At 43.8% G+C, this 72,089-nt stretch overlaps 2 pseudogenes; one reads left to right on the top strand and one right to left on the bottom strand.

Moving 5' to 3' along the window:
• Positions 1–26,502: 26,502 nt before the first annotated feature.
• On the bottom strand, positions 26,503–26,621 carry LOC134912047 (5S ribosomal RNA; annotated as a pseudogene).
• Positions 26,622–30,665: 4,044 nt separating this feature from the next.
• LOC134912049 (5S ribosomal RNA) lies at positions 30,666–30,784 on the top strand (annotated as a pseudogene).
• The last annotated feature ends 41,305 nt before the right edge of the window (positions 30,785–72,089 follow it).

Below are 72,089 nucleotides of genomic sequence, written 5' to 3' on the forward strand. Positions count from 1 at the left end.
GAGAGAGAAGGTGTCATTGATAGAGAGAGAAGAGGGTGAGAGAGAGAGAGAGAGAGAGAGAGGGTGTCAGGGATAGAGAAATAAGGGGGTGAGAGAGAGTGTTTCACTGATAGAGGGGGGGTAGAGAGAGAGGGTGTCAGGGATAGAAAGAAGGGTGTGTGAGAGAAAGGTTGCAATGGATAGAGAGGGGGGGTGAGAGAGTGTGTATCAAGAATAGAGAGGGAGAAAGAGTGTGCCAGGGATAGAGAGAACGAGAGAGGGGGAGTGTGTCTCAGGGATAGAGAGCGAGGGATGAGAGAAAGGGAGGTGAGAGAGGGAAGAGAGAGAAGGGGCTGAGAGGGAGTCAGGGATAGAGAAAGGGGGGTGAGAGAGAGGGAAGAGAGAAAGGGGGTGAGAGACGGTGTCAGGGAGAGAGAGAGGGTGTCAGGAATAGAGAGAGGCAGTGGGAAAGATGGTGTCAGGGAGGGAGAGGGAAGAGAGAGAAGAGGGTGTGAGAGAGAGGGTGTCAGGGACAGAGAGGGAGGGATGAGAAAAAGGGGGGTGAGAGAGTGTCAGGGATAGAGAGAGGGAAGAGAGAGAAGGGGTGAGAGGGTGTCAGGGATAGAGAGATGGGGAAGAGAGAAAAGGAGGTTAGAGGGAGACAGGGATAGAGAGGGTGTCAAGAATAGAGAGAGGGGAGGTAAGAGATAGAGAGAGTGTCAGGGATAGAGAGGGGGGGAGAGAGGAATGAGAGAGAGTGTGTCAGGGATAGAGAGAGTAGGGGCTGAGAGAGAAGGTATCACTGATAGAGAGAGGGGGAGAAAGTGAGAGGGTATCAGGGATAGAGAGAGAGAGGGGTGTGAGAGAGAGAGAGTGTAAGAGAAAGAGATGGTGCCAGGAATAGAGAGAGTCGGGGTGCGATGGTGTCAGGGATAGAGAGAGGGGGTGAGAGGGAAGAGAGAAAGGGTGTCAGGGATAGAGAGAGGGGGGTTGAGAGAGAGAGGGTGTCAGGAGTAGAGAGAGAGGGAGTAAGAGAGAGATGGTGTCAGGGATAGGGAGAGAGGGTGTCAGGGAGAGATAGACAGACAGATAGATAGATAGATAGATAGATAGATAGATAGATAGATAGATAGATAGATAGATAGATAGATAGAGATGGGGTGAGAGAGAGGGAAGAGAGAGGGTGTAAGGGATAGAGAGGTAGGGGGGTGAGAGAGAGGGGGTGTCAGACAGAGAGAGATCTGAAGGCAGATCTTCTTTCCAACCCCAACAGGAATCAGGTCCTGCAGCAGAGAACACTAACCAGGCAGCACGGAGGTAGCTGTGGGGAGTTGCCGGTGTCAAGACTTCAGCAGCCAGGTCATGCCATGAGAGGGAGTTTGGGGGTGCTGCGGATAGGGAAGGGGGAAGTCTGCAGCTATGAGGGGAGAAAGTGAAAGGCTAAGGAAACAAGCCTCTCTGCAAACAGAGCCTACCCTGCTGGATAATAGGACCTCCGTGGCTCTGCTACGTGTGACTGTTGTGCTGGACATGCTATCACAGTAGATGCCGGCGTGGACTGGTGGCAGGAGAAGCTCAGGCTCCTCCAAGCTGCAAAGTCTCTGTAGCTGCCGGTGTTCTGTAAGGAAAGCATGGTGAGTGATGTGTTACGGGAGTTTAAACCCCGTACAATTATGCAGGGTCACCCTCTATCATTTGTTCCAATTAATAAGGACAGTTCTTGGAAGAACTGTTCATTTTGATTGGAACAAATGATAGCGGGTGACCCTGCATAATTGTACGGGGTTTAAAGGAGTCCTGAGCATATACATATTATGTGTTATTGAAATTTAAACGTTTTGTATGTTTAAATAAAAAAAAAATTGAATTTTACTACAGTATAATTGTATATCATTCAGCGCTGCTACACACATATATATTTTATATATATTATGTGAACTTTTTTCCTGGTTATACTATATAAGAATTGACTACGCTTTATTAGCAGCTGCTTTTTGAAATTTAACCCATATAAGTACCAAACTTTCTTTCCTATTGGATAAGTCTGACCAGCAGCCTCCCTCACACACATGACCCAGCCCTGCATACAATAGCCATCCTCACACACATGACCCAGCCCTGCATACAACAGCCTCCCTCACACACATTATGCCCCAGCCCTGCACCTAGCAACCTGCCCCACAACTATATGACCCAGCTTGGCACCCAGATTCTTAACCTCCCTCAAACATATATACCTCTGCCCTGCCCCAGTCACCTCAGTCTCTCTCTGCCTGAGTCCAGCTCTGACTGACCTGGAGCTGGAGGGGGCGGAGCTACCAGCCGGAGTGTGAGAGAAGAGCACCCAGCTGCAGCTATGAAGTCCCGGGGCCTGGCTGGGACTGTACGGAGGATGCTTGGAGGCTGTTCCTGCTCTGGCAGCCGAAGGAAAGGATGTCAGACGCTGGTGAGCACAGACACCCTCCCCCCTTCCCATCCCCTCCCTCTCCTTACCCACTGGGGAATGTCAGGGCTCCGGTGCACAAGCACTTAGATATGGGTAACTTCCTGGAAGCTGGGACATCCTCTCACTGCCGGCTGCTACATTCTGCGCCAGGACCCGCGGCTGCTGTCTCCTCCACAGACTGCCCCGCCCCCCCGGCTTCTTCTGTGCACTGCAGAACGGCCACCGCTACCGACAACTCGCGGTGGCCGGCGCTTAGGTAACATGACGTCAGACGTCGTGACATCTCCTGTTTAGGTCCCATCCTCAGGTATTCGCACATGCGCAGTCAGTATTTTTCGCACCGAGACCGCAAAATGCGGGAGGGCAAGCAGAGTTTGCGGGGCAGCGGGAGGCTCAATTAAAAAACGGGAGACTCCCGCTAAATGCGGGAGGGTAGCAAGCCTGATGCACAGCAATCTATTTTTAAATTATCAAACATGTTCAAAGTGTACCACACCATGCTGGGATTCATTCACATCTGGAGTGACCCAGACTTGTATTTTTTGGGGTTGTCCCTGTATCATCACACTGCATATCAACATCTTCAGAAGGACAACATATCCTAGCATGCCCATACTCCCTGAAATCCTGCAAAACTACATAAGGTCAAACAGCTTTGTTTTTTTTTTTGTATAATCAACATTATTACCATGTCACTTTAACAACACATGTCCACAGACTTGAACTGTCACACAGGGATACAGGGGAAAGCACCAGTGGTTCAAATTTCAAGCATGTGCAGACTAAGGATCCATTTCCAGACTGTGTTCTTGCCTGTTGCATTTCGCTGGGCCTAAACAACATTGTCGATCCACTCCCCTTACATGTGACACTGTATTTTTGTTTTTTAGCTTTTGCAACACACTATTGTTGGGCAGTCATTTTCTATTTAGCTTTGGCTGCACGTCAGCCTCTGTAGGTCGACTTGTGCTCATTCCAAATGTCACAAGATCAACATGTTATGTATGGATACATCACATTTTTTTTTATTTTTCCCCTTCATGCGGCACATGTACTCAAATTGCAATGGGAAATGGTTACGATGTAAGCGGAAGTGTACCAACTCACTGTGTCCTAAGCCTGGCAAACAAAGTGAAGCATGCGAGTTGACTGTGCAAATATTGGAATACCCAGGCACAAGTTTTACAGTCCAAAAACATACCAAACTCCACTCAGGTCTAACTGTTTTGCTGATAAGCTAGCACATTTAAACCCTGTTGTTCAGCCAACCCTGTCGACCTAATGAGTGTCGACCTAGAGTGGACAGCCTAAACATTGCAGACGTAGACACTGTACATCTAATGATCCTCACACAAATGTAAATGCGACATCCATACCATGATGAAGAAGACAAACATTTGACCTTGGCCCAAGATTGGGACCAATACAACACTGCATATATTTGGTTAAGAATTTAAAGTAGGTAACAAATTTTATGTAAATGTGTGTAAACTTACTCTCCTCAGCCACATGTGTTCCTCCCAGGACTTCCTACAGGGCCTCTGCTGCCCATTCTGAGGCTGGATGGGGGAAGGATGCTGGATGGGGGAAGGAAGCTGGATGGGGGAAGGAGGCTGGAAGGGGGAGGTGCTTTCAGAGGGTGGGTCTGATTGAGAGGGGCAGGGGGGCGGAGAGGTGGGTTGGACCACAGAGGGGGAGGGGGGAAGAGAGGTGGGTTGGACCACAGAGGGGGAGGGGGCAGAGAGGTGGGTTGGACCACAGAGGAGGAGGGGGCAGAGAGGTGGGTTGGACCACAGAGGGGGAGGGGGTCGACAAGGGGGATTGTGTCAGAGAGGGGGAGGGGGTGGAGAGGGGGTTTGTGCCACAGAAGGGGAGGGGGTGAAGAGGGGGATTGTGTCACAGAGGAGGAGGGGAGGCGGAGATGGGGTTTGTGCCACAGAAGGGGAGGGGGCAAAGGGGGGAATGTGTCAGAGAGGGGGAGGAGAGTGGAGAGGGGGTTTGGGAAAGAGGGGGAGGGGTTTGGAGAGGGGGAGGTTGGGGATGAGGAAGGGGATATATTTTGTTGGGGTTCAGGGACTTGAGGTGGGGAAGGAGATTGGGCTGGTGGGGAAAGATGTTGCCTTCCAGCCGCTGCTTGCCATTGTGCTTGCCCTAGAATGACATATGTGAAATTTAGGATTTTTATCAAATAAATTCCCATCAGCATTTCCAAATTACATTGTCCTGTCCCATTTTTAATACACAGAGCAAGTTATTAATGTGTTCAGCCTACAGCCTGTGTAGCGACTCAGTACAACAAAATTCACTTTTTCACAAGCACTTTGCTACCCAGTCAGTACTGCAAGCCCTAACCACACACAATCTGGAAACTTGTTAAGTGTGTTATGTTTGTGCTACAATAGTGTAATTACACAGTCTGCTAATAAGCTCACTCTAGCACTTCTTAGAGAAAATGTGCAGTATTTACATGTAATGTTTCTGCTACTAATCTCAGTTTAATAAACATGTGTACACATTGTAATGCATTTAACTTACTGCGTCGGCGGCGTCAGCGGATTTGTTGGCGCAGCTCCGCCAACAGCTCTGGCGTGCAACGGCGGAGGTCACTCCACCGCCGCTCTAATTGAATGATGCTGCGCCGTGTCCGGGTGCGGGTCCACAGTATGCGGCGGACCTCCGCGTAGGCCTCGCGCTTAACCCAATTGGGAATAAAGGGCCCTGCGTGGCCTACGCAGCGGTCCATTACCGCAATCAGCACGCGCAGCTCCCGGTGTGAATGCAGCTGCGCGCATGGTGCCAATGGCGTTTTCCATACATGGGCATATATTTATAGTGTGTGGTGGCATTTGATTGGTTGTATTCTTATGGTGTCATCTTTATTAAACTTTATTGATATGTGTACATTAATGTGCAGGACAGTGTGTATATACTTAGTTCGCAGATATCTCTCTCTAGATAGTTATATAGATACACACACACACACACACACACACACATATACCATTAATATATGGCCTAAATTTATAAACATATAAGTCTACATATATATATATATATATATATATTTATATATTTCTATATATAAAATATATATATATATATATATATGTCTATGGAGATATAAATATATATAGAGAGAGACAGAGAGAGAGAGAAAAAGAAAGAGAGAGAGCGCAAAAATGAAAGACAGAGATATATACACACACACATATATATTGGGTTTTTTTTGGGTTCTGAAAATACACAAATAAGTTTTTTTATTCTGTTTACTCACCACATTTTGCTGGAACAATCAGCTACACAACGTCACAAAGTTGTTTTTTGGTATTAACAGATGTTATGGCATTTGTATGGAAAACAGATGCACAAGCCAAACATACAAAAATAAAAGAAAAAAGGCTGCTGTTATTGTTGTTTAATAACACAATTACACCAAATATAAAAAAAGGAAGAGTAATACCATTGTATACAACAATTAGGGATATTAATTCATATGGGTATAAATATCAGGGAAATTGGACAGACTTTTGTGGTGGAGCCTTGAATTTGGACTTCAGGTGGACTATTTGAACATTGTGCACCCACGAAGAGAGGCCCACTACACTATGGATGAACTGTCTAGGCCAGAGCCTACACCCCCTAGGTAGCGTCCCCTTCAACACAAGGGACTGCGGGACCAGGAGCCATATCGTTGGGACATGACTCGCTGGTTTCCCGCTTGAATGGGGGGGGGAGTGTGGCCGGAGAGACTAACCAGCCACACGTGTAATGGCGGCTGCGGCACTGAAGGGGTTTACCCTCATGCCCTGTGCCATGTTGCGGACAATAGTCACTTGGGGTCACTGTTAAATGTACTTACGGCGCTGGGCGCAGACTGTTTAAAAATATGTTTAATGATGTGTCTTAACATTTCATATGTAGTGCTCTGTGCACAATTGCAGGAATGCATGTTTAAATGTATTTATATTTAAGATGTGGTCACCTGTATATTTAAAGGAAAAATGCACTTACTATAGATGTCTGAATAATCATCTCCTGTCAGTAGGAAATGGCATGCTAATGGCCCTGTCCTAGCAGAGAGGTGTGAATGACAAAACCTTTTGATGTGTAAGTTCCTTAGAAAGAGATGCTGATCACGGGGGAACTCCTTATCCCATATGTAAAGTAGTTCTGGGCTTGGAACCTGTTTCATGTAATGATTTAATTGATATACGAACCCTGAATGGCAGATGCAGGAAGGAAGACTGTTTGTTGTGTTGCAGCCTTTCCTGTTGTAATCCCAAACACTGGGTTTGCCTGGAGATGTGAATGAGACAGAAAATTTGTATTTTGAAGCTATGTGATAAATTTATCAATAGTGAATGTTAATCTGATACCAAACGTTGTCTGTGTCACAGGAAGGAGGATATTGTTTTATTGCACTTATCTCCTTTTGAAATTTAATTTATTTACTTGTATTTTCTAAGATATCCTGATTGGATAGAAAGGGCTCAGGGAGGACATGACCCCCCTGTTGTACTGTGTGGAAAATTGACATAAAAAGGAGGCCTGCGTGCCTCCAGAGTGTAATTGTACCATCTTCATTCTGCTTGAACATCTTGCTGTGTGCTGTTGCCCCTAGCAATAGGGAAGAGTCTTTTTTAAGACTATTATTGAGCAAATAAACATCATCTGCCTCAAGAAGATTGCTTCATCTTGTGACCTACAGGGCTATGCCAAACATAGACCCGTCCTCCGGCTGTCCAGGGAAGCACCTAACGTCTCCAAGTTCCGCCTTCCGCCAGCTACCGGTAGAGGCCTTGCAAGTGGCTAGTGGGGATTCGTCAACACCACACAGGTGTGGTAAGGCAGTGTGTCGGCACATACAGAGCAGAACCGTGGTTCCAAACGCCACGGCAGGTTAGGAGTTTAGTGGTGGCAGCATAAACCCGCCCACAGCGCAGTGGGTGGAGTCAGTAACAGGCGGTTACTGACGGTAAGTGGGAATCCCCTATGTGGTCAGGTCCCGTGTGACCTAACCTTCCATTCTGTGCACTGGGGATGGAACGCGAACGAAAGGCGTCCGGTCACACCAACAAACATACCCATATAATTAGTGCAACAAGATATGAATTACCTACTAAGTATGGAATACTAAAAAAAAAAAAAAAAAAATTCACAAAAATTTAAAACAAAAGGAGTAAGATAATAGGCCACTTACCTGCTCAGAAAGTGAAGATACACTTGGGTCCAAAAAACAAAATAAACAGGCCTACTTCGGCAAAAAAGAAATATGTCTGAAACCAAACAATACAGCTACCTACAAGTGAGAGCAAAGGACAATGAGAATAGCAACACACACACTGTCACCTCTCCAACACCATGCCACCCAGGGACAGGCCACTTACCTGCTCAGAAAGTGAAGATACACTTGGGTCCAAAAAAACAAAATAAACAGGCCTACTTTGGCAAAAAAGAAATATGTCTGAAACCAAACAATACAGCTACCTACAAGAGAGAGCAAAGGACAATGAGAATAGCAACACACACACTGTCACCCCTAGAACGGGCACACTGCAAATTACATGTTACAGAACTATTAGATACTACATGTAAACCCAGATAATAACTTAACAATAAAACACCATACAAAATAAACTAATTTTAACCCACTACAAAGAAGCATTGCACACCCATACATACTCTGTTTTGTAATATACTAACTAATTTCCAAACAATATAAAAGTTGTGTAAACACGCCGTCTGCAACACAACAGTAAAAAATTAGCAAGCTAACAAACGCACATTTTTATGCAATATACTGCATTAAAAACTCACTCAGAAATGTTCTGTGCACCACGTCCACCTTGCTTCTGTAGTAATTCTCACCATACACCCACACACACAGGCTGTATGCAAGGCGTTTAAATAGCCAGTACAGCAATTAATGGACAAATTTGCATAATTGACACCTGTGCAAATTACCGCACTTGAAATCACACGCAGCTATAAATCGCAAGACAACTGTGCAAACACACATGCCACCAGCAACATGGCTACACGTGAGCAGATGGCTGCAGAGTTGGACATGGTGCATCAGCAGATGTTCGCATTGACATCTAGGCGACTAGCGCTGCAGAGACAGATGTTGCAAGCTGCCAGTGGTGATGATGAGAGAGCAGGACCCAGTACTGTGGAAACCCCTTCTTCTGATACACAGGAGTTAGGTGTGAATCCCCTGCCAGACACAGATACTGGGGAAACTGAGGGCGATTCAACCAGCTAGTGAAGAGGAAGATGGTGAGGAGGTACAGGACGAGAGCTCACAGGCTACATCCAAAAAACGTAGAAGACAGCCCGCCTTCACTAAGAGGGAGCTACGAGTTCTGGTCACACAGGCCATGGAAAAAATTCATAGAGGCACCAAAAACATAGGTGCTGCAACCAAAGATCACATCTGGAGGGACATTACTGATTCTGTTAATGAAGTCGGCTCAATTGTCCGCACCTCACAGGAAGTTAGAAGACGGTAAGTGTATATTGACACACCATTTTCTGTCCTAATTATTATTACACACTTAGCTAGATGTGATGTTGCCTATAGTAACCATACATAACATGTGTACTATCAATAAAAACAGGTATTCTTAACTTTTATGTCCCTTACCCCTTATTCTAATCACATATGTAGTTGGGCCGACTTCAAGTCCCGCCTGAAGGGCAAGAGGTCTGCGGAGTGGAATGCCTCGAAGGCAACAGGGGGAGGTCCAGCTGCCACTGTGGAATACACAGATCTTGAGGAGCTGGCGATGGACTGTGTGAGCTACGAGGAGGCGGGGGGGGGTCTCATATGGACATGGACCTAAATGAAATAGTTAATGTACATGACTTGCCAGGTATGTTTACACACATATTCCTATAATTCAGATTTAGTGGTTACAAAAGTCTAATTTTGATTTTTTCTTCCCTTTTTTCACTCATTCTTCTATTTGCTTTTAACATAACACAGCACAGGTGGGTGATCAGGTAGAGTCAGAGGAGGGTTATGTGGCTGAGGCTGAGGTGGGGGGGACCTAGTGTCTCTGCCAGTGTGGGACCACATATTCCACTGGCCAGATTCCAACTGGCCCCCCCACCCAACCCTCTGCTATCCCGGACATCCTGTCTCAAATTGCCAGGTATAGTGAAAGCCTGAATGATTTTCAGGACAGGATGATCCGGGAGGTAAGCCAGATACCTGTCCGGCTCACTGAGCACAGAACCAGTGTGGAGCAAGGTGTAGCTCAACTCTGCCAAGGTCTGGCAGGGATCAGGCAGGGCCAAGACCAACTCGCCTCCTCATTCCAACAAATTGCAAATTCCATTCTGCAAGGGTTCCAGGACATCGCTGGCTGCCTTGCCCACAGTGGCAGAGAGCCAGCCACATCTGCTCCCTCCCCTCCCTCTGCCCAGGAAGAACATCCCACTGGGCAGGGCCCTCGAAGGTCACTTCACAGACCGAGCCGTGAACAACAACATCAGGCGGGGCAAAAGAAGAGAAAGTGATGTCTCTCCAGATGCCCAGCACCCATGTTTGACATGTTGCCTCTATGTTTTTTTTTTTGCTTGTGTGGCCAGAATGTACAACTTCCTCAAGGAGAAAGGGGGTTGTGTTTTTTTTGGATTTGTAGCCTGTGAGTTATTTTCCTGTACACTTGAGCCATATTCCTCTTCCTAGCATGCTGTGTATGTTAGGGTTTGTGTATTGGGTCCAGAATCTACCTCAGTTTCCCTAAAAGTATCGTCTGGCTGGGGGTTCACAACATATTATTAGTCAATATTATACTTCATATTTTGCCAGTAGATGGGGTTACCATAGTACTGGGTTCTGTTATGTCAAATTTGCCACTGGCAGCTGCTTGTTGCTATGTCCAACTTTGTATGTCATGCTCATTTGTAGCCATGTTGTGTTGTTGCTTTACTTTATTTATCGAAGTAAAAAAAAATGACTTGTTTGTGTGTTTTATTAAAGGTTATGCACTCTTGAAAACTGTGCCCTGTAAACTTTAACATTGCATATTTACATTTGTGGAACAAGGGAACAAACAGAATATTCTTACAAACATTGAATATTATAATGTTAAAAATGTATGCCTTGCAAAACACTTAACTGGGCATATAAAAAAAACACTTGGAATTGAACTTGGGTTACTATGGGCAACATGGCATAGTATTAGATATCGACACATATTCCCCCCCCAAAAAAAAGTGTTAGTAAGTAACATTAAGTGTAGGCTTGTTATGTGGGCATACAATTGCTGTTTGGAGTCATTTGTAACTGCACTGTTTGGCAAGTAATTGCTCAACAGGTGAATTCATTTGCCAATTAATTTTTTAAATAGGGCAGACACACTTGTAACAGTACTTCGCAAGTGCTGAGTAGCTGCAGACTTACTCCTCGGCTGCGTCAAGATAGAGAACATTTGTTGTGTACTTTTTACCATCGGCTACGCATTTCTGCTCAAAACACGCCTACTGCAGGTTGCATACTCCCACACTAGCCGCCCACTTTCACGCCCACTTTGTTAGATAGCGAAGCCGAGCCTCTGCCACGCCTCCATCACTCCCTGTTTTCGGTGATGTAGTACAAGCTGAATTTCAGTTAGTAATTTTGCACACGCGTCGTATCGCTCCATTTGCGCACACACATTTTTACCTTCACGCATGCGCAGTTTGCGGTTTTTTGTGATGCGATGAACTGCTGCGAACAACTCAGAATGAGGGCCAATGTCTGGGATGTAATGAAGTCTGAAGCTGGTGGCCATGCGGTATGCCAGCTAAACTCAGGTATTTTTTTAAGGGGCAATCATGTACAAGGCTAAACAGTGCCTTGTACATGATTGCCCCTTTAAAAAAATTTCAGCGTTCGGTTGGTATCCAGCATGGCCACCGGACTTGGACTTCTTTACAACCCGCCCAATGATTTTTATTGTCCAGAGTAGAGTGTCCAGAAAATCAACCAACTCAGGGACACACAGTTCTGAGAGAGATTTTAGGCTATAGCCTCTTACATTGATATATCAAATACTGCATTCTGGATCAAGGGCCAGCAACAGAAATCTTGGGGCCCAGTAGTACACTGATGTTTTTGGGACCCCACTTCCTCAACCCCTTAAGCGACTCCCCCCCCAACTCCCACTCCTGTCCCAGTAGGTATATGGTGTACCGATGCATGGTACTCATTTCTATCACTAACATATTTTGCAAGGCACATTGCAGAAGCAGATTTTGGGATACTGGAAAATATACTGTAGCAAAACAATTAGAAAAAAGTTAATTTAGAAACAAATTAAATTGGACGTTGGAATTTTTTTTCCTTATTGGTCCCTACTGTTTATTATCCTACTGTTTATTATTTATAAACTTATTTACATAGGGGGTAATTCCAAGTTGATCGCAACAGGAAATTTTTTAGCAGTTGGACAAAACAATGTGCACTGCAGGGGAGGCAGATATAACAGTTGCAGAGAGAGTTAGATTTGGGTGGATTATTTTGTTTCTGTGCAGGGTAAATACTGGCTGCTTTATTTTTACACTGCAATTTAGATTGCAGATTGAACTCACCACACCCAAATCTCTCTCTCTCTGCACATGTTATATCTGCCCCCCCTGCAGTGCACATGATTTTGCCCAACTGCTAAAAAATTTCCTGCTGCGATCAACTTAGAATTACCCCCATAGTGCATGCATATTAGTGCAGCACTTTACAGGGAATTTTCCCTATATTCACATCTGCCCCTGCTGCTGGTATTAAGACCTGTTTTTAAATGGGGCCCTAAATATCAGATAAATGGATACTGAATCATCCCTACTTAGGGATAGGAAGATGTGTGTGTGTGTGTGTGTGTGTGTGTGTGTGTGTGTGTGTGTGTGTGTGTGAGTGTGTGTGTGTGTGTGTGTGTGTGTGTACGTGTGTGTGTGTATACAGTGGCGGAAGTTCCGGAGGCAACGGAGTCGGTCGCCGCCGGGCTCCGGCTCTGAAGAGGGCACCTGGCCCGGCCCCGACCGCCTCCATTGCCTCTGCTGAGCTCCAGCCTCCATGCGCAGCGCGAGAGCGCTCCGATCAGCGTTGCCGTGTATAGCAGCACGGCGCACGCCATACTTTCAGCAGGGGCAGGAGGGGTTTGCCGGCAGTGTGTCAGGCAATGCTCCCGCCTCCTCACAGCCCTGCTCACTCGTCTCCCGCCAGCTCTCTCCCCACCCCCAGCTCAGAGGGTCAGCTTGAAGACGGGACTCGTGAGCTGCTGCCAGAAGATGCCTCTTCTATTGGTGAGGAGCAGCAGCAGTGGCTGTAGTGTTAGGGACATGGGCTGTGTGTGTGTATATAAATAGGGTTGTGTGTGTGTATCCTATATGGAGCTGTGTGTGTGTACAGTATATACAGTGGCTGTATGTGTGTCTATATGGGACTTTGTGTGTATATACACAGGGTTGTGTGTGTCATATATGGAGCTATGTGTATGTATGGGGCTGTGTGTGTATATACATGGGGTTATGTGTGTCCTATATGGAGCTTTGTGTGTGTATATACAGGAGGCTGTATGTGTGTATATACATGGGGTTGTGTGTGTGTCTATATGGGGCTGTGTGTGTTTATATGGGGCTTTGTGTGTCTATATACAGTATATGGGGCTGTGTGTGTGTCTATATGGGTCTGTGTGTGTATATACATGGGGTAGTGTATGTGTATATATGGGGCTTTGGTGTTTGTTTGTGTGTGTGTGTGTATGAGTATGTTTATATATATATATATATATATATATATATTTACACATCCAGCAGCAGCCGGCACTCCGACAACGAAATCACTGGTGCTCAGGTGCCTGGACCAATCATCCATAGAAATCCAACAATGAACGGCACTCAGAGACAGCATATGTGAAAAAAATTGTATTCCATACAGTCCCCGTCGTCAGGACAAATGTACAGCAGAATCAACAAGAACAGCCAACACTTACCCTCCTAAATACCCAAGTGATCCTACCGGTGCCGTCCGTCCCGTGCACGCCCGCAGCTCAAACCCCGCTTCCGCGTGCGTCATCTGACATCCGCTTCCGGCAACAGCCGTCTCCATGGGAACCGCAGCTTGCGGCTCACCTCGTCCCCGGCTGCGTTCCATCAGCAGGAGAGGACGCCGGCCGGACCCACGGGGGAGGAGGGGCTGAAAGCACAGGAGAACAACAGAGATATAAAACTCAATACATAATCGTATAAAACAAAGATAGAGAAAAACAACACAAGCACAAAGAAAAATGATAGAAACCATCAAATACATCACGATGAACCACATCCCCCGTATCAACAAAAAAGGGAATAAATTACACAAGCATATTCCAGTTGATTTTTTCATTTAACCCACCCAGGGCACAGGTACCCAATCTCATGATCCATCTAGTTTCTTTGACTAAAAGGGACTTTGCACGATCACCGCCCCTCAGGTTGAGGGGCACGTGATCGATAATAAAATACCGAAGGGACTCTAATGAATGGCCAGCACTTTTAAAATGTTTAGCTACCGGTTGATCAATTGTTTTACCCTCAAAAGTAAGTTTGATAGCTGATCTGTGAGCCGCCATCCTTTCAGAGAACTTTCGGGTAGTTTGACCTACATACATTAACCCACAGGGGCAGAAAATAATGTATACAACAAAAACAGATGAACAAGTTAGCACAAACCTAATATCATATGTTTTATTGCAGTGGGGATGTTTGAAAGATTTACAATTCAACATCAGCTTACAAGTCGCACAACCACTGCAACGGTAGCATCCATCAGGTTTGTAATAGACATTGGGGAGTCTCGCAATACCCATACCGGTAATGTCAGTTCTAACAATTCTGTCTTTGATGTTACGACCACGCCGGAACGACATCAGGGGGGTAGTGTGATGGAACACTTTAAGCTCAGGGTCAGACGACACAATTGGCCACAGGGCCTTCGTGGCTCTGCTAATCCCCCCGCTAGAGGAGGTATAATCACTAGGAAAAGGAATCCTATTTTTAAGGTGTCTACTCGTCGGTTCCAGAAGGGATTGCCGAGACATACCCAATACTTCATCTTTCTGTGTCTTAAGCATATCAAGGTCATACCCACGAGAAGCAAAATTCTGTACCAGAGCATCAAGTTTTCCAGGAACTTTCAAAGGATCTGACGCTATACGGGCTATTCGCATCATCTGCGAGCGAGGGAGCCCTTTCTTGAGGGGCCCCGGGTGGTGGCTGGACGCTAGTAAAAGGGTGTTACGATCAGTGGGTTTATGAAAAACCTCAGTGGACAAGCGACCATTTTCGAGATGAATCATAACATCAAGAAAATGGATGTCTGTCAGACTGCAGGTATAAGTAAATTTAATGGAAGAATCGGAGCCATTGACTCCACCTAAAAACTCCACAAGCGCATCCTGCCCCCCACCCCACAACAAAAAATATCATCTATATAGCGACAATATATTAAAATATTGTGGCTAATATCCGAATTAGAAAAGAAAATTTGTTGTTCTCGTTCAAACATAAAAATATTGGCGTACGAGGGGGCCACAGGGGACCCCATCGCACATCCTCTCAACTGGAGAAAAAAAGATCCATCAAACAAAAAATAATTGCGATTGAGGGTTAGCTCAAGGAGGGACAAAAATAGCTCATGATCAAATAGCTGTTCAGGAAGTTCAGCCTTTAAAAAGTTCCTCATAGCAAGTAGACCTTCATCGTGAGGAATGGCCGTATACAGGCTGCAAACATCGAGACAGCATAGTTAAGTTCCTGGAGGGATATCTGGAACAGACTGTAACTTTTTCAAAAATGAAGTGGTGTCCTTCAGGAAAGCATCTCTATGTAGCAGCAAAGGCTGCAGGATGGAGTCGAGTAGCTGGGCGACTGATCTGTATAAAGAATCTGGGGCCGAAATAATCGGACATCCCGGGGGATTACGAGGATTCTTGTGTAGCTTGGGGAGTGTGTACAGTAGCGGGACCCTGGGATGACTGACACTAAGAACTTTGACAATTTTGTCTGGTAGTTTACCAGACAATTTGGCTGAATTGAGGATCCCCAGAAGCTCTTTCTGAAACCGAGGGGTTGGATCCGATGGCAGTTTCCGATACACTTCCACATCTTCAAGTTGAGCATAAATCTCATCTCTATAATATTGTAGATCTAAAATAACAATGGCCCCGCCCTTATCGTCGGGTCTGATTATAATATCGTCATAAGACGCCAAAGCTTCAAGGGCTTTGGTTTCCGCCCTGGAGAGATTAAACTTGATTTTAGCTGGGGCTGCTGAAAATTTGGTGATGGAGTCATCAAGCAGCCGGTGGAAGGATTTAAGAGAAGCATTGGAAGAAACTGGATCAAATGAAGATCTTGATGCACGTTTGAGGAAACTTGAAAAAAATAGAAGTATCACTGGTATCAGGAGAATGCTGAAAAACTCTTTAAGCCTCAATCTGCGTGAGAATGCGTGAATGTCCTTAGACCAGTTAAAGGCATCATGCAGGTTGGTGGGAACGAAACTCAGGCCCTTGCATAGCATCGATATTTCAGCCTGCTCAAGTTTGCGCTGTGCCCCTCAACCTGAGGGGCGGTGATCGTGCAAAGTCCCTTTTAGTCAAAGAAACTAGATGGATCATGAGATTGGGTACCTGTGCCCCGGGTGGGTTAAATGAAAAAATCAACTGGAATATGCTTGTGTAATTTATTCCCTTTATGTGGATACGGGGGATGTGGTTCATCGTGATGTATTTGATGGTTTCTATCATTTTTCTTTGTACTTGTGTTGTTTTTCTCTATCTTTGTTTTATACGATTATGTATTGAGTTTTATATCTCTGTTGTTCTCCTGTGCTTTCAGCCCCTCCTCCCCCGTGGGTCCGGCCGGCGTCCTCTCCTGCTGATGGAACGCAGCCGGGGACGAGGTGAGCCGCAAGCTGCGGTTCCCATGGAGACGGCTGTTGCCGGAAGCGGATGTCAGATGACGCACGCGGAAGCGGGGTTTGAGCTGCGGGCGTGCACGGGACGGACGGCACCGGTAGGATCACTTGGGTATTTAGGAGGGTAAGTGTTGGCTATTCTTGTTGATTCTGCTGTACATTTGTCCTGACGACGGGGACTTGATCCCCGAAACGTTGACTGTATGGAATACAATTTTTTTCACATATGCTGTCTCTGAGTGCCGTTCATTGTTGGATTTCTATGGATGATTGGTCCAGGCACCTGAGCACCAGTGATTTCGTTGTTGGAGTGCCGGCTGCTGCTGGATGTGTATGGTAGTGCCCCTGCATTGGAGCACACGTTGCATGGCACCCACCCTGTATGCTTACAGCACTTACGCTGCTATTTGATTTTTAGCCTCTGTTTGAAGATGGATCCTGTCATATCTACTTCCCAGGATGCACCTGGACGTCGGAGCTCCCGGATCACTGACATGGGAGAAACATTCAGTTTTTCACAGGCCGAAATTGATCAAATCCTCTGCCAAGAAGTTATTACAGACCCCGATAAGGCTGTTAATGCAGAAACATTATTCCACTAGATCTGGAGGCTGAAACGCAGAGAAATCGATTACATGCTACATGGCAGCTCCCTCTCTGAATATTTTAGGGAACACAAAATCCCTAGGGGATTCCGAGTGAGGAACGTTCCTACTATAGGGCGCAACAACCCGGAGTTTGTCCGTAAATGGATCGCCATATTAAACAAATGCGCCTTTGACCTCGTGATCTTGGTGATCGATGAAGCTAATAAAGAACTGATGGCCACCCGGTCCAAGATTGCTGTGTTTGAAACTGCTTCTCTTAAATTCTTGGAGGAAGACTCCTCTCAAGACTGGATTAGGAAACTGGAAACTCAATGCCAACAATATCAGAAAGATTTGTTAAAATTTAAACGTAATAAAAAATTGGCGGTGGATGCAGACTACGTGGACTATCAGGTGTATAGATGGTTGGTTGGAAGTGAACCAGTCAAAGCCCATCAAAGATTCCCCAGAACAAGGAGACCTTGGCACAAAAAAATCTCCACCAGTGATAGATATGGGCCACGCTCAAGTTCGGATAGTGAGTTTGCTGCATCTGAAGCTGAAGATGCACCTGGTAATAAGGAAGCCCCTTTAGGGGAAGGTACCCGAGCCACCTCAATACCTCCAACCTCGCTGCCACCCGCCGGGGTGGCCAAAACCAAAGGGGTACGTGCAGTTACACAGCGTCAACATCGCTAATCTTTAATCTATCCCAGCGCAAACTTGAGCAGGCTGAAATATCGGTGCTATGCAAGGGCCTGAGTTTCGTTCCCACCAACCTGCATGATGCCTTTAACTGGTCTAAGGACATTCACGCATTCTCACGTAGATTGAGGCTTAAAGAGTTTTTCCTGCATTCTCCTGATACCAGTGATACTTCTATTTTTTCAAGTTTCCTCAAACGTGCATCAAGATCTTCATTTGATCCAGTTTCTTCCAATGCTTCTCTTAAATCCTTCCACCGGCTGCTTGATGACTCCATCACCAAATTTTCAGCAGCCCCAGCTAAAATCAAGTTTAATCTCTCCAGGGCGGAAACCAAAGCCCTTGAAGCTTTGGCGTCTTATGACGATATTATAATCAGACCCGACGATAAGGGCGGGGCCATTGTTATTTTATATCTACAATATTATAGAGATGAGATTTATGCTCAACTTGAAGATGTGGAAGTGTATCGGAAACTGCCATCGGATCCAACCCCTCGGTTTCAGAAAGAGCTTCTGGGGATCCTCAATTCAGCCAAATTGTCTGGTAAACTACCAGACAAAATTGTCAAAGTTCTTAGTGTCAGTCATCCCAGGGTCCCGCTACTGTACACACTCACCAAGCTACACAAGAATCCTCGTAATCCCCCGGGACGTCCGATTATTTCGGCCCCAGATTCTTTATACAGATCAGTCGCCCAGCTACTCGACTCCATCCTGCAGCCTTTGCTGCTACATAGAGATGCTTTCCTGAAGGACACCACTTCATTTTTGAAAAAGTTACAGTCTGTTCCAGATATCCCTCCAGGAACTTTACTATGCTGTCTCGATGTTTGCAGCCTGTATACGGCCATTCCTCACGATGAAGGTCTACTTGCTATGAGGAACTTTTTAAAGGCTGAACTTCCTGAACAGCTATTTGATCATGAGCTATTTTTGTCCCTCCTTGAGCTAACCCTCAATCGCAATTATTTTTTGTTTGATGGATCTTTTTTTCTCCAGTTGAGAGGATGTGCGATGGGGTCCCCTGTGGCCCCCTCATACGCCAATATTTTTATGTTTGAACGAGAACAACAAATTTTCTTTTCTAATTCGGATATTAGCGACAATATTTTATTATATTGTCGCTAAATAGATGATATTTTTTTGTTGTGGGGTGGGGGGCAGGATGCGCTTGTGGAGTTTTTAGGTGGAGTCAATGGCTCCGATTCTTCCATTAAATTTACTTATACCTGCAGTCTGACAGACATCCATTTTCTTGATGTTATGATTCATCTCGAAAATGGTCGCTTGTCCACTGAGGTTTTTCATAAACCCACTGATCGTAACACCCTTTTACTAGCGTCCAGCCACCACCCGGGGCCCCTCAAGAAAGGGCTCCCTCGCTCGCAGATGATGCGAATAGCCCGTATAGCGTCAGATCCTTTGAAAGTTCCTGGAGAACTTGATGCTCTGGTACAGAATTTTGCTTCTCGTGGGTATGACCTTGATATGCTTAAGACACAGAAAGATGAAGTATTGGGTATGTCTCGGCAATCCCTTCTGGAACCGACGAGTAGACACCTTAAAAATAGGATTCCCTTTCCTAGTGATTATACCTCCTCTAGCGGGGGGATTAGCAGAGCCACGAAGGCCCTGTGGCCAATTGTGTCGTCTGACCCTGAGCTTAAAGTGTTCCATCACACTACCCCCCTGATGTCGTTCCGGTGTGGTCGGAACATCAAAGACAGAATTGTTAGAACTAACATTACCGGTATGGGTATTGCGAGACTCCCCAATGTCTATTACAAACCTGATGGATGCTACCGTTGCAGTGGTTGTGCGACTTGTAAGCTGATGTTGAATTGTAAATCTTTCAAACATCCCCACTGCAATAAAACATATGATATTAGGTTTGTGCTAACCTGTTCATCTTTTTTTGTTGTATACATTATTGTCTGCCCCTGTGGGTTATTGTATGTAGGTCAAACTAACCGAAAGTTCTCTGAAAGGATGGCGGCTCACAGATCAGCTATCAAACTTACTCTTGAGGGTAAAACAATTGATCAACCGGTAGCTAAACATTTTAAAAGTGCTGGTCATTCGTTAGAGTCCCTTCGGTATTTTATTATCGATCACGTGCCTCTCAACCTGAGGGGCGGTGATCGTGCAAAGTCCCTTTTAGTCAAAGAAACTAGATGGATCATGATATTGGGTACCTGTGCCCCGGGTGGGTTAAATGAAAAAATCAACTGGAATATGCTTGTGTAATTTATTCCCTTTATGTGGATACGGGGGATGTGGTTCATCGTGATGTATTTGATGGTTTCTATCATTTTTCTTTGTACTTGTGTTGTTTTTCTCTATCTTTGTTTTATACGATTATGTATTGAGTTTTATATCTCTGTTGTTCTCCTGTGCTTTCAGCCCCTCCTCCCCCGTGGGTCCGGCCGGCGTCCTCTCCTGCTGATGGAACGCAGCCGGGGACAAAGAGAGCCGCAAGCTGCGGTTCCCATGGAGACGGCTGTTGCCGGAAGCGGATGTCAGATGACGCACGCGGAAGCGGGGTTTGAGCTGCGGGCGTGCACGGGACGGATGGCACCGGTAGGATCACTTGGGTATTTAGGAGGGTAAGTGTTGGCTATTCTTGTTGATTCTGCTGTACATTTGTCCTGATGACGGGGACTTGATCCCCGAAACGTTGACTGTATGGAATACAATTTTTTTCACATATGCTGTCTCTGAGTGCCGTTCATTGTTGGATTTCTATGGATGATTGGTCCAGGAACCTGAGCACCAGTGATTTCGTTGTTGGAGTGCCGGGTGCTGCTGGATGTGTATGGTAGTGCCCCTGCATTGGAGCACACGTTGCATGGCACCCACCCAGTATGCTTACAGCACTTACTCTGCTATTTGATTTTTAGCCTCTGTTTGAAGATGGATCCTGTCATATCTACTTCCCAGGATGCACCTGGATGTCGGAGCTCCCGGATCACTGACATGGGAGAAACATTCAGTTTTTCACAGGCCGAAATTGATCAAATCCTCTGCCAAGAAGTTATTACAGACCCCGATAAGGCTGTTAATGCAGAAACATTATTCCACCAGATCTGGAGGCTGAAACGCAGAGAAATCGATTACATGCTACATGGCAGCTCCCTCTCTGAATATTTTAGGGAACACAAAATCCCTAGGGGATTCCGAGTGAGGAACGTTCCTACTATAGGGCGCAACAACCCGGAGTTTGTCCGTAAATGGATCGCCATATTAAACAAATGCGCCTTTGACCTCATGATCTTGGTGATCGATGAAGCTAATAAAGAACTGATGGCCACCCGGTCCAAGATTGCTGTGTTTGAAACTGCTTCTCTTAAATTCTTGGAGGAAGACTCCTCTCAAGACTGGATTAGGAAACTGGAAACTCAATGCCAACAATATCAGAAAGATTTGTTAAAATTTAAACGTAATAAAAAATTGGCGGTGGATGCAGACTACGAGGACTATCAGGTGTATAGATGGTTGGTTGGAAGTGAACCAGTCAAAGCCCATCAAAGATTCCCCAGAACAAGGAGACCTTGGCACAAAAAAACCTCCACCAGTGATAGATATGGGCCACGCTCAAGTCCGGATAGTGAGTTTGCTGCATCTGAAGCTGAAGATGCACCTGGCAATAAGTAAGCTCCTTTAGGGGAAGTTACCCGAGCCACCTCAAAACCTACAACTTCGCTGCCACCCGCCGGGGTGGCCAAAACCAAAGGGTTACGTGCAGTTACACAGCGTCAACATCGCTAATCTTTAATCTATCCCAGCGCAAACTTGAGCAGGCTGAAATATCGGTGCTATGCAAGGGCCTGAGTTTCGTTCCCACCAACCTGCATGATGCCTTTAACTGGTCTAAGGACATTCACGCATTCTCACGCAGATTGAGGCTTAAAGAGTTTTTCCAGCATTCTCCTGATACCAGTGATACTTCTATATTTTCAAGTTTCCTCAAACGTGCATCAAGATCTTCATTTGATCCAGTTTCTTCCAATGCTTCTCTTAAATCCTTCCACCGGCTGCTTGATGACTCCATCACCAAATTTTCAGCAGCCCCAGCTAAAATCAAGTTTAATCTCTCCAGGGCAGAAACCAAAGCCCTTGAAGCTTTGGTGTCTTATGACGATATTATAATCAGACCCGACGATAAGGGCGGGGCCATTGTTATTTTAGATCTACAATATTATAGAGATGAGATTTATGCTCAACTTGAAGATGTGGAAGTGTATCGGAAACTGCCATCGGATCCAACCCCTCGGTTTCAGAAAGAGCTTCTGGGGATCCTCAATTCAGCCAAATTGTCTGGTAAACTACCAGACAAAATTGTCAAAGTTCTTAGTGTCAGTCATCCCAGGGTCCCGCTACTGTACACACTCCCCAAGCTACACAAGAATCCTCGTAATCCCCCGGGACGTCCGATTATTTCGGCCCCAGATTCTTTATACAGATCAGTCGCCCAGCTACTCGACTCCATCCTGCAGCCTTTGCTGCTACATAGAGATGCTTTCCTGAAGGACACCACTTCATTTTTGAAAAAGTTACAGTCTGTTCCAGATATCCCTCCAGGAACTTTACTATGCTGTCTCGATGTTTGCAGCCTGTATACGGCCATTCCTCACGATGAAGGTCTACTTGCTATGAGGAACTTTTTAAAGGCTGAACTTCCTGAACAGCTATTTGATCATGAGCTATTTTTGTCCCTCCTTGAGCTAACCCTCAATCGCAATTATTTTTTGTTTGATGGATATTTTTTTCTCCAGTTGAGAGGATGTGCAATGGGGTCCCCTGTGGCCCCCTCGTACGCCAATATTTTTATGTTTGAACGAGAACAACAAATTTTCTTTTCTAATTCGGATATTAGCGACAATATTTTATTATATTGTCGCTATATAGATGATATTTTTTTTGTTGTGGGGTGGGGGACAGGATGCGCTTGTGGAGTTTTTAGGTGGAGTCAATGGCTCCGATTCTTCCATTAAATTTACTTATACCTGCAGTCTGACAGACATCCATTTTCTTGATGTTATGATTCATCTCGAAAATGGTCGCTTGTCCACTGAGGTTTTTCATAAACCCACTGATCGTAACACCCTTTTACTAGCGTCCAGCCACCACCCGGGGCCCCTCAAGAAAGGGCTCCCTCGCTCGCAGATGATGCGAATAGCCCGTATAGCGTTAGATCCTTTGAAAGTTCCTGGAGAACTTGATGCTCTGGTACAGAATTTTGCTTCTCGTGGGTATGACCTTGATATGCTTAAGACACAGAAAGATGAAGTATTGGGTATGTCTCGGCAATCCCTTCTGAAACCGACGAGTAGACACCTTAAAAATAGGATTCCCTTTCCTAGTGATTATACCTCCTCTAGCAGGGGGATTAGCAGAACCACGAAGGCCCTGTGGCCAATTGTGTCATCTGACCCTGAGCTTAAAGTGTTCCATCACACTACCCCCCTGATGTCGTTCCGGCGTGGTCGTAACATCAAAGACAGAATTGTTAGAACTAACATTACCGGTATGGGTATTGCGAGACTCCCCAATGTCTATTACAAACCTGATGGATGCTACCGTTGCAGTGGTTGTGCGACTTGTAAGCTGATGTTGAATTGTAAATCTTTCAAACATCCCCACTGCAATAAAACATATGATATTAGGTTTGTGCTAACCTGTTCATCTGTTTTTGTTGTATACATTATTGTCTGCCCCTGTGGGTTAATGTATGTAGGTCAAACTACCCGAAAGTTCTCTGAAAGGATGGCGGCTCACAGATCAGCTATCAAACTTACTCTTGAGGGTAAAACAATTGATCAACCGGTAGCTAAACATTTTAAAAGAGCTGGTCATTCGTTAGAGTCCTTTAGGTATTTTATTATCGATCACGTGCCCCTCAACCTGAGGGGCGGTGATCGTGCAAAGTCCCTTTTAGTCAAAGAAACTAGATGGATCATGAGATTGGGTACCTGTGCCCCGGGTGGGTTAAATGAAAAAATCAACTGGAATATGCTTGTGTAATAAATTCCCTTTATGTGGATACGGGGGATGTGGTTCATCGTGATGTATTTTATGGTTTCTATCATTTTTCTTTGTACTTGTGTTGTTTTTCTCTATCTTTGTTTTATACGATTATGTATTGAGTTTTATATCTCTGTTGTTCTCCTGTGCTTTCAGCCCCTCCTCCCCCGTGGGTCCGGCCGGCGTCCTCTCCTGCTGATGGAATGCAGCCGGGGACGAGGTGAGCCGCAAGCTGCGGTTCCCATGGAGACGGCTGTTGCCGGAAGCGGATGTCAGACGACGCACGCGGAAGCGGGGTTTGAGCTGCGGGCGTGCACGGGACGGACGGCACCGGTAGGATCACTTGGGTATTTAGGAGGGTAAGTGTTGGCTATTCTTGTTGATTCTGCTGTACATTTGTCCTGACGACAGGGACTTGATCCCCGAAACGTTGACTGTTTTTTCACATATGCTGTCTCTGAGTGCCGTTCATTGTTGGATTTCTATATATATATATATATACATATATATATATATATATCGATTGGTGTCGGATCGGCACTCTCCTGAATGAAAGTGAGTTGCTCAGGTGCCTTCTGGAAGGATTCATGCAAATAGACACTATAATGCAATCAGCGGCACTCAGAGACTGACACAGCTGGAAACGGATAAAGTGCTGGTGCTTTTTAATCCATAGTAAAGGCTGGGTGATCCAACGTTTCGGGGCACGCAAGCCCCTTTGTCAAGGTGAGCCAAATACAAAGTGAATCAAAACAAAACTAAATTGTTACCTTTATGGTGAATAAGACCCGCGGGCAGGAAGAACAGCAGTGTCCGGGGGAACATGACGCTTCCGTCCCGGATGGTGTGACGTGTGTGCGCCGCGGTCACGTGATCATCCTGCGCGTCGTTGGATGCCTACGATGCCATGGCAGCCTAACAAACTGATGTTGTCATGGATGCCTGGGACTTCCGTGGTCTCCCGATCGCGGAGGTGAGGGAACCGGGCTGCAAATTAAAAGTGACAGGTGTAAAAACAACATGTGCAGTTGTAAATATTTAAGAAGGATCTATATAGGTCTGAGACTACATCATATAATTGAAACTGCCTGCATGCAATGGTCTTGGAGTGGCAGTGAATGTTATATGAAAATATACTAGTGATGTCAGTCTGGCACAGTATGGTGGAAATGGCAAATGCTTATACACACAGATATTCATCATAAGGAGATAACGATAATACTGTTGCTAAAACAACCAAATAGGAGACAAAAAAAAAAGCTGTGTCAGTCTCTGAGTGCCGCTGATTGCATTATAGTGTCTATATATATATATATATATATATATATATATATATATATATTGTAGATGGGGGAAAGCTTGTCGGCGCTTAACCGCGGTACTAATTTAAACTAGAATGCAGTCCAGGATATTTTAAGATTAAAAAAGGTCTCCTTATTCCAGACACTCCCTTTGTATTAATTGGGCGTCAGCTTCACCTTAAAGAAAGAAGCATTGGTAAGGTGCTTCATACAATGAAAAACAGAAAAAAAGGATAAGGTGGCTTTAAAGCGACCAGCGGTGTCCAATATCAAAAGGAGACTCACTATATAAAAGAAAATATTTTTTATTATCTAATGTGCACCAATAAAAACAAATAAAATGGTAGTCCTATTACAAGGAGTCAGAGACGTTACTAAAAATGCATATAAGATAAAAGTAAGTATAAAATTAATAATACAAACTTAAAAAGGACAAGGGGAAAAAATGTCCTAAAAATGCAAAATTGGACATAAAAATCAACATAAAAGGTAAAAAGTAAGGTTCTTAGCTTTTGAGAGAGGGTATGTCTCACTGCACCCAACGCGTTTCGTCCTATCTGGACTTCATCAAGGGGTGGCAAACATCTGGGACAGCTCATCTATATATACCTGTGTTGGTAAGGAAGTGATAGCTACATCACTTCCTGTCAATTAGCAGGTGTCAAAGTTCATATGAGGTTTATACATTCAAAACATATTGGCAATATTTCTACAGCATGGTATCACCATGCTGAGTAGATCCGCTTTATACAAAACTGCATTCTGTAAGTATAAAGATGTAAAGAACGCTTAAACAGTTTAAAGTCCCCGACTTCCTCTCCGGATCGCGGGTGACGTCACGTCCGCCCCGCTTCCGGCGTCCGGCATTCTTCATTGCGCATGCGCCGAGTGCGGATTGCGGAGGTTTCTTGTCCAGCATCAAGTGCGCATGTGCCCGTTCTCCCATCTAGTATAATGTGTATGCAGTAGCGGCGGCCATTTTCTTGGAGTGCATTCCTCCAGACATATTTTGTAAAGTCATGTGGTCCCGGCGGCCATTTTGGTTAGGATTTTTTCATAGTGGAAACGAGTTATAGAGATGGAGATAAAGAAAAAAACATGTTTCAGTAAGAGTATTTATGTGAATCTTTCATATTCACAGTTAAAAATGCTGGCACTTCTGGTCCCAAGTATGGACCCTATTGGAATAGCCAGTGCAATAAGGTGTCTGGCTGATAATTGGCAAGGTAAAATGGTAATTAAATAATGTAGTCAGGTTTCAATACTGTTATTATACCTATTTATATACTGGTATAGTCACTACCATGAGGTGAGTAAAAAATTCTAAAGCGGAAGATAATACAATTGCAAACCTATTTAATAATATGCATGGTTGCAGATGGTAACACAATGTGTACATAGACCAATATTTTAAAAACAAGTTTTTTTGGAAAACGTCTTTTGCACTGATGTTCCCATGGGAGAGTGATAGAGAGTATAGTTGTCTGTGTAATAACCTCTTGGACCTTGCTCAAAGGGATTACAGCACCCAGTCTTCCATGATGGTTCCCCATCTATGTACTAGTTGGGCCCGACACTGCTTGGCTTCCAAGATCGAACGGAATTGGGCATCTTCAGTGTGGTATGGCTGTAGTATTGGCTTGGTTTCTTAGAGGTATCACAATAGCGGCATGGTAGAAATAGTAAGTGAAGTGAAAAACAACAGAAGGTAAGGTAAAAAAAAAATATAATAAAAAAATAAAAATACTTTAAATTGCCTAGATATGAAGAACAAATGTGGTCAGCTTACATTACAGAAAGGGGGCTATTTCATAGCCTTCATTGAAGCCATCTGGATGCATGGTGTTGAGTTCAAAGATCCAGAACATTTCTCGTTTTGATAGAAGGTTAGAGAGATCTCCGCCTCTCTCGCCCAAAGAGACCAGTTCAATACCCTTGAAAGTTAGTTCGTCAGGATCCGAGTTGTGGCAGACGTGGAAGTGTTTCGGTACTGCATGTGTTAGTACCTTATTCTTAATGTTTCGTATATGTTCTTGTATACGGATTTTTAGGGGTCTTTTTGTTTTCCCTATGTACTTCATCCCACATGAGCACTCAAGCATATAAATCACTGACACCGTATTACAGTTGATGAACTGCTTGATCTTGTGCTCTTTTGATCCATTAGTATTTCTGAAGGTTTTCCTGGTAGGGTGTACGTACCGACATATATTGCAACGGCCGCATTTATAGCACCCTACGCATTTAGGCATGTTTGATCGTACTTCCGGGTTCCTCAGCATGCTTGGTGCCACCAGATCTTTGAGGTTTTGCGACTTCTGAAATACCACTAATGGATCCTTAGGGAGGTAGTCCTTTAGGATGGGATCCATAAGGAGGATGTTCCAATGTTTCCTAAGAGTTTTCTTGATAGTTTTCTCATGCCTGCTGTATGTGGTGATAAACCGTACTGTGTCGTCTCATTTTTCCTTGGTTTTATATTTCAGGAGTTGTTCCCTTTCCAAATTCTTGGCCTTCAGATTAGCTTCTTCCAGGAGATGGTTTGGATAACCTTTTTCCCTGAATCTTTCTGTGTATACCTGTAATTGCTGATCTCGGTCTTCAGTCTCCTTACAGTTCCGAGCAATTCTATTGAACTGTGAAAAGGGGATGTTGTTCTTCCATTGTTGGCTGTGATTGCTTCGGTAGTGTACATAGCTGTTCATGTCTACTTCCTTAACGTAGTTCTTAGTGATCACCTCATTGTCTGTGTGTGTTAGGACCAGATCAAGGAACTCTATCTTCTCTGTGCTAGTCTTCGCAGTGAATTGTAAATTCATGGAGTTGTTAGATAAATAAGTAAAAAATTCATTAAAACTTATATCATCACCGTCCCACACAAGTAAAATGTCATCTATGTAGCATTTATAAAATGCGATATTTTGTTGGAACGGGTGGTCCTTAAAAATGTACTCATTTTCCCAATTCCCCATAAAAAGGTTCGCAAAACTATGCGCAAAAATAGTCCCCATGGCGGTTCCACAGATTTGTAAGAAGTAGGTGTCTAAAAATTTTAAATAATTCTTTTTCAGAATAAAATTCATCAGGTCACATAAAAAGATTCTATGCTCCTCTGTAATCTCGGCATCTCTCTTCAGGAAATCATTGCAGGCCTCCACACCCCTATCGTGTTCTATGCAGGTGTAGAGCGACTGGACATCTATAGTGATCCACCGATACGTATCTTTCCATTCAAATGAATTCATCAGGTTAAGAACAGATGTTGTATCCTTTAAATAAGCTGGCAGGTTTACCACATGTTTCCTTAGAAATATATCCACATATTCAGACAAGTGAGATGTCAAAGAATCTATCCCGGCCACAATTGGTCTCCCTGGGGGATTTGTCATAGATTTATGCACCTTTGGGAGGAAATAGAATATGGGGGTGGTGGGGTTGGAGTTAAGAAGGTATTGGTATTCCTCTTTGGTTAGGATCCCGCATCTAAATGCTTTCAAAAGTATGGTTATTAACTCCTCTATGAAACCATCTTTTGGGTCTCCCGGGAGTGGGGTGTATGAAGTTCTTTCCCCCAAAAGTCTGTTTGCTTCTGCAACATATGCCTCCCGGTCCATGATCACCAACCCCCCCCCCTTTATCAGCAGATTTTATAACAATATTTTTGTTATCCTGGAGTTCTTTAATTGCCTTAGTTTCTCTGTTCGTAAGATTCTTCTCCTTGATAATCTCCATTTCGGTTTCACATAGATCTTTTTTCACTAGATCATAGAAGATACCCACACTATGGCCTTTTGATTCCAACGGGTAGAACTTCGAAGTGGGTTTTAGTCCTGATTTGGATTGCTCATAGTTTCGAATAGCCGCGTTTTCCTTTTTAAGAAAGTGCCTTTTGAGTGTTAATTTTCTTACAAACTTGTTTAAATCTATGAAGACGTCAAATTTGTTCATGCCTTTCGTAGGTGCATAGGATAGTCCTTTATTCAATAGTGAACTTTCATATTTTGTTAGCGTGTGACTCGATAGGTTGAATATACCTTTAACTGTTGGTTGTCTTAGTGGAGGTGTCTTCTTTTGCTGTTGTACAGATTTGTTCCTCCTGCCCCCTCGGCATCCTCTTCTTCTGCCAGTCTTCTTTTTAGGGGTGTTGTGCTCGTGACTTTTCCTTCCGGAAAGTTTCTTGTCATAGTTTTGAACCGTGCGTTCTTGCCTGGTGATAAAAAATCCTCCTCGTTGGCCGAATTCATTCTTTGCAATGCTGAAAACCTGTTTGTGGTCTGTACATTCTGTCTGAACCGCCATGGGGACTATTTTTGCGCCTAGTTTTGCGAACCTTTTTATGGGGAATTGGGAAAATGAGTACATTTTTAAGGACCACCCGTTCCAACAAAATATCGCATTTTATAAACGCTACATAGATGACATTTTACTTGTGTGAGACGGTGATGATATAAGTTTTAATGAATTTTTTACTTATTTATCTAACAACTCCATGAATCTACAATTCACTGCGAAGACTAGCACAGAGAAGATAGAGTTCCTTGATCTGGTCCTAACACACACAGACAATGAGGTGATCACTAAGAACTACGTTAAGGAAGTAGACATGAACAGCTATGTACACTACCGAAGCAATCACAGCCAACAATGGAAGAACAACATCCCCTTTTCACAGTTCAATAGAATTGCTCGGAACTGTAAGGAGACTGAAGACCGAGATCAGCAATTACAGGTATACACAGAAAGATTCAGGGAAAAAGGTTATCCAAACCATCTCCTGGAAGAAGCTAATCTGAAGGCCAAGAATTTGGAAAGGGAACAACTCCTGAAATATAAAACCAAGGAAAAACGAGACGACACAGTACGGTTTATCACCACATACAGCAGGCATGAGAAAACTATCAAGAAAACTCTTAGGAAACATTGGAACATCCTCCTTATGGATCCCATCCTAAAGGACTACCTCCCTAAGGATCCATTAGTGGTATTTAAGAAGTCGCAAAACCTCAAAGATCTGGTGGCACCAAGCATGCTGAGGAACCCGGAAGTACGATCAAACATGCCTAAATGCGTAGGGTGCTATAAATGCGGCCGTTGCAATATATGCCGGTACGTACACCCTACCAGGAAAACCTTCAGAAATACTAATGGATCAAAAGAGCACAAGATCAAGCAGTTCATCAACTGTAATACGGTGTCAGTGATTTATATGCTTGAGTGCTCATGTGGGATGAAGTACATAGGGAAAACAAAAAGACCCCTAAAAATCCATATACAAGAACATATACGAAACATTAAGAATAAGGTACTAACACATGCAGTACCGAAATACTTCCACGTCTGCCACAACTTGGATCCTGACGAACTAACTTTCAAGGGTATTGAACTGGTCTCTTTGGGCGAGAGAGGCGGAGATCTCTCTAACCTTCTATCAAAACGAGAAATGTTCTGGATCTTTGAACTCAACACCATGCATCCAGATGGCTTCAATGAAGGCTATGAAATAGCCCCCTTTCTGTAATGTAAGCTGACCACATTTGTTCTTCATATCTAGGCAATTTAAAGTATTTTTATTTTTATTTTTTTATTATATTTTTTTTTTACCTTACCTTCTGTTGTTTTTCACTTCACTTACTATTTCTACCATGCCGCTATTGTGATACCTCTAAGAAACCAAGCCAATACTACAGCCATACCACACTGGAGATGCCCAATTCCGTTCGATCTTGGAAGCCAAGCAGTGTCGGGCCCAACTAGTACATAGATGGGGAACCATCATGGAAGACTGGGTGCTGTAATCCCTTTGAGCAAGGTCCAAGAGGTTATTACACAGACAACTATACTCTCTATCACTCTCCCATGGGAACATCAGTGCAAAAGACGTTTTCCAAAAAAACTTGGTTTTAAAATATTGGTCTATGTACACATTGTGTTACCATCTGCAACCATGCATATTATTAAATAGGTTTGCAATTGTATTATCTTCCGCTTTAGAATTTTTTACTCACCTCATGGTAGTGACTATACCAGTATATAAATAGGTATAATAACAGTATTGAAACCTGACTACATTATTTAATTACCATTTTACCTTGCCAATTATCAGCCAGACACCTTATTGCACTGGCTATTCCAATAGGGTCCATACTTGGGACCAGAAGTGCCAGCATTTTTAACTGTGAATATGAAAGATTCACATAAATACTCTTACTGAAACATGTTTTTTTCTTTATCTCCATCTCTATAACTCGTTTCCACTATGAAAAAATCCTAACCAAAATGGCCGCCGGGACCACATGACTTTACAAAATATGTCTGGAGGAATGCACTCCAAGAAAATGGCCGCCGCTACTGCATACACATTATACTAGATGGGAGAACGGGCACATGCGCGCTTGATGCTGGACAAGAAACCTCCGCAATCCGCACTCGGCGCATGCGCAATGAAGAATGCCGGACGCCGGAAGCGGGGCGGACGTGACGTCACCCGCGATCCGGAGAGGAAGTCGGGGACTTTAAACTGTTTAAGCGTTCTTTACATCTTTATACTTACAGAATGCAGTTTTGTATAAAGCGGATCTACTCAGCATGGTGATACCATGCTGTAGAAATATTGCCAATATGTTTTGAATGTATAAACCTCATATGAACTTTGACACCTGCTAATTGACAGGAAGTGATGTAGCTATCACTTCCTTACCAACACAGGTATATATAGATGAGCTGTCCCAGATGTTTGCCACCCCTTGATGAAGTCCAGATAGGACGAAACGCGTTGGGTGCAGTGAGACATACCCTCTCTCAAAAGCTAAGAACCTTACTTTTTACCTTTTATGTTGATTTTTATGTCCAATTTTGCATTTTTAGGACATTTTTTCCCCTTGTCCTTTTTAAGTTTGTATTATTAATTTTATACTTACTTTTATCTTATATGCATTTTTAGTAACGTCTCTGACTCCTTGTAATAGGACTACCATTTTATTTGTTTTTATTGGTGCACATTAGATAATAAAAAATATTTTCTTTTATATAGTGAGTCTCCTTTTGATATTGGACACCGCTGGTCGCTTTAAAACCACCTTATCCTTTTTTTCTATATATATATATATATATATATATATATATATATGGGGCTGTGTGATCTATGGGTCTGTGTGTATGCATGTGTGTGTGTGTGTGTGTGTGTGTGTGTGTGTGTGTGTGTATATATATATATATACACACATACGTATGGGACTGTTTGTGTGTGTATATATATGGGGCTGTGTGGATATACTATATCTATCTATATACTGTATATAGGGCTGTGTGTTTATACTATGGTGCTATGTGCATACGTATATTTGGACAGTGTGCATATATGGGGCTGTGTGTGCGTATGTATTTGGGGCTACGTGTGTGCGTATGTATGTCTATGGTGCTATGTGTGTGCGTATGTATGTATATGGGGCTGTGTGTGTGTATATGTGGCTCTCTTAATATGTGGCTGTCTTTGTATGCGGCTTTGCATGTGTATATGTGTCTCTTTGTGTGGCTGTGTGTGTGCACATATGAGGCTGTGTGAGTGGGGGGGGGCACACCATTGTCTAATTCGCCTCCGGGCGTCTGGTTTAAACTTACGCCCCTGTGTGTATATGTATGTGTGTGTGTGGAGGGGTGCTGGCAGCTGATCTCTTCATCGGAGTCTAATAGTGCACATTAGCACTAGCAGGCAGCAGGATGACAGATACTAGGACCATTGGCCCCCCTCCTCTACCCAGAAGAGAATTGACTGTGCAAATTCCCAACACACTACTTACACATGTTCCTAGGCTGGGGGAAGAAGGAGAAGGATCTGCCATTGCTGCCACTGCCAGGAAGAATAAGCACTGTGTAGACTCTGCCTGCACTGTGATGACTCACAGACTCTGCTGGGCTAGGCGTACGAGGCTACCCACAACCGCAGAGTGCATGGGAAATTTTGCATACTAACTGTAAGCTCCGCCCAAACCCCAGGGATCCTCTGACCCTCAGGGCTCAGTACAGATGCCCCTTTAGTCCCATCCGCCCCATCACCGGGCCTGTCTGGAGCAAGGCAAAGCTGACAATTAAGCAGCCCCCATGCCATTGTGGTTGGAAATGGAGGGAATCAAACATATCTGCTGCAGTCCCTCATTGTTACTGTGCATCTTGGGCATCCATAATATTTGTGGATACCCCACAAATATTCTCTTCTACATTTGACCTTAAAATTAAGACCATCAGTGGCAAATGCAAGCTTTTTAGAGGGTCTTTTTCAAATGCTGTCCACAATCTCCCACTCTTCAGAACATTGGAACAATTGCGGGAGTCTGTGGAAGCAGTAGAAGAACCTAGTAATGACCATGGACATTTATGTAAACATTTTTTACACTTGATACTGAATGGAATACAGTATTAATATTTATCACTATAGATGATCTATAGTATAGGCTGTATCAAACATATAAATAATACAAGTAAGTGGTCAGGAAAAGGTTAAATTACCATAATAAATAAATACACAAACATACATAAGAGATACAGTACTGCACTTCCTAAGCACATATTCTCTCACCTCATGGTAAGGCTCCTGTCTCTTCTTCCTGGTAGCTACTCTCTGGTCCAGTGCACTGATTGAGGATTAGGATCCACACACACAAAAATTACTACAGTACCAATGGGCATGTGAATCAGCTCTGCTCTGTCCCTTGAACTGCTTGATGTGGCGTCAGCTCTAGTAATTGTATTATGTACTATTGCTATTTTTGTCATAATTTGAGCCACTTGCCAAGAGGAAGGGGTTTCCGAGCTACCGGAAACCCCCCTGCATTTGTCTATGACCATCATCATTTCACTTGCATTTGGAGGTGAAAATCAATAGCAATGTGAGGAGGTTTTTAGTAACTCATGCCTGTAGTGTTTTTACCAGCTGTTTTCGTTGCTATACCAATTTCTATTAATCTGCTAGTCTTTCAAAAGTAATTTTCTCTAACAGACTCTATTGTATGCTACACACACAAATCTGTCTTTAAGTGCATCACTCAGGTCATTTCAAATGTCACAATGTTCTGCTAGTTACCTAAACTCTCTTGAATAACAGGGTATACTGTCACTTTCAATTTGATTCCATTTATTAAATCTTTTTACACTTACAAGAGGTTTTGGTGACATTTGTTTTTGTACCATTTTCAATAGTACTCTGAAGGTTTTATTGGATGGTTTTTCTAATAGTTATGCTGCACACTAAGTTGTATGTTTTTGCATCAATTACACTTCAGTATGTTTCTCAGGAAGAATTCTATTTGCTGGAAATAAATGTTCCAGCCATCTATTTTCATATGTGGCTCATCATTCCAAATACAGTACCTCCAAACTTTAGGATTTGTAAAGGAGGGACTCCTTCTGCGCCGTGTGACAGCAAACTACAAGGGGGCAAGCTTCTGGGGGCAAACTACAAGGGGCAACCTTCTGGGGGCAAACGACAAAGGGGGCTAACTACTGGGGGCAAACTACAGGAGGGCATTACTACTGGGGCCATAACTACAGGGGCATTACTACTGGGGGCATAACTACAGGGGCATTACTACTGGGGGCGTAACTACAGGGGCATAACTACAGGGGCATTACTACTGGGGGCGTAACTACAGGGGCATAACTACAGGGCCATTACTACTGGGGGCTCAAACTACAGGGGGCATAACTACAGGGGCTAAACTACATGAGGACTAAACTACTGGGGTATTACTACTGGGAGGCTAAACTAAAGAGGGGGGGGTAAACTTCTGGGGTCATAACTGCAAAGCATTACCACTGGAGGCATAACTACTAGGGCTAAACTACAGGGAGCTAAATGACTGGGGGCATTACTACAGGCAACATAACTACTGGGGGGTTCCACCACCTTTCTAGGACCACTTTAAGCACTGGGTGTCAACCTGGAGTCTAAATACCATTTTTCTATTGCTATCACCAGTTAGAGAGTCTTTTTCGTGTTAATTTTCAAAAAGACATCTGCCAGAACAACAGCGCAATATTGACCAACTATACTGTCTAATGTCAGAAAGAAAAGACTTACCACTTCTTTATCCACTCACGGTACCCCGTTCACATATGAAACTTGCTTATGACAGGTCATACATGTTCACTGCATTGGACTTGGGCTTAATGTTGCAGTTCCCATGAGAAAAAAATTGAGCAATAAGTACAGATGAGCGTGTCCGGATCCGAGTCCGGCTCTGAGTTCCCACCAGACTCGGATCCCAAAATGAGGCAAAACATCATCATCCCGCTGTCAGATTCTCGCATGGTTTTGGATTCTATAAATTTTCCGGTGATCTGCGCCATTTTCACTCCAGCTGTTGAGAGTGTACTGAACGGATGTGTCCATCTCAGTGCTGGGTTGTATGGCATTGGTGTGGGGCTGGTGGCAGCTGTAGGACTAGTGTATCAGTCCAGGGATGCTCTGTCTGTCATCTGCTGTATCTGACAAGGGGTGCTCTGTCCACCTAGCGGTCATCTGTCCATACATCCAGGGGCTCTGCCCAAGCGTTAATTAAAAATCCAGTATACTGTATACATCCAGGGGCTGGTGTGTCCTATCATTATCAGTCCATGGGTGTTCTGTCTGTCTGCTGTATCTGAAAAGTGTCTGCTGTGTCCTTCAGTGGTGCTCGATCCACCTAAGTGGTCCATACATCCAGGGGCCCTGCACCAGTGTTAAAAAATAAAACTAATTTCTCTTACGTCCTAGAGGATGCTGGGGTCCATTTTAGTACCATGGGGTATAGACGGTTCCGCAGGAGACTTCATCACTTTAAGACTTTTCAACAGTGTTAATTGGCTCCTCCCTCTATGTCCCTCCTCCAGACCTCAGTTTAGAAAATGTGCGCAGGAGACTGGATGCACACTAGTGGAGTTCTACAGAGCTTTGCTGGAAAAATACTTTCTTAAGGTTTTTTTATTTTACAGGGAAGCTGCTGGCAACAGAGCCAGAAGTCAGAAGGCTGGTGAGTATATTATCGAAGTCCTGCAGAGAGGGGATCCTCCGGTTATCATTGGCGGTATACAGGTACACGCGCACACTGCGCGCCATGTCTCTCAGCACAAGGGTGCAGAGCGTGGGGGGGCGCGCTCTGAGGGCATTTTTTAAAACCTTACTCTCAGTGGCAAAAAGTGTACATACATGTACAGCCGCTGATGTGCCATCCCCAGCCAGCATAAATATTACATTGCTGAGGCTGAAGGGTGGGGCTTCTCCTCAGACTTGCCAGAACACTCACTGGGTGCCATTTTCTCCTGCAGAAACTCCAGTGTGAAGCTCCTGTTTCTCCTCATAACAATGCTGATACAAGTACAGGGTGTTATAGAAGGGGCAGAGAGTGTTCATTATAATAGGTCTGTGGGCCTATTATTGGTATATGCGCTGTAAGTGGGTAATATTTCCACAATTCACAACAAGATGCAGTGTGTGGACTGGCATATCCCTTTGTGCCCCTCTGACAGACTTTAGTGTGGGTCTGTCCCCAATAGCTCCCCTGTGTGATAGGGGTGTGTGTGTGTGTGTGTGTGTACAAGTGTGTAACATTTCAGACATTGGGGAGGGTTCTTCGCAGGAAGAACCCAGAGTCGAAATTTACCCTTCCCAGAAGGATACGTGTAGCGTACCCTTTCCCTGAGTAAGACAGGTACAAATGGGAGACTCCCCCAATGATAGACACCTCAGTTTCTCGGCTGTCTAAGAAAATAGTTTTGCCTGCCCCTGGTTCAGCCTCCTTAAAAGATCCAGCTGACCATAAATTAGAAACAACCCTGAAATCCATATATACGGCTAACGGATCGGTGCCCAGGCCCACCATTGTTAGTGTGTGGGTGGGTAACGCTATGGAAAAATGGTCTGACAATTTGCTTGTTAACATAGACACAGTTGACAAGGATGAAATAGTCCTAACTCTCGGCCATATCAAAGATGCTGCAGGTTACTTTGTTGAAGCTATGAAGGATATTGGGTTGCTGAGTTCAAGATCCTCCGCTATGGCAATTTCAGCCCGCAGGGTGCTGTGGATCCGCCAATGGAATGCTGATGCGGAATCAAAAAAGAACATTGTAAGGAGGGCTTCTCCTTACAATGGAGAAGCCCTCTTTGGAGACACGCTGGATGTCAACAACTACATCAGGCAAGTCAGCATTTCTGCCTTCCGCAGCTGCTCCACCTAGGAAAGGATTTCATTCTCATACGATGCAATCCTTTTGGCCCAACAAGTCCAAAAAGGCAAAGGGTACCCCCTTCTTCACAGGAAAAGGGCGAGGAAGGGGTAAAAAATCTACAACACCATCAGGCTCACAGGAGCAGAAGTCAACAGTTACTTCTGCTAAAACCTCAGCATGACGCCGGGGCTCCCCTGCGGGAGTACGATCGGGTCGGAGCACATCTACTGTCTTTCAGCCAGGTCTGGGTTCACTCAGATCTGGATCCTTGGGTATTGCAGATAGTATACCAAGGGTACAAATTGGAATTTCAGGACCTTCCCCCAAGCCGATTTTTCAAATCAGCCTTACCAGCTTCTGTTCAGGGCAGAGCAAAAGTGCTGAACGCAATACAGAAATGATATCAAAACAATGTAATTTCCTTAGTTCCTGTGTCACAACAGGAAAAGGGGTTTTATTCAAGCCTGTTTGTAGTGCCGAAACCGGATGGCTCTGTCAGACCGATTTTAAACCTAAAGACTCTGAACCTTTATTTGAAAGGGTTCAAATTCAAGATGGCTCTCCGCGGCTCAGAGAATATTCACCAAGGTGATGGCGGAGATGATGGTTCTTCTTCGCAAGAAAGGAGTCAAAGTCATTCCATACTTGGACAATCTCCTCATATAAATGAGATCCAGGCAGAAACTAGTACAGAACATTGCACTTTCCCTGACGGTGCTTCAACAGCACGGTTGGATCATAAACCTTCCAAAATCACAATTGGAACACACAATGAGGTTATCATTTCTGGGAATGATATTGGACACGGAAGCACAGAAAGTATTCCTACCAGTGGAAAAGGCTCTGGAGATCCAGAAGATGGTCAAACAAGTTTTAAAACCAGCACGCGTATCGATTCATCAGTGCATCCGCCTGCTGGGGAAGATGGTAGCGGCCTACGAGGCTCTACAATTTGGCCGATTCCACGCCAGGGTGTTCCAATGGGACCTACTGGACAACTGGTCCAGATCACACCTACACATGCACCGGAGGATAATCCTGTCAACTAAAGCCAGAATTTCACTCTTGTGGTGGCTTCAAAGTTCTCACCTCCTGGAGGGACGCAGGTTTGGGATTCAGACTTGGATCCTGGTGACCACAGATGCAAGCCTCCGAGGTTCCAGATCCTGGAAGCGCAGTAACCTGAGCTGGCAGCCACTGCTGGCCGCCAGACAGACCACGGAGGGGGGTAGGGGACCGGACCAATCTGCCGCTGAGTGTGGTCATATTTCTACCTGGCAGGGCACAGCAGGAAGCCTCTCTCGACCCCCAGACTCCAGCAGCAAAGCGACACATTTATTACTGGCTACAGCGCTGCATCCAGCTGCGCTGCAGACCAGTTGGCGGGACTGTGGTTGCGGCGCCATTATCGGAGTAGGCGCCTTGAGCTTAAGCTCCACTGGCGTCACCCTCGCTATGCCCCTGCCTTTTTTTTTATAATTGGTGGTTCTGAAACTGTCAGTGAGACTTCTTCAGCTATTTATGATGATACGAGAACTTTTCACTCAGTCTAGAAGAGGTGTAAAAAAATTAAAACAACTAAAGCAGTAGAACAAACTGTGCATTCATAACCGTCTCACATTCCTGAGAAACGTTTAGGTGTGTCCACGTTAGCTATAAGCGAGTCTGACATTTCTCACATTGTCCTCATAGAGAAGCCTCTTTCACCTCCTTCCACCATTTCTGCACCATCTGCACATGTGGAGAGCAGTACAAATAATTATGGTGATGAAGGCATAATAGAAATTGAGGATTCATGGGTGGAAGTGGAACAGGATAAGGGGGATATGTGTATACAACTATTATCTGACACTGAGGATGTTGATAATGTTGTGTGTGTAAGTCAGCCACCAGTGGCTGCAGTTCATTCCTGATAAAAAGAAAGTCATTGTGATGCCTGGGCATAAGACCAAAAAAGCCACCTCTTGGGTGTTGAATTATTTTTCCACAAATTCTGACAATGTTTATTCACACTATTGCTTTTAACAGAGCAGCAGCAGCAGCAGATGTCCGAGAGAGGCATAACATACACTGGGACTGACAGGACTAGAAAGCTCTAGAATATCGCGAGCGCCCCACGAGCGCTACAGCGCCGCTGACCTGGGGGTATAGCTTGCGGCTTAGGCGGGAAGAGGGGGGCATGAGCCGTGAGTCTGGAGCAGTATAAATAAAGCTCCCCGCCAGCTGGTGGCAGACTGCAGATCCCCTGGCTAGTGTGTGCACTTGGCCCCCCAGCGCGCTGCTGACAAAGAGCTGTAGGCTGTAAACATACAGCTGCGCTGCTGGGACCAAGTAGTACTACCCATGATAGGCTTATGTGGGACAGTGAGAAGGCAGGGGGCTTACCCGTAGTGCTGGCGCCGTCGGAGGTCGGTGGAATCCCGCTGTGAGGAGCCACCGCTGAAGGAGGGGAAGACGCTCGCTCCAGGCCCCTAGCAGCTGAGACAGCCAAGCGCGGAAAGTGAAGCCGGCGGGTCTCCACTGCAACAGCGGAGATAACGGAAGCAGTCAGAAGGCTTCCTCGGTAGCTGGGGCCATAGCCATAATCGGCCATAGTAAACCAGCCTCCAGCAGCTAAAGGGAGGAGACGGGGGAGTGCCAGCAGCCTGCTCATCAGATTGTAAGTGCATATTTAACATACCGCACCCTAATACACTGAGACATAGTGCCCATACTAGACATTCCAGTGTATTACCTAGGGTACCTATGTAATAGGACTATTTCTCTGAAAAGGCTCAACTCAATACAGCATAACTCAGCAAGCCAATCATAGTGTAAGGAGGCACCACACATGTTTATATTATATGGGTGGAAGAATGTTATAACTGCTATAGACTCAAGCCTAAAATCCATCACTGCCTATCCATACGATGTCCCATTGACTGTAATATTATATGGAGCATCTACAGACTGCTTGTTATAAATATATATTCTCTGCCCATTATATTTGAGGACAGGGTGGCAGTAATAGACACTGTACACAGCTGCACCAGCTGCTGCACTAAAGGAGGCGGTCATTATAGAAGTGACAAGTGCATTGTGAGACTGGATAAGGAAAGTTAGGGGCTAACTAACAGCAGACTTATTTATATAAAGTTGGTCCCGTACTCTGTTATGTAAGATTCATATGAGGAAAGGAATATAAAGCTCCAAAGATATACAGTAAAATAGACTATTACAATTTATGTATATACTGCTGGGCAGAGTTATTTACCTAGGAAGAAACAGTTTGAAAAATCCAAAATACGTTTGCTGTATGATAACTATTAAGTAGATGGTTTACGGCTTATAGAGTTGCAACAGGAAAGAACTATATATTCGGACATTACTGAGTTGGAACTCTGTCACAGAAGAAAGTCTAGTGAGAGTATTATAAATTACTTTCTCATATTATATAGTTGTCCGAACTTTCATAGACCTTCAAAGGAAGTTTGGCAATCTTAGGATTTATACTTTGTATACTGTGTCTACTAAATGAAACATTTCAGTAGCTACTGTAAGATTGAAACATTCACAGAGCACAAGCTACTAGGATAATTAGCCTGGCAGCTGAGAAAGATACAAAGCTGAGAGAGATATAAAGGTATCAGAGTGTGGAATGTTTGATACAGAATAACAGATAGGGGATACTACTATTAAAGCTGACTGCTCTACTTTAATGTGAGAACTCAAATCCTATAAAGGAGGATCACACTACTGCAGGAATAGCTCATCCACTATTATATCTGAAAAAGCAAATGCGACATACTGTAGTCAGACGTCTGGAGACTAAAATGACACAAGTGAATTCTGTTTATTATTAAAAGGAGAATCAACTTCAGCTGGAGACTTGCAACTCCTGTACTGTCGGATACTATACAAGGGTTGTTGCCAGTGTACACTATTTTGTAAGGGCTCTGACTGTACATTTTAGTTTAAGTGTACCCGGGTCACTCACTTAACAAGACATCAGTTTTTTGTATTGCATGCAAAATGATCTGTATAGGCCTTTGAAGGGAGATAGTGAAATAAGGGAATGTATTGTATTTCTTTATGCTTTCTCAGAATATTATACTGTTTAAATCTAAAATATTCTAGTGGTATTAAAATCTATATACTTACCATCTATATTGTGATTTGGAGTTAGAAACATAGAGACATAGAATTTGACGGCAGATAAGAACCACTTGGCCCATCTAGTCTGCCCCTTTTTTATTTTATCCTTTAGGCAATCTCAACCCTTTTTTAACATTAATTCTTTGTAAGGATATTCATATGCCTGTCCCAAGCATGTTTAAATTGCCCTACAGTCTTAGCCTCTACCACCTCTGATGGGAGGCTATTCCACTTATCCACTACCCTTTCTGTGAAGTAATTTTTCCATAAATTTCCCCTGAACCTCCCCCCCTCCAGTCTCAATGTATGCCCTCGAGTTCTAATACTTCTTTTCCTTTGAAGAATGTTTCCCTCCTGAACTTTGGGGGTCATTCCGAGTTGTTCGCTCGGTAAAAATCTTCGCATCGCAGCGATTTTCCGCTTAATGTGCATGCGCAATGTCCGCACTGCGACTGCGCCAAGTAAATTTTCTATGCACTTAGGAATTTTACTCACGGCATTTTCATCGTTCTGGCGATCGTAATGTGATTGACAGGAAATGGGTGTTACTGGGCGGAAACAGGCCGTTTTATGGGCGTGTGGGAAAAAACGCTACCGTTTCCGGAAAAAACGCAGGAGTGGCTGGAGAAACGGGGGAGTGTCTGGGCGAACGCTGGGTGTGTTTGTGACGTCAAACCAGGAACGACAAGCAGTGAAATGATCGCAGATGCCGAGTAAGTCTGAAGCAACTCAGAAACTGCTACGAGGTGTGTAATCGCAATATTGCGAATACATCGTTCGCAATTTTAAGATGCTAAGATTCACTCCCAGTAGGCGGCGGCTTAGCATGAGCAAATCTGCTAAAATTCACTTGCGAGCGAACAACTCGGAATGACCCCCTTTGTTAAGACCCTTGATATATTTGAAAGTTTCTATCATGTCCCCCCTTTCCCTTCTCTCCTCCAGAGTTCAATCCGGAGATCCTGGAAAATATAAAGGAAAACAGGTATAATGTTATAATGTGAATGCATGAGTAAATAGTGTTATTACAATTACACACAATAAGAGGTAGGCTTACCCAGGCAAGCCTGGATAACAAATTAGCTTGGGTGGAGGCACAACTGTTGGGTAATCATCCCTTAGTACCATACATGAATAGATTTCCGTCTATAGTATTAAGGGGAGGGTTACAATTATGTGTAAGCAGCACTACTGTGTGTAAGTGGCACTACCGTGGGCATATGGTGTGTGTGGGGGCCCTACTGTTGGCATAGTGTATAAAGGGCACTACTGTGTGGCAAAATGTGTATAAGGGATATTACTGTGTAATGTAACGTGAATTAGGGGCACTACTGTGTGATGTTATGTGAATATGCGGCACTTCTGTAAAAAATAATGTGAATAAGGGTCACTACTATGTGGTGTAATATAGGCACTATGTGCAGTGTAACAAGAATAGGATTGAGCTACTGTGTGGCTAAATTTGAATTGGGGGTACAATTGTGTGACCTCGCCACTTACTAGTGAGACCACACTTTTTTTTGCGCCATGTACCTCCAGCTCGCATTGTTTCTTTTAGGAAGTATGGGAGGTAGGACACATTTACAGTTTGCAGGGGGGTGCTGAACACCCTATCATGCGGGCACCATGTTATTGGAGACCTGCTCATGCACAGTAAACTCTGGCACAATGCACCAATGGAGAGGTGGAGGTCCAATCAGAGACTGCACATAGGTCCCCTTCTCTCTTAAAGCACCTAGGATCAGTCCACATTTTATATGTAATCAGTGAAAAAGTGAACATTTACACCATAAAAACTGAATAAAAAGCATGTTAAAATAGTCAATAAATTTTAAAATTATAGAACAGTAAATACAAACAAACTCAAATAACAAACATATACAATTGCAATAAAACTGGGACACGTGTACAATAAAAAAATAAATAAGAAAGGATGAAAAGTTCACATCCATGAATGGAAATACTTTTTTTTTCCAGAGACTAGAAAACCATTAGTGGATAATAAATTTTTATTATTGCACAGGCACATACTCTGTGTAAATTGCTTGATAAACTAATCCACATTACGGTATTATTATTATTATTATTATTATTATTATTATTATATTTTATTTCAAAGGCACAACAAGTGGTTAGCAGCACCATACATACAGCACAACATTAGAACAATACAGGGTACACAGAAATTTACAGTAACTGAAAAACTAAAACAGAGCACAGGTAACAATTATTACCACATTTTTCAGTACACAATATATCTGATATGTAAGAAAGCAAAGCAGTAATCAGTGTACTACTAGGAGTGGGCAGCTGCTGGAAGAGATGAATGGGTACAAGTGACAGAAGATGTGGGTATAGACAATTGCTGAGTAGGAGACAGCTGTAATTGTGCAAGAGAAGAGGGTTGTTAGAACAAGAGGGAAGAGGACCCTACTCCAAGGAGCTTACAATCTAGGGGTAAGGGGAAGACAGACAGGTATCATGAGGTGCAAGTGGAAGGTGGCCTGATGGCAGGAAGTAAGTGAGGCAGAGATGGCCAAGGAATGATGCAGGGGGTTGGGAGAGTGGCCACAAGTCTAGGTTATGCAGCAGATGGGTACACTTCGATGAACAGGTGGGTTTTCAGTGCCCATTTTAAGCTTTGCAAGGTTGGGGAGAGTCTAATAGAGTGAATGAGCTCGTTCTAGTGAAGCAGGGCAGTGTGGGCAAAATCTTGGATTTGGGCATGGGATGCAGTGACCAGGGTAGAGGAGAGGTGATGATCATTGGCTAATCGGAGAGGGCTGGAGGGAGTACATAGGGAGATTAAGTTGTAGATGTAGGGAGTAGTGGAATTAGAGAGGGCCATATATGTGAGGGTGAGGAGTTTAAAGAGGATTCTGTTGGGGAATGTGAGCAACTGCAGGTTTTGTTGAAGGGGAGTGGCAGATGTGGAGAGCCGTGAAAGGGAGGTTAGTCTACCTGCGGAGTTGAAATCTGATTGGATGGGAGCGTGATGGGAGCTTGGGAGGCCAGTGAGGAAAATGTTGCAATAGTTGAGCCGTGAGATGACCAGTGAGTTGATAATAAGTTTAGTTGCACTTTGAGAGAGGAACGGCCTGATGCAAGTGATGTTGCATAGTTGGAACTGAGAGGATTGAGCCAGAGATTGAATGTGGGCAGCAAAGGAGAGGGAGGACTCCGAGTGATGCTCAATCAGCAGAGTTGAGAGACGGGGGAGATAATAGTGTTCTCAACAGTGATAGAGGTATTGGGGGTGGAGACTCTGGATGGGGGAAAGATGCTGAGTTCAGATTTGTCCATGATGAGCTTCATGGAGCCCTCAGACGTCCAGGAGGAGATGGCAGAGAGGCAGCTGGATACCCAAGAGAGGACAGAGGAAGAATGGTCAGGCGAGGTAGTTGCATGTCGTCGGCATAGAGGTAGTATAGAAGATGAGCGCACCAAGGGAAGGGGTGTACATGTAAAAAAGAAGGGGCCCAAGAAAAAAATTCCAGGGGACACTGATGAAAACGATGGATGAGGTGAAGCCGGAGGCAGACACCATAAAGGAGAAGTTAGTGATGTAAGAGGTGAACCAGGAAAGGACAGTGCTAGAGAGGCCAATGATCTAGAGGGTGTGGAGGAGGAGAGGATGATTCACAGTGTCAAAGGCAGTGAGGTCCAGTAGGATGAGCACAGAGAACTGACCCCTGGATTTGGCAAACAGCAGGTCATTGGTGATTTTGACATGGGCAGTTTGAGTGGAGTAGAGTGGGCAAAAGTCAGATTGAAGAGGATCAAGGATTGCATTGTCAGAGAGGTAGCTGGTGAGATGGCTGGATACCACCTGTTCAAGTAGTTTGGAGGCTAATGGAAGAAGAGAGATGGGTGGTAGCTAGCGGGTGAGGAAGTGTCAAGGTTGTTTTTTTTAAGAATAGGTGAGAAAAGAGCGTGTTTGAATGGTGAGGTATAGATGCCAGTAGAGAGAGATAGGTAGAAAAGGTGAACAAGGTGGGAGCAGGCAGTGAAAGAGAGGGAGCAAAGGAGGTAAGAGGGAAGGGGTCAAGGGGGCAGGTAGAGGGGGAGAGAGTATAATGAGGGAATAGACTTCCTTGTCAGTGGTGGGGTGGAGGGAGCACGAGGTGGGATGGCTGGAGGGAGAGGATGTTGGGGGTGGTGGGGCTGCTGGACAGTGACAGGTGGATTTCATGATGGATTACTTCAATTTTTGTGGAGAAGAAGGAAGCATAGTCATAGGGAGGTTTGGCATTACCTTTTAGTGTAATACCTGCATTCATCCACCAGATGTCGCTTTTTAAAATCACCATTGCACATGCGTGTGGTCTCCATTAAAATACAGTACTGAACTACAGCGTAAGAACTACTTTACTGGTGCGTCTCATTACGCTACACTATGCTACAGTATGTTATACAGTATATACAGTACAGACACAAATAGTACAGTATATACAGATGCAAACGAACGTGATAAAGCCACAGTATTGATGTTAGGGATATGTGAGCATCCAAATCCCATAGCCATTATGGCATAATCAAAACCAATGGGCTGATGCATCTGTCATGCGGCGACATGTCCGAATGGTGAAGTGTGCTGCTTCCCATGCAAGGAGTCCCGGGTTCGATTCCCAAAGTGCGAATGCATGTTCATTTTTTTCCTGACACTGTATTAATTTTATATTTTTATCTCTATTGTACTATACCTTTGCATTCAAGAGTAGTGTGCACACAAGTTTTACATAAAGCAGGGCAAAGCTGCAGGAGCTTATCTAAAATAAACAGCGGCTATGAGGATAAGCGAGCTCTATGCACCATATAGTACACATACAATATGCAGCAGGCCAGATTCGATTGAAATGGCTACCACCCATGACCCTGCACCTCTTGGAAGCCCTCAGCTATGGAGCCAGTGACGGCATAGGTTTTGCAAGTTACAGGACAATGCTGAAGGAGTGTCTCAATACCCTAGCTAAAATACACAGGGGTGATAGCGAGCTCCATGCACATTACAATACACCAGACTTGATCGCATAGCAAGTTGACAAAATGGCTGCCGCCCTCTGATTCCTTGCCTTGTGGAAGCCCTTAGCTATGGAGCCAGCAATGGCATAGGTATTACAAGTTACAGGACAATGCTGAAGGAGCGTCTCAATACCCTAGCTAAAATACACAGGGGTGATAGGGATAAGCAAGCGATACAATACAGTATATCCCTAATGTCAGTCGACCTTACAGTAGTTTGTATCACATTCTATAGCTGTGGCTCTAACATGATTTTAATAATACAGCACTTAATGTCTGTGAAATGAGCAGGATCCCAGGGGAGGGGGAGGGGGAAGTGGGAGATGGTTCAAAGACACTGCAGATACAGTATTGTCTTTGAACACAGTATTTAGCAACCACCTCCCACCTTACTCCTTCCCCTGGGAGCATGCTAATTTCACAGACAGGGAGGGTGGTCAGGTTACAATAATCTGACAACAACAGTACTGTATAGACATGATCTCTTGTGTAAATGGTAGCAGTGATCCCTTCTCCTACAGTACAACACAGAATGTCTAATGTCAATGAACTATAATACAGTGCTGCATTGCTCGAACAGTCAGTTGCGTCAGGATACAATATTTATATTTATTATGTCTACAGGACCTATTGCTGCTGTGTATTTTAGCTAGGGTGTTGAGACACTCCTTCAGCATTGCCCTGACTCTTGCATAACTGATGCCGTCGCTGGCTCCATAGCTGATGGCTTAAATAACAGAAAATTAATAAAGTGTCAGGAAAAAACAAACATGCACTCGCACTCTGGAAATCGTACCCTGGACTCTTAGCATGGGAATTGGCACACTTCACCACTCGGGGATGATGCCACATGATAAATAAACAAGCTCATGTCTAAATGTACTGTAAGCAGTGATCCCTCCCCATTGGTCTTTGTGTATGCCGTTACGGGACTTGGACGCTCAAATGGCAGAACACAGTACATACTTTTACGTCAATGAAGTACATTAATGCTTTAACATATTAGTTGCATCTGTATACAATTGCTTTGTTTATAGGACTTGGATGCTCACATACAGAAACACAGCAATGGATAAGTGCTTTAATACGTTCATTTGTGTCTGTATAAACGATTGTGTTTTTTTATTGACTCTTTCCATCTTGCCATTTGTCTGTGTGTACAGTATACAGTACATTAACATTACAGTCGTCACTGACCATTTGCCAGAGCTTGTAGATCAATCCACCACTATTTGCTCTAAAGTACTGGATTAGTTGAGCATTAGCCACCCAGTGGTGGAGATATGTATTGCATGCTGAGTATGTAGTCATGCCTCAATGCGACTGTCCGTGAATAAACTTAGCAACCTAAGCTATTGCCTAGGTGAGACTAAACCTCCGTTTAGGCGGAGAAACAGCAAAGACAACAGAGGCTTCATCTGTATCAAATATAATGAAGAGGACAGCAAAATTATAGAATTCCGACAATGCAGAGGATGTGGAGTGCATTGGTGGCATGTTCACGTCAATGAGCTATATTTAATCTCAGTGCTGGCAGAGCTTGCTGCAAAGCACCCCACATATATTCAACCAAGACAAATATCCACATACAATAATTGCATGTAGTGGAGATCACCCTAAAGGAGAGCCCCTAATCTAAGGGAATTGAGATGGGCAGTGGAAACTGAAAAGATGAAAAAGGAAGAGTAAAGGAATGGAGGTGAAGCCACCGGGGTTACATTAACATTGACCTTTAGGAAAATTAGAAAAAACTGTGGGTGCTAATCTTTATTTGCATTGTATATTTGTGTAAAAAGAAGCATTATATGTGTATCAAAATTTGAATCCACAGATTTTTTTCTATATTTCCCAAAAGAAGTTCTGTTATACTTTGTATACAGTCTCAGACATGCACACAGATATATAGTCAAATTTAGAAAAAATCTGTTATTGCTACTTATTACACAAATATACAATACAAGTGTGGCTTTTCAAATTACAATAGTGTTATCTTTATGAGACTGAGTTTACTGTACTTCTTCCCGGGCCTCCCCAGTGCTTTAATAGGCATCCTCCCCCACCACTAATCCCACCTCCTGTGAGACTCGTGATTTTGGGGACTGGTTGCACTGCTTAGTAAATGACAAACACAACATGGCCGCTACACTACTCTATATTAATAAATGGCTCATGCTGTCATTTACTAAGCAGTATACTCAATCTGTGAAATCACAAGCCTCATGGGGGTGACATTGGAGGTGGGGGAGGCTGCCTATTAAAACAAAGGGGAGGTCAGGGAAGAAGTACAGTAAACTCAGTCTCATAAAGACAAGACTCTCGTAATTTGAAAAGTCAGACTTGTATATTTGTAATAATAATAAGTAGCACCTAAAGTTTTTTTTCTAACTTTGACTGTATATCTGTGTGCATGTCTGAGACTGTATACAAAGTATGACGGAAGTTGTTTTGGCAAAATTAGAAAAAAATGTGAATGCTAATTTTTACACGGATATTCAATACAAGGGTGTCCTTTATAGGAATCAAACCCTAGCTCACGGACATGGTAACCATCGATGATACCATTATGCCAAGAGAGCTATGGAGACAGGTGACTGAGTCCTACAGTGACATAGTGATGGTGCTCATTGTAATTTTTTTTATAGTGCTGTGTGTCCCAACATTATTGCTAATTGTAATGATTTTTTTTCTTTAGAAAGCTGTGTAGAACTCTGAACTGTGCTTTTTACTGTGTGCACTGGAGATGCTGAGCAAATCTTTTTTGGTGTTCAAATTTCTACTTAATATAGGGATAATTTTATACAGCACACCATGGGAACTTTCACTTGTAAGGCATGTTGCCCCTGTGTGCCTGCCATTCCAGTGATTTCATACTCTGCCCCGCAGTATTAATGTATTAAAACAGAACTACTATATTTAGTGTGCACTGGCCCGCTTGTCAGGGCTTGCTACATTTTTCAGTATTCTGTAGTGCCAAATCCATCTGCTGCTATTCAGCACTGTACTGTAGTTTTCATTAGTGGAACAATTGCCACCCAATGGTGAATCTGTGTATGGCAGCTGTGGATCTTCGTGTGTCTCATCACACCTTACTTTGCCTACCTGCACTATTTGTACGGTGTGACGACACAGCCGACACATCATGTCGCACAGTGATAAATGACACTAATTGCTGATATGTATTTAGTTATATAATAGGCAATATTGTATTGTGTTATTATTATATTGTACAGTTATATTTGGAATATGTAGTTTATTTGGTTATACTGTGTTTACTGTGTGTAGTTGTTAATATGAATAATTCTCTGCCAGAGGATTTCACAGACAAATAGCAGCTGGAATCCCTTGTCTGCTGCAAATGGGTTAAATCTGGTGGTGACTGGACACTATCTGATATTTGGAGGAAGGCTAACTTAATTAGCATCTATTGTTCTCTAGTAGGCATGAATAGACATGTTACAGGACAACAGCAGGTTTTGACCTGCAATGAACCTAGTCTTTCTCCCTGCCATCTCCACCCCTTACTCTGCAGCTCCAATAAGCAGAGAGCACCACACCCTGGACAGCCCTGGAAGGCAGGTCTACACCTGGAGGAATTTGGGGGACTTTTGAAAGAGGGGGAAATCTGCACAGAAGATGAGAGAGTGGATGTACTTCTGAAGTGCAGGCGCTGACTAGGCATTGCGGTGCCGCCAGTGGTGAGAATCCGTGGTGAAGGGCACTGTGTGAGCTGGTATCCCAGACCAGGGGACACAGAACGACTGCTGGCATGTAACAGCAGGAGTAAGCAAGCATCTGTAATCACATACTACTGTGGGGACTTAGTAAGATACCATCCTGACTTGCAATTGTTAATGTTATTGTGTACTGTGTGTGTATATTTACAATAAAGGGCATTTGCCATTTAACTAAACTGTTTACCTGAGTGATCAGAGAATCCGTATCCTCACATATGGCACAACTAGGACACCTGTATGTCACAGCAGCAGCAACGATGAGCATGGCTACATCTGTATGTGAACCATTAGAAGATAGAAGTAAGTATTTTAAGCATGAGGAAGCTTCTTGCAAAGCTTTATCTAAGATATGGAACAGGTAACCTTGTCTCACAAAGGCGGAATACATATTTTTGTCCTGCATGATAAATCCTGACTCAGTGGAACAGTTTCTCCTAAAACAGATAAACTGACCCTTGATTATGTTGTTTTTCTAAGATTTCTAATGACTACTGTAATGTAGATAGTTATGGCAATCTACTTTCTTGATATGTAGGTATCAGAGGTCACATGTCCATAAGGAATCCACGGAATGATATCCAAATAGTTATTTTTTGTGGTATCACAATGGTGAGTGAATTTTAACCCAAAAATGTTGTGATTCAAGTGATTAATAAACCTAATTAGTGTATCTAAATCTCCATTCCAAATAAAAAAACATGTCATCACATAAAGCTCTCATGGAGGACCAGGTTCACCTCAAACATAGTTCTCTTTAAAGAGGCCCATGTAAAGGTTGGCATAACTCTGTGTGTACCTGATCCCCATGGGTATGCCACATGTTTGTAACTATAACTGTGTATCAAAAGAGATAACATTTGTGCTTTAAAATAACCCAAATAGAGGACTACAAAAAATACCCAAATCAACTCCAATCAGAATCTAAATAGAGATTAATGGACAGTACACCAAATTCATTGGGTACATTTGTATACAAAGACTCAATGTTGCAGGTGAGCAAAATGTAAGAGTCCTTCCATACAACTGAATCTAAAGTTAAAATAATATATGTGGTCTCTCCGATATACAGTAGGAAGGAAGAAATGTTACATAATTCTGCAGTTGGGCATATACAAATGCTGAAAGATTCGCAGTTAAAGACCCAACCCCAGAAATTATAGGGCATCCTGATGGGGACTCCAAGATTTTATGCACTTTTGGGCAGGTGGTAATAAATAGGGATTACCACATGTGTGGATATTGCATCAGAGTGAAATGCTGAATCCATTAGAGAACTCAACTGCCTCTGAAAACATGACATGGGGTCTGATGATAATTGAAAATAAAAGTGTTAATTATTCAATTGCCTATGTACCTCAGAGAGATAGTTCAGAGAGATACTATAATTCTCAATATTCAGAATCACCAGACCCCCGCCTTGAAATACTGGTATAATCTCTGTGCCACACTTCAGCTGCCTTAGTTTGACATAAGGGGTCATAATTTTTAACCCCAAAAGAACATCAGAATAAAACAAACTCTCTTGTAGAAACATAGGTATTAAAAGTAACATTGACAACACTTCTCTAGTAGATTATCCTTCTCCAATGAGTCCTCAAATGTAAATTTGTAAAATGACACATCAGGTGGGTCTTTGTCATCCTGGTATAGAGTACATTTTCTCCCTCATCCTTGCATGGATAATAGACATTTTTTTTTCTTCTGGTATGTACTCTCAGGGATAGAAAAGCATATATGGTAGGGAGAAGAGTTATAGGCAAAAGCTTAATTTATTTCCAACAACATATAAAGTAATAGAAGGTCCATACAAAATGGAGGGACTCCTACCCGGGATGGAGGTGTAGATGTAAAGTTGTTTCCAAAAACTGGGGTCCCATTAGTGGCTTCACCTCCTCCACAGGTAGTGTCTCCTCCTGGTATCAATGGAATCTCCCACTTATGTGTTTTCACTCTGCAAGATATCTTTATCAAGGTGTCCTTGATAAGTGTTGGGACACCACTACCACCAGACCCCCTTACAAAGATAGAACTGACAAATATAGTCAAAGTGGGGATATTAAATCTCAAGATTCCATTTCTGTTTTACGGAAGGGGAATCTTTCTCCCTGAAATTGCAATTCCCACATTGCAAAAGGGAGCCTAAAGTCTCCTTACACATTCAAAAGAAGAAGAGATGAAGATGTAAGGATAGAGGTAGAGAGAAACCAGCAAATCAAACAAAAAGTGAGATGGGGAATTAGATCCCACTAACATTTTTACTTTGTCAGATAAAGAATTAAGCTCTACTGAGAACTCTCTTCTTACTAAATGATTAAAATTTGCTCCCAAAACCAAACCCAATTTAATCTCTCTTTTTGTCTATTTTAATACATTTACTTGTAAACTCAGCCACAAGAAGTATTTCTGCCTTAAATCCCACAAAAACAAAACCTCACAGGGTCACCCATTGTTAATGAGCCAGGGATTATATTTGGAAATCTACTGTGTCAAGTCTTTCAAAAGACTTTTGGAGATTTTACCCTTTATAACATGGAGGTCCTCTCATTGAAAGCTTTTATATTGCACCAATAAATTACATCAATTTAACTAAACTAGAAACACTTGCTCTTAAAGAGTTGATGAAAGACAAAAAATATCATTGTGAAACAGGCCAATAAAGTAGGGGAATAAAACAAACTCTATTGTAAACTCATGTCTATTAGAAGGTCATATCACGCCTTGAGTTTCTTCTATTCATTTTTGGTTATGAAATGATCTGCTTATGTGTGTCCCAAGTCTCAAAGGAAATCTAGATGGTGTACGGATAATTTATTGATGATATGAAGGGATTTTATTGAATCCATTTAAAGTACGCACCTGATCTTTGTTATAGTCCTCTCTGTCTCAAAACCACTTCTATCTTTCAATTGAATAAGAGATTTATCAAAATCTTCAATTTTACTTTTCAGTTTAAGTACCCTATTTTCATAATCCTGATGTTTTGAATAAACTTGGAGGGATTGAGGTGTTTTTTTTTTCCAATCTCATTTTGAATAATGCTATGTTCTCTATATTTAATTAAAAGATGCATAAGAGACTTGGAACAATGGCCTAATGTTTCAGATGTAAAAGAAGGATCATCCTTAAAGGAACACAATTTCAAAATCCTAAATCCTCTAGGGATCATGTGATTACAGTATCTAAATACAGTACTTTTGTAGAGTGACTTGATCCTACCAATGTCTTGTTTCTGACATGGTTAAATCTTCCAATTTATTGAAGAGTTGAAACATGTTGATCTGGGAGTCATCAAGGTTAACATGTGTTCTCCTTTAGATATTTTTGTCTCAATTCCAATCGTTCAGTTACACATTTTATTTAAGTCATATTAAAATATAATTAAGCATCAGAAAACTCTAAATTAATATAAACAAACATTTTCTGCAGGTGAAATGTAGCCTGAAAAAGCCCCACATGATAAAATACAGAGAAAAATATCAGGTGCTTCTCGGTGCATTACAATTGGTATAATTAATCTAGATACCACTCACCAGATAAGGTCTGGCTAACCAGTAAAGAGGAACCAAGAAAAGGAAAATGGGTGCACAAAAAAAATGAAATTTATTTGTACAAATACAATAAATAGGTATTAAACTAAATATAATATATATATATATATATATATATATATATAAATGGAGCCATGCTAATCGTGGCTCCATCTGGCACGCCTATCACCAAGAGCGCCTCCATCCGATATGGAAACGCGCCCAATTCACTAGAATGGTAGAGCGTCTACGTGCACTCCGCCCTGCCGGAGACACACCGCATTCATAGAATGAGAGAGCGTCTCTATGCACTCCGGTGGGTCTAGGCGGACGGATTGCCTAGTCATGCAGGGAGTGCACGTATACGATGGAGCAACACTAGATGAGTGCGGCTCCATCTGTATATATACTGTATACAGTATATATATATATATATATACACATATATATATATATATATATACTCAATAGTAAATTGGGACCTTACACAAATGAAAGACAAACTAAATATATACAGTATGTCTCTGCTTTACTGTATTTGATTTAACCTTTGCTTTATAACAGAAAGCCTGTAAAACCACTGTTAGTATTGAAAAGTACAGCAGTTAATAAAAAATTGTTATAATGTTGGCAAAATAATTTGATTTCCTTCGTGTGGAACCTAAGTCTATAGAACACTACATTAATGAAATGGTCATACAGTCAGATCAGCAACCATGTGGTCATATGCAATACTATATATTATTTACAAATGTATTTATTAGCAGTTTCTTATATAGCGCAGCATATTCCGTTGCGCTTTACAATTAGAACAACAGTTATAGAACAAAACTGGGCAATGACAGACAGACATAGAGGTAGGAAGGCCCTGCTCACAAGCTTACAATCTACAGGAAAATAGGCATTGATACACAAGGATAGATGCTACCTGTTACATAATGGTCCACCAGATTGCTAGGTTCTTAATGGGTTGTATGATATGATCACCCAGCAATGTTGGAAGACAAAATGTGAGGTTATGTGGACTGTACAGAGTGGATGTAACTGGATAGGAAAGCATTGAAGGTTATGTGGGTGGGTCTGGAATTTGGTAGGCTTGTCTGAAGAGATGAGTTTTCAGGGAACGTTTAAAGGTTTGGAGACTAGAGAAGAGTCTTTTTTTGTATAATCTGTTTTTATTCAGGAAAATATAAGGATTACATCACGTTCAGACATAAAAGCAACAATGTGTAAAATTAGGATTAAGTACATTTTAGCCTGTGGTAGCAGAGTAGTGGGTTACCCCAGACTCTGGGGGTCAGTATAGGTAAAGGCATCGGTACATCATCCTATAGCATCAATACGGTATCCACTTGCTTTCTGTCTATACAATGAATACAATCGTGGTGTCTGGGTGAACATAGTAGGATAGTTATAGGGAGAGTGAAGAATGAAGTAAAGAAAAGGAGAGGGAAAGAACAAAGAGTGACCAGTACTGGGGGACCTTCAAACTAAGAGATAGGTGTAATGCAGTCTCTGTAATCGATCAATTGCGATGCTAAGTCACTTGGTTGCATAAATGTAATCTTTGTAGTCTTTGGAGGACGTGTATTCTACCCATGGTAGCCACGTGGTCATGAACTCTGAGAGTTTGTCTCTGGAAACCAGGAGAATGTTCTCCATGTTCATGTAGTAGTTAATTCTAGTGAACCATAGTTTTCTTGTGGGCGGAGTTAGGGACCTCCAGAGAGTGGGGATAACTGCCCGTGCTGCGTTAGATAGGTGGCGGAGCAATGATATTCTATGCTGGGCCAGCGAGAGAGAGGAGTGGGAAAGCAACCAGAAGGCCGGGTCAATAGGGACAGGGGCATGGAGTATATCTTGAGAAATGGAAATGACATCAGCCCAGAAAGGGTGAAGTAGGGGGCAGTTCCACCAAATGTGCATTAGGGAGCCTGTGGCGCTAAGGCATCTCCAACATCTGTCCATCACTCCAGGATACACGAAGTGGAGGAGAGAGGGGTGTCTGTACCATCTCATTAGTAGTTTATATTGGGTTTCCCTAACTTATATGCACACTGAACTTTTATGGGATTTGAGGAATATCATCCGCCAGTCCCTGTCTGCTAATTGAATCCTCAGGTCCCTCTCCCAGGCCACCTGGAAGGATGTAGGTGTTTGAGTATCAGTGCTTTGTAACAGTTTGTAAAGTGTAGAGACAGTATGCTGGGGGGAACACTTGGAAACACACAACCTCTCAAACTGTGTTAGTTCCCTTGAAGCCTGGAGATATCTGTGCTTGGAATGCAAAAAGTGTCTAAGCTGTAGATATTTCCAGAAATCATGTTGTGGGATTTCCCATTTTGATCGTACCTCTGAAAACTGCATAACTCCTGAGGATATTGCCAACTGGCCTACCCTAAAGAGACCCGCAAGGGCCCAGTTGCTAAAGTGGGAGGGCGTTAAGCCGGGTAAGAAGTCGGGGTTGGCTAGAAAAGAGGTCAACGGGCCAAAATCGGAAGAAAGGGAGGGCCAACTGCGCGCTTTTTTCCAGAAAGAGAGGGTTGCGTTGATAGTTGGGTGGGAGGGTGGAGGCCTGGGCAGGGAGGGAAGCCAAAGGAAGATCTCTGGGAATTGCTGCATATAGAGCCCCTCTAGAGCCACCCACTGTTTGGTATCTCGACTCCTCGTCCAATCCAGAACCCTATTAAGCAAAATTGCCCAATAATAGCCTCTGATATCTGGTAATTGGAAACCATCACTTCGGGTGGAACGAATCATAGTGGATCGACTAATTCTGGGTCGTCTCCGAGACCATATGAATTGTTGTATCAAGAGTTGTATGGACTTGAACCAGGAGTCTGGGATCCGTATGGGGAGGGCTTGTAATTTGTAGAGTAGCTTAGGGAGAGTATTCATTTTCACGACATTTACCTTCCCCAGCCATGAGAGTGGTTTAAGATACCATCTGCTATAATCAGCTCTGAGTGTTCGGAGAAGGGGTGCGAAGTTCAAATTGAACAAACAGGTTAAATCTCTCGGCAGCTGTATTCCCAGATAGGATAGGTGAGAGGTGTTCCAAGTGAAGGGGAAGGATCGTTTAAGTTTAGCCACTGTGTCGGGGGGCGTGGATATGTTCAGGGTGCAAGATTTGGACATGTTAATCTTAAAGTTGGAGAGTAGTCCAAAATGGGACAGCTCTTGCATGAAGTGAGGAAGGGAGGAGATCGGATGTGTTATTGTGGCTAATAGGTCATCAGCAAACAGGGAGAGTTTGTGATCTGTATCTCCAACCCTCAGGCCAGTGATGCAGTCATTGGCCCTAATAGCTCTCGCGAAGGCTTCAATACAGAGGATAAAAAGTAAAGGGGATAGTGGGCAACCCTGTCGTGTCCCATTACTTATACAAAAAGGGATCGGATAAGGATCCGTTGACTCGGACTCGGGCTGTGGGTGATCTGTAGAGTCCCATAATTCTGCCAAGCGCTAGGGGACCCAGTCCGATGTGCCCCAACACAGACCTCATAAAACCCCAACTGACTCTATCGAAAGCCTTCTCGGCGTCGGTAGATAATAACACGGTAGGGGGACCCCCCTGGGATGCTATATGGATTAGGCTCAGAACCTTGGTGGTATTGTCTTTGGCCTCACGTTTCGGGACAAAACCCACCTGATCGTTGTGGATTAGGGAAGGCAGGAATGCATTTAGTCTATTTGCCATTAATTTTGCAAACAGCTTAACATCGACATTTAGAAGAGATATGGGCCTATAGCTGGAGCACATCGAGGGGTCCTTGCCGGGTTTAGGCAAAACGGAGATGTGGGCCTCAAGGGATTGGCTTGAAAAATGAGTATCTGCGGAGATGGAGTTAAAGGCCTGGAGAAGATAGGAGGAGAGAAGGTCTTTGAATTGTTTATAGTATGTGAGCATTTAGCCGTCCGGCCCCGGGCTCTTACCAGAGGGTGTCGAGGCCAGGGCGTCTTCCAGCTCTAGCTGGGTAAAGGGTTGTTCCAGTGCTTCCCTGTCCGTAGGTGGTAGGACAGGATAGGACACCTTTTCTAAATATGCTTTCGCCTGTAGGAAGTTATAGGGAGTGGTTGTGTCGTCGGCTTGGTTCTCTAGGTTATATAGAAGGGAATAATATTGTTTAAAGCACGCAGCAATTTCAGGGGTTTTGAATCGGATAGCATCCCCGGTGTCTTTTACATTGTTAATGTACAGAGATGAGCGTTGAGCTCTTAGAGCTTGGGCCAGGAGGCGACCAGGTTTGTTGCCTCACTGGTAGTATTTGGAGTTGCATTTGCGGACTGAGAGCTGAATACTATCAGTGAGGGTTTTTTTCAGTTGGGCACGGGGGTCAAGTAGTTCTAGGTAGTCAGTCTCCGAGAGGGACGTTTTGTGTGAGGACTCGAGGTGGTGAAGTCGTTCTAATAGTTTAGTGATTAGTGCTGACCTCTGTTTCTTCATAAATGTCCCCAGCTGTATAAGTTTACCCCTTATGGTACATTTATGTGCTTCCCACAGAGTGACCTTGGAAACGTCATCCGTATCGTTAAAGGAGAAAAATTCCGTCAGGGCCTTTTCTATTTCGCCCTTGCAATATTGGTCCTGTAGTAGTGACTCATTGAGGCGCCAAGTCCATTGGCCCTGGGCTGCCTGGGGGGTTGAGAGAGTCATATGTACTGGGGCGTGATCAGACCAAGTTATCGAGCCTATGGAGGAATCTATTAGTAAAGGGAGATGTCTATGACTCAGAAATAAATAATCGAGACGAGAGTAACCATTGTGTGGGGTCGAGTAAAAGGAGTAGTCTCGATCAGAGGGATGGAGAACTCTCCAGGAATCAGCCAGCTGAAGGTCATGGAATAGTCGCCTAACCTGTCGGTATTGACGTTGGGATGTCCGGGGAGAGCCGGAAGATGAGTCCAGTGATGGATCCATTATCCAGTTCAGGTCTCCCCCCAGAACCACAACCCCTGAAAGTAGTGGTTCCACTAGGGTAAGGGCGGAGCGGAGAAATGGGATCTGGTCCTTATTTGGGGCATAAAGTACAACAAATGTGTATGGGTACATACATATTTTACAGCTGACTATCAAGAGGCGACCCGGGATCAGTTTGTGGACTGATATGTCTGATAGTTGGAGAGTCCTAGAGAATATTATCGCCACACCCTTGGATTTAGCGTCTGGGTTGTTGTTATAAAAGGCCTGAGGATAACGGTGGTTAGTCAAGGAGGGGTTCTTGGCGGAAATTTTAAAATGTGATTCCTGTACTAGCGCAACATCCACTCTATCAGCCCAAAGAAACCGCAACAGGGATGTTCTTTTCTCCGGCACGTTAAGGCCTTTCGCATTGATCGATGTTACTTTAACTCTACCAGGGGATGCCATGGGGGACATAGGTCGCGGTGGAAGGTCGTGGGCCCAGAATGGTCAGTGAAAGGAAAGAGGGAGGAATAGGGGAGAGTGAGAAAGGAATAGAGCATTGGGAAAAAATAACAATAACATTCAAAAAACCCGCATTGAGGTTACCGATCCAACTAAGGATTGGGAACCCAAGAGGCAATACAGCCAGAGGCGGGTGCGGGGCGGATAAGGGAGCCTCCACCGAGGGCAACTTGGCAATAAGCAAAAGTAGAGCGAGAATCAATAAACATGCATAGTGTTAGCTATTTGTAAACTTTAAACTGTAAACTGTAAACCTCGTTAACATGTAAAAGTCGTCGAGTGCTTGGCTGCAAGAAATCCCATGATCAGGGAACAGGAATTTGCAATCAACGGCTCGTGACATATTAGGGAGAGAGGGCAGAGCCCCAGCGACAGCGAGATATCGGATGAGAGTCCATCAGTGGTGAGAAATGGTATCACGCTGTGATCCAGGAAACCGTGTCCCACTGCAACCTTTCTATCAGGTAACACGTGAGTCCCTGTCGGGGGGGGGTCCGTTGGAGCTTCTTCTCCCAGCTTTCCGCACCTCTTTCCAGGGTGCTCCGGTACGCAAGGGTTGGAAAGATGGTAGCTCTGGAGTGGGGAAGTCCCAATCACGCAAGTTTCGGAATGCCCAGTACAGAATTCCGGGAAGTCCGAGAATGAGTTGAGGGTGTGGGTTCTCCCCGACAAGGAGACTTGGAGATTAAAGGGAAAGCCCCATCGAGTTGGCGAACTTTGCGCATGATATCATCCTTTTGGGAGAAATAATGCAATCTGCAGATTACGTCACGTGGTCTATCCGCAGAGAGACCCCTTGGTTTCAGAGCTCTGTGGGCCCTATCGAAAGTAATGATATCGTTGGGGTCGTTGCCCAAGATCTCGTTAAAGATTTTCGTGAGGGCGTCGATCAGACCCGTCTGAGGGACATCTTCCGGCAAGCCCCGCACACGGATATTGTTTCTCCTCCCTCTGTTGTCCAAATCTGTTAGTCGTGTTTGGAGTGAGCGGATCTCCGAGGACTGAGCATCGATGATGGTTGTCAACGACTTTAGAAATGTGTCATAGGTGTCCTGGTGATCCTCTAGGCTCGTCACCCGGTCGGAAATGTGGGAGATATCTTGTCTCACGGCTGCCAACTCACGTCTCACTGTATCTTACAGATCTTGCTTAGTGTGTAGGTTTTTCATATAGGCTAAGATATCTTGTAGGTCCCTACTTCCTGGGGAGCAAGTGCGTGATGCTTCCACACCTGGAGGGGATGGGTGAGGGATCTGTGGGGGAGTCCGCAACAGGAGGGTTATCAGCCAAGGCGGGTGGGGTGGATTGTAGAAAGGATCTCATAGCGGATTGTGACTTGTTTCGTCGCGGAGTTGATGTGTCGGTCTTTTTAGAAGGTCTTTTGTTCCTGGTCATCACTCAATCAGCGGCGGGGGGTTTAGATTCTCTGAAATCAAGTCAATGAGGTAGAATTTATTTACATAGCTCGCATAAGAATGCCTTCAGCGGAGCAGCTCCCTGTGGGTTGGCATCAGCAGTGCATTACGGTATCAATAGCAATGACAGCCAGGTGTGGCACACGTCTGGTAGCGCCATTTACTCAAAGTGGTAGAGAGATATTCAGATGGTTTCCCTTGGGTGGGTTTAAATGCACTTCTTTGGTGAATTATCCTAAGGTAGCCACCAGGGGGAGTTTTCTGTGTGAGTAATGGCTCAGGGTCTATGAAAGGGCCTTTCTCAGATCCTGTCAGGCGTAGTGAATAATTGAGTCCCCGGCTTCTGGAGAGGAGCTAGGCCGCAACCTGCAGGGGGGTTTTAAGGCCCCCCCGGCTCTGCAAACCCAACTCCTATAATCCAAGTAGTACCCCTGTACTGATAGGGTTTGAGTGGGCGCTGGGGTAGAGGGGATGGACTTCTTTAGAAGTGGTAGCAATCCTATTTGGGCAGCTGCCTCATGTAGCAGTGAGAGGTCTCCCAGGATGGTGTGTCCGAAGGCAGAGGGGAGCTCCAGAGCCTGCAGGGCGAAAGGAGCACGGGTAGGGCCAGCCGCCAGCGAGACCACCGGGCGATCCGAGCAGCGGGACGCACAGCGCTGCACTGCGGGGCTGCAAGTGGGTAGCAGCAGGCTCACGGGGGTCGCGGCCGTTGGAGACCGGCCCAGCAGCTTCAACTCGAGCTCCGTGCGTGGAGCGGACTCACCCTTGGATGCGGGACCAGCCCTGAACTCTCCAACCGAGGCTCGGTGGGTCCGGGTGGGGTATCAGGAACCGTCAGGCGCCGTCACGTAGCGGAGGTCCACCTCCGTATGGAGCGATCCGGGCTCCCCTCCAACTCCAGGTCCCGGCTTCCGTCTGGGGAGAAGGCCGCAGTCCGCAGAAGCGCTTAAAAGCGCTCCCCGACTCCGCGGGTCTCCCCAAGCTTTAGTGGTGAGGTAAAGGGTGCAGCTGAGTTACCTCCTGGCTATGTGGGGAATAGGTAAAGGGGGTGAAAAGGCTCTGATTGTGTGTTCACTGGAGGAGCTGAGGTGAAACACAGCCACCTTCCCTGCTAGCCAAGCCACGCCCCCTAGAGGAGAGTCTTATTGTGCGTGGGAGGGCATTCCACAGCATGGGTGAAGCCCGGGTAAAGTCATGTAATTTTTAGTGGGAACAGGTAATACATGTGGATGAGAGACGCAGATCTTGTACAAAGCGGAGGTGTCTGGTAGGGAGATATTTTGAGATGAGTGAGGAGACGTATGATGGTGCAGTTTGGTTAATACCCTTGTATGTAAGTAAAAGTTTTTTATATTTAACATGGTAGAATTCCGGTAACCAATGGAGGGACTGACAGAGTGGATCAGCAGACGAAGAACGTCTAGCGAGGAAGATTATCCTCACAGCTGCATTTAAAATGGATTGTAGTGGTGAGAGACTATTTTTGGGAAGACCAGTAAGTAGACTATCACAATAATCAATGCGGGAGATGATGAGTGCATGGATTACACTTTTTGCAGTGTCTTGTGTAAGATAAGGGTGTATTTTGGATATGTTTTTAAGGTGCATGTAACATGATTTAGAGACAGATTGAATGTGTGGAACAAAGGACAGTTCAGAGTCAAGGGTGACACCTAGGCAGCGAGCTTGTGGGGTAGGGTGGATAGTTGCATTGTTAACAGTTATGGAGATTTCAGGTTGGTAACTACTCTTGGCTGGTGGGAAAATAATTAATTTGGTTTTGGAAATGTGTTTGAGGTGGCGAGATGACATCCAAGATGAAATGGCAGACAGGCATCCAGTGACACGAGCGAATACAGATGGTGATAAATCTGGGGAGGACAGGTAGATTTGAGTATCATCAGCGTACAAATGATACTGAAATCCAAAGGAGCTGATTAGTTTACCAAGAGAGGAGGTATAGATTGAGACAGCAAGAGGGCCTAAGACTGAGCCTTGTGGTACTCCAACTGATAGAGGTAGAGTTGAGAAGGTAGAATCAGAGAAGTGAACACTGAAAGAGCGATTAGGTAGGTAGGATGAGAACCAAGTAAGGGCTGTGTCCTGAAGACCTAGGGATTGTAGTGTTTGTATGAGAAGAGAGTGGTCAACAGTGTCAAAAGCAGCAGAGAGAAGAATAAGTAGTGTGTAATGGCCTTTTGATCTAGCAGTGACTAGATCGTTCACTACTTTGGTCAGTGCCATCTCTGTGGAGTGTTGGGCACGAAAGCCTGACTGAAGTGGGTCCAATAAGTTGTGGGAGTTAAGAAAGTGTGTAAGGCGAGTGTGGACAAGTCTCTAAAGTAGCTTGGAGGGATCTGGTAGCTGAGAAATGGGACGGTAGTTAGAGAGTGTGTTTGGGTCAGAGTTGTGTTTTTTTAGAATGGGAGTAATCACTGCATGTTTAAACAGAGAGGGAAAGATACCAGTAGAGAGAGAGAGATTACAGATTTTAGTTAAGGTTGGGATAAGCACAGGAGACAAGGTTTTACTGACCTGTGAGGGTTTAGGATCAAGAGGAGAGGTAGTGGAGTAGGAGGATGAAAAGAGTGCTGATACTTCATCTTCACTTGTGGAGAGAAAATGAAGAGAAAGTGCCAGAGGGTTCAGGTATGGAATTGAGCAGGTCACTGGCTGAGTTGGAGCATACCATTTCATCTCGGATTTTATCAATCTTATCCTTGAAGTAGGAAGCAAATTCTTGTGCACTGATAGTAGCTAGTGGGGGAGGGTAAAGAAGTGATTTAAATGTATTAAAAAGTCGCTTGGGGTTGGTGGCATGACAAGAGATGAGAGATTGGAAATATGTTTGTTTGGCAGTGTCCAGGGCCTGACGATAGGAGTGGTAGGTAGTCTTATATGTGAGAAAGTCACTTGGAGTCTGAGATTTCCGCCACTGACGTTCTACTTTACATGACAGTTTTTGTAGGTGTCTTGTTGATTTAGAGTGCCATGGTTGGCATCTAAGCCTACGTGGAGTGTGATGGGTAGCTGGAGCCACTTCATCAAGGGCACTCTCTAGGGTCTGGTGCAGGTGGGATACAGCAGTGTCAGGTGTGGTAAATGTAGAGATTGGTGAGAGAAGTTGTTGCAGAGAAGTGGAAAGTTGTTGAAAATTTATATTGGTAGTACTTCTGTGGGTTAGAGGAGGCTTGCTTGGTTTTAGTGTCATAGAATTTAGAGTAATAGAAGAGATTGTGATCAGAGAGAGGGAAAGGAGTGTTAATGAATTCGGAAACTGAGCAGAGCCTGGTGAACACAAGATCAAGTTAGTGGCCCTCCTGGTGAGTAGAGGAGTCGGACCATTGGGTGAGGCCAAGAGTGGAGGTTAGAGAGAGGAGTTTGGAGGCATGAACAGATTGTGGACTGTCAAGAGCTATATTGAAATCACCCATAATGACGGTGGAGATGTCAGAGGATAAGAAGTGGGGGAGCCAGGCAGAAAAATCTTCTAGAAATTGTTGTTTTTGGTTGCCCAGGGGGTGAAAATCCTGATAGAGTGAACTTCAAATGATGTGAATGCGAGTGATGGAACCTGAGGTAGAACAGTGTATGTGAAAAATTGTGACAGTAAGATTCCAACCCCACCACCTTTACTATTATTAGGCCTAGATGTGGGTGTGAACTGGAAACCACCGTGTGACAGTGCTGCAGGGGAGGCCATGTCTGATTGTGTGAGCCATGTTTCTGTTATAGCCAGCAGATTAAAGTTGTGAGATATGAAGAGATCTTGGATGGATGTTAATTTATTACAAACAGAGCGTGCATTCAATAAGGCACATTTTAGTGACTTGGAGGGGGATGGGAGACACGTGATATTTATGAGGTTAGATGGATTTCTATGTTGTTTTGAGACAGCTGAGTGTGAGTGGAACAGATGGTTGGGGCCCGGATTTGGTGATATGTCACCAGCTAATAAAAGCAGAAGAGTGAGATAAATATTGGTGAATGTTTGCGAGTGTTTATTCAGGTGGCCAATTGTGGTTGTCAAAGTACTTGCAGAGAAGTAAGTATAAAGCTCATGAATGTTTAGAAGAGGGGAGTGGAGAATAGAAGCTGTAATGTGCACAGAAGGGTAAACTGTAGGGTGAGTGTAGAATGTGTTACATTTGGTGAGAATGCCATGATTTGAAATATGAAACAGTAGTTTGATGAACATGCTGTGGTCATTTTTGAGATAATTTTGGGTTAAGTGGTGTAGGATTAAGTTGTTAATGTAAGTTACCTTTCCTTGATGTTGCTCAATGTTTGTGCAACTGTTTTTTTTAACTGTTCGGATAACACACTTCTTAATTCCACACTTATTAAATTCCACGCAAGCTACCCCCAGCAAGCTGACCCCTTCACTGAATCTAAAGAAATACTGTCTCTGATTAAGAACAGGCCTACCTCTGAACATTTGGTCACCTGATTGAAATGCTAATTGATCATAGAACATAGATTGCACAGGAAAAAACTACTCTAACTATCCACAATAAATTCAATCACATACATAGGAAATGACAAGAAACACATCACATACATTCAAACATATGATGTGGATTGCTAGCAGCATGTGTGTCAATCTGTGCCTGGTAGCGTAATAGCAATGATTTCACATACATTTACAAATATTTGTTTTTACTGTATTATATAAATCGTTTATCCCATTTTGAAGCCTAGAAATAATCCTATTACAGAAACTTTACTAATGCAATAAAATGGTGCTATTGTCAGATAACACCTCCATCACTGCATACTGTGAAATAAAAAACAGTTTAGTTAGATGCTAGTAGAGTTTATAATTCATGGGGTAGTTTACTAGTAAGGGGCAGGACTTTAAATTTTAGTAGAGACTTGAAACACTTATCTTCCTGCAATAGTTCCCTTGAAAATGGTGAACAGAAATATTGTTTTGTTTCAATTTTTATTTCTGAGTACTTGGGAAATGCCATATTTTTTCCCATTCATTTAATCTGTGCAGTTTTATTATAGCTCCAAAGCATTATTTTAAATTATTTCCCATTCTTTTAAAAGTGGACAAAAATGTTAATGATTTTTCATAAAAAAATTATACTGCAGTGCGCATATGTTCATACTGAGTACAATACATTACATGTCTCTAGAGATTAATAATAAGATTCAACTATAACATTTATTAGGTGTATGTTAATTTATTGGAATGTTGGACATACAGTCAACTTGAGTATAACATTTTACGGGCAACTTTATAGAAGAAAAATTGTATTTTCACAAATTTTTTTATTTTTGACATAAACAAAGTGCAAAAATGTTTAATGTGTTTTACGATACCTGTATGGACATTTCTTGCTATAAAATAAATTTTCTAAGAAATTCCAGATATTTAGATGGCTTAGAGGGATCATTATCCTAATTAGTCTATGTCCACTATACTCTCTTCTGGATCATTAACTACCTTTCAAGATACATGCAGTAAAGTTTAATTAAGTTCTAGAAATGTTAATTAAAAAAATATGATAGATAATTTTTCCATTTTCACTTCCTTGGAAAAATGAATAGCTAATAGGTAAGCCAGAAGCATAATTAGACATGAAATTCTGTAACTCATTTTTTCATGTACAGAAAAGTGTTTAAAAATGAAGTAAAGGTTATGTGCATTTAATGTTTATAAATCATTTTAATCATCCACACTCACTAGGTGCAATATGAGAATATTGTAAATGCTCAATTGTATCAAAAGCGTAATAGTTTCTACTGTGTAAAGCACATTTAATATCAGTATTATTTCTTGAGTAATAAACTTTCAGCAATGGTTTTAGTTACACTGGATGCAATGGTATCTGGATGGTAGATAGATAGACAGACAGTACATAGATAGCCTCCGAGGTCAAAAGGTCAAAAGGTCAAAAGGTCAACAGTTAAATGGTTGGCACAAAATAAGGTCTCTAATTCAACAGAATTAGTGATGAGCAGGTCTAGTTCTCCGAGAATCGGATCCACCCAAACATTCCGATCCGTGCCAGGATCCAAGTCCAGCTCTGGTTTTCCCACCTGACTCGGAACCCAAATCAAGGCAAAACATCATCCTCCCTCTGTTGGATTCCTGTGGGTTTTGGATTCTACATAAGGCCCTGGTAATCTCACCGTTTTATTCAAGCTGGGAATCTTGTATTAAACGGACATGTCCATGTGGTGTCCATCCAGGTGTGCTCCATGGGTGCTCTGTTGTCCAGTTTTGTCTATCAAGGGGTTTGGGCTGCTAAAGGGGTTCCTGTTTCCTCAAGGGGTGCTGTGTTCCATCAAGGGGCTGGGCGTGCTGTGTCATCCAGGGGTATTCTCTGCATCCATAAAGGGGCTGTTGTATAATCATACAGTGTATAATTATACACGTAATGTAAGTGACACTGTAGATGGTCCATGCTTTGTTATACATAAAGGGGTCCTCTGCCAATCTAGGGGTGCTCTGCACCAGTTATAAAAGCTAAATACACTGCTCAAAAAAATAAAGGGAACACTAAAATAACACATCCTAGATCTAAATGAATGAAATATTCTTATTAAATACTTTGTTCTTTACATAGCTGAATGTGCTGACAACAAAATAACACAAACATTTTCAACGGAAATCAAATTTATTAACCCATGGAGGTCTGGATTTGGAGTCACACTCAAAATTAAAGTGGAAAAACACACTACAGGCTGATCCAACTTTGATGTAATGTCCTTAAAACAAGTCAAAATGAGGCTCAGTAGTGTGTGTGGCCTCCACGTGCCTGTATGACCTCCCTACAATGCCTGGGCATGCTCCTGATGAGGTGGTGGATGGTCTCCTGAGGGATCTCCTCCCAGACCTGGACTAAAGCATCCGCCAACTCCTGGATAGTCTGTGGTGCAACGTGACGTTGGTGGATAGAGCAAGACATGATGTCCCAGATGTGCTCAATTGGATTCAGGTCTGGGGAACGGGCGGGCCAGTCCATAGAACTGCTGACACACTCCAGCCACATGAGGTTTAGCATTGTCTTGCATTAGGAGGAACCCAGGGCCAACCGCACCAGCATATGGTCTCAAAAGGGGTCTGAGGATCTCATCTCGGTACCTAATAGCAGTCAGGCTACCTCTGGCGAGCACATGGAGGGCTGTGCAGCCCCCCAAAGAAATGTCACCCCACACCATCACTGACCCACTGCCAAACCGGTCATGCTGGAGGATGTTGCAGGCAGCAGAACGTTCTCCTTGGCATCTCCAGACTCTGTCACGTCTGTCACATGTGCTCAGTGAGAACCTGCTTTCATCTGTGAAGAGCACAGGGCACCAGTGGCAAATTTGCCAATCTTGGTGTTCTCTGGCAAATGCCAAACATCCTGCATGGTGTTGGGCTGTAAGCACAACCCCCACCTGTGGACGTCGGGCCCTCATACCACCCTCATGGAGTCTGTTTCTGATCATTTGAGTAGACACATGCACATTTGTGGCTTGCTGGAGGTCATTTTGCAGGGCTCTGGCAGTGCTCCTCCTGTTCCTTCTTGCACAAAGGCGGAGGTAGTGGTCATGCTGCTGGGTTGTTGCCCTCCTACGGCCTCCTCCACGTCTCCTGATGTACTGGCCTGTCTCCTGGTAGTGCCTCCATGCTCTGTACACTACGCTGACAGACACAGCAAACCTTCTTGCCACAGCTCGCATTGATGTGCCATACTGGATGAGCTGCACTACCTGAGCCACTTGTGTGGGTTGTAGACTCAGTCCCATGCTACCACTAGACTGAAAGCACTGCCAGCTTTCAAAAGTGAACAAAACATCAGCCAGAAAGCATAGGAGCTGAGAAGTGGTCTGTGGTCACCACCTGCAGAACAACTCCTTTATTGGGGGTGTCTTGCTAATTGCATACAATTCCCACCTGTTGTCTATTCCATTTGCACAACAGCATGTGAAATTGATTGACAATCAGTGTTGCTTCCTAAGTGGACAGTTTGATTTCACAGAAGTGTGATTGACTTGGAGTTACATTGTGTTAAGTGTTCCCTTTATTTTTTTGAGCAGTGTATATCATTTAGGTGTTCCTGATGAAAATGTTTGTACATTGAAAAGTTGTGTGTGATACACTGATGTGTCCAGAGTTATTATTCATGCTTATGAGTGCCGCACGGATTATTGTGTATGTTACCAGGATATGGTTGTGAGGGCATCGGGCAAAGGAAACTATTGAAAGTGGAGTGCCGGTCGTTTGGTATGATGTATTTATATACACAAGCAGCAGACGTGGCACTCCTGGTGTCTATACCAATAAATCTCTCAGGCAGGCAGTATATAAAAGACAACGTTTCAATGCCGGTTTATTAAGGCATTTTCCTCAGGTGTAAAAACAAACACAAGATTCTTACCTAATATAGGAGATAATCACCCTGTGCTCGGCGGCATTCGGACGGCGGGAGCCGCCCGCTCTGTCCAGTGCAAAGGAAGTGACTTTGCACTACGTCACATCCCGCGATCGTCTTCCCCATCACCATGGTAACATAAACAATGCCATTGGACAACTGTAAACATGACATAAATCGACTATAATACAAACATACACTTGTAGGCACTAATTCCTTATGCATCAAACATTGTATTGACTGACCAGACAATTAGAAAAGAGGTGGAAATGCTATAATGATTCTCCTGTGAAGTATATTAAGCCTATTAGCAACATAAACAGTTACCCATATCGTGATTTAAACATGTATACCCTATGGCGGAAGACCCGCCATTAATCAGAATGTAGCAAACGGCATATGCAACAAAACTCCAATACATAAATTGCAGTCACAACATACCCCCTGTAAGCATGGCAAATACCATATAGCACCTACATAATGTACTTGTAAGATAGGCATAGGACACAGAAAAAACTTACACAAAACAGACTACTGACGATACAAATCTTTAAAGGAAGCTATTGAACCCATGGGATTCATTAAGACCCCGTGGGTGCACGGTATTCAAACGATGGATCCACCGTGCTTCTAACCTCAGAAGTTTACCTCCATGATCTCCACCCCTGATAGAAGCTGGTACATGATCTATCATGCGGTATTTGAGGGTGATCAATGGATGGCGTTTGAGGGCAAAATGCCCGGTGACAGGCTGCTCACTGGATCTCTTGGTAATTGCCAGTTTGATGGAAGAACTTTGGGCTGCCATACGTTCCTTGAACATGCGCTCGGTTTTTCCAATATATGACAGCCCACAGGGGCACATCAACTGGTAGACCACAAACCTCGAAGTACACGTCAGTGTATGGAAAGTGACCAGTGTTTTGCCCGAGTGGGGATGTTGAAATGTGTCCCCTGGAATCATAAACTTACATGTGGTACAAGTACAGCGAATACATCCCTTCTTCCTGGATATAGATTGGTGAGGTGAAGCTGTGTAATTAGTGACATCAGTTTTAACTAAGATGTCCCATATATTTTTACTCCGCTTATAGCAGGACATTAATTTTGTATTTTGTAATCTGAGATCGGGGTCACCCTGAACAATTGTACACATTGTATGATTTTTAAAAAATTTACTTGTATATTCTTGTGGAAAATAAATATTTGGACATCTACCAAGCAGCAAGATTTCTGGCTCTCACAGACCTGTTACTTCTTCTTTAAGAAGCTCTTCTATACTCCACTCGTTACCTGTATTAATGGCACCAGTTTGAACTGGTTATCTGTATAAAAGATACCTGTCCACACCCTCAAACAGTCAGACTGCTACCTCTCCACCATGGCCAAGACCAGAGAGCTGTCTAAGGACACCAGGGACAAAATTGTAGAGCTGACAAGACTGGGATGAGCTACCCGACAATAGGCAAGCAGCTTGGTGAGAAGAGAACAACTGTTGGCGCAATTATAAAAAAAATGGAAGAAATACAAGATCACTGACAATCTCCCTCAACCTGGGGCTTCATGTAAGATTTCTCCTCACCGTTCTCAAGATCATTGATACCCCACGAGGTATCAGCCCAGATCTACATGGGGGGGACCTGGTCAATGACCTCAAGAGAGCTGGGACCACAGTCACAAAGGTTACCATTAGTAACACACTACGTTGTCATGGATTGAAATCCTGCAGCGCCTAAAGGTCCCCCTGCTTAAGCCAACACATGTCCAGGCCCGTCTAAAGTTTGCCAGTGACCATCTGGATGATCCAGAGGAGGATTGGGAGAATGTAATGTGGTCAGAGGAGAGCAAAATCAAACTTTTTGGTATAAACTCCACTCGCCGTGTTTGGAGGGAGAAGAATGATGAATGGCATCCCAAGAACACCATACCCACTGTGAAGCATGGGGGTGGAAACATCATGCTTTGGCACTGCTTTTCTGCAAAGGGGACAGGACAACTGATCCGTATTAAGGAAAGGATGAATGGGGCCATGAATCGTGAGATTTGGGGCAAAAACCTTCTTCCCTCAGTAAGAGCATTGAAGATGGAACATGGCTGGGCCTTCCAGCATGACAATGACCCCAAACACACCGCCCGGGCAACTAAGGAGTGGCTCCATAAGAAGCATTTCAAGGACCTTGAGTGGCCTAGCCAGTCTCCAGACGTCAACCCAATAGAAAATCTGTGGAGGGAGTTGAAAGTCTGTGTTGCCCGGCGACAGCTCCAAAACATGACAGATCTAGAGAAGATCTGCATGGAAGAGTGGGCCAAAATACCTGCTACAGTGTGTGCAAACCTGGTCAAGAACTACAGGAAACATTTGACCTCTGTTATTGCCAACCGAGGTTATATTACAAAGTATTGAGTTAAACTTTTTGATTGTCAAAATATTTATTTTCCGCAAGAATATACAAATAAATTGTTTAAAAATCAAACAATGTGATTTCCTGGTTATTTTTTTCAGATTCTGTCTCTCACAGTTGAAGTGTACCTATGATAGAAATTACACACCTCTCTCATCTTTTTAAGTGGGTCAACTTGCACAATTGGTGGCTGTCCAAATACTTTTTTGCCTCACTGTATGTATATACACGAATTTTGGATAAGGGATACTCAACCATATAAAGTCTTTTGGCGGTGGAACTCGATATAAATAGACCAGGCAGGTGTCAGTTATCAATGTTTCAATGCTCAGACAGCGACATTTTTGTCAGGGTACAAGTCAAGACAAACATACAAACATTTACCTCATATACCCTGGGAACCGTCCATGTTGCCGCCCGCCGCGCGCTCCAGCGCATCAAAATGATGTCATCTGATACAGGCTGCGTCCAGGGACACGGAGAGAACCTCCTCCATGTGACCTATAATAATCAATCAGAACAGGGTATGAGGTAGCATAGCAACCAGAAAAACATAAACACTGATCTTGTTACATTAAGACCGGATAACCTGAAGCCATACTGATGCAATCTATAAGAGCATAATGTACTATATATAATGAAGGTAGTTAACTACAAAAGGTGATATATATGCAACAGGCTTCTAAATTATGTTAATTAAGGTTGACACTGGCTATAGAGTAATATTGATGTCCATCATGAAACCTGTAAAGAAAGATGTTACTTTACAAAAAACAAGATAATCACAAATTTTCGTTGAGATCCCGTGGCGCCAGAGTGTCCAATCTAAAAATCCATCTACTTTCAGCTTGCAGCAACATCAGGG

This window comes from Pseudophryne corroboree, chromosome 4, assembly GCF_028390025.1.
Source record: "Pseudophryne corroboree isolate aPseCor3 chromosome 4, aPseCor3.hap2, whole genome shotgun sequence".
NCBI lineage: Eukaryota > Metazoa > Chordata > Amphibia > Anura > Myobatrachidae > Pseudophryne > Pseudophryne corroboree.